The 72089-nt window shown below is 40.8% G+C and overlaps 2 pseudogenes; both read right to left on the bottom strand.

Moving 5' to 3' along the window:
- Positions 1-46074: 46074 nt before the first annotated feature.
- On the bottom strand, positions 46075-46837 carry LOC142458609 (acidic leucine-rich nuclear phosphoprotein 32 family member A-like; annotated as a pseudogene).
- Positions 46517-46625, bottom strand: LOC142460573 (small nucleolar RNA SNORA19; annotated as a pseudogene).
- Positions 46838-72089: the final 25252 nt, after the last annotated feature.

Raw genomic sequence — 72089 nt, 5'->3', positions numbered from 1 at the left:
ATCATGTACAACAAAACCAAATCCCTTGTCCTTGCCATGACAATTGTGCCAGCCCATCTTGCTTTTGCTAGCCCTCACTTCACTCTAAATTATGTTCTCCTCTAGCAGTTGATCCCTACTGATAAAATGCCCCAAATTAGAGACTTACACGATGCTCTGTTGTGACCCCTAAGGTTTGTCGGTCGATTGTCAAGTCTTTCTTTCTTTGTTGGGAAGCTCTGTTCACCATGGTGACCCTGCTTGTATTTCAGATACTAGCAGAATAGCTCCTAGCATCGCAGCCCATGCTAGCCAGGAGAAACTGCTGAGTCTTAGGAAAGGCCAAGTAAGACTTGGTGATTAGTTGTCCTAGGAAATAGCCCCAATGAGAAAACATTTTTTTCATTCCAAGAGGAATTTGGGCAGTATCACCTGGAAGATTATGCGCATAACAGTTAGGGCAGCATGGTGCGTCCCGTCAGCTAGAGCTGTGAAACCTCTAGGGTCCTTGTAGAGTCTGTGTCACAGAAATGTCCTAAGCAATGGGCCTAGTTCTAGCTATAATGCTCTCTAAAATATGAGAAATTCCCATGTAGAAAATCGATTCTGCCTCCATGGCATAAAGCTATTGTCCCAGGACAGAATTTTCTAATGCTTTCAGTTGCACAACTCCCTTTTCAATTGGAAAATTGTACCAAGTTATAGTGTGTAAAAGTGTTGAACAGGTTCCTTATGATATTCAAAGGTAGGTTAGCAATGCGGATTTTTCTCCAAATTTTGTAAAAGTTTTCTGAAGCACAGTAGTTAAACCAGTTACTCAGAAAATACTTTCTGAGGGCCTACCATGTGGACGGCCCTGTGCTGGTCAGAGCATCCAACAATGTGCTCTAGGCTGGATGCCTAGCATGGCTCAGCCAAATCCACTACCGCATAATAAGCACTAAACCAGGGAAAGTTTTAACATAGCAGAGGAGCTCTTAGCCCAGCCTTGGCAAGGTGGAAGAGTCATGGTTGATGATCCAGGAAAAATGAATTCAGAGCTGAATGTAAAGAATGGATTAGCAATGACTGGCTGAGGAAGAGAGCGAAGTCTTCCTGGCAGAAACGTTGCACGGATGCGGCTCAGAATTAGGAGAAAGTGGCACTTCTGAGGCACTCAGTGAAGATGGCTTCAAATACAGAAGAGAGAAAACACAAGGTCGTTGAAGGGACCCCTGTCAAGCACTCCTTAGACCAGGACAGACTGAAATTACAATGAGGGCTGGATTTTATAGTAACTGTAATGAAGCACAATTAATGACTTTCAAGAAAGGTTTAAGAAACATTAGCTCCGCTGCATTTGCTTGCTAGGCAAACGATTTGGTCAGAATGCTCCTTAGAAACAAAGATGGCAAGACTTCATCTCATGTCCTTTGGATGTGTTATCAGTAGAGACCAGTCCTTAGAAAAGGATATTATGCATGGTAAAATAAAATAGCAGGGGAAAGAAGGAGACCTTTGACAAAATGAATTGACTCAGTAACTGCAGCAATGGAGTCAAGCATAGCGATTGTGAGGACAGCATACCTTGTGCTGTGGCTTGGAGGTTTGCTGTAGTGGGACCCAACCTGCAGGTACCTAGCAATAGCAGTCCTCCTAGGGGACTACCAACGTTCATGCTTTTGACCAATGAATCTGCACTCAGTCGATGAACCATTAAAAAATACGTGCATATGGAACTATGTAAATCATAAAACTGCAGTGAAATATCTTTGTTGGGGGGAGAAAATTCTAAGAAAATATATTTTATTACTCAGAGGATAACACAGTGTTTGCAGTGAGATAAACAGTGAGGAGATGATTCAAATGTGTACAGCCAATGAGAAGAACAAACTGCAATTTGAGGTCACGCAGATCAATGCTGCACCAAAGAGTTTTATGATTTGGACACTGATAATGAGCGACAGAATCCTCAGAAGAGGAAGGGCTACAGGGAAGATTAACTGGGAAAGCAGATTTCAGGGTCAAGCATTTGGGTGATCTTGAAGCTGGCAATGACCAGGTGACATTGTTTTGTTATACTTCAAGTCTCCATGAACTGGAAGTGACGTAGTGACAGCTAAAATGAACCACCATACAGAAGATAAAACTTCCAAACCCAGAGCCTGGTGACAGTGGGTGACAGATATTGTCTCAAGGATGAGATCAGAGAGTGAGGACCTAGGAGAACTGAGACAGTCTTCGGAACACCCTGAGGTTCAGCAGAGAATGAAAGCCTGGATTAGCAGCACTAAGCCATGAGCCCCCAACTTTGGCGAACGACTAGGTTGACCTCCAAGAAACCCTCCATCCTAGTTTTTATTCCCTTGTAGAGGCTCCTCCATTACTGAGTGTAGCTAGGTCATGTGACAGTCATTCACCAACAAGATCTGAGCAGAGCTTTTTGCAAGCAGGGACTTGTCCTATTGTAATGGTCCTCCTTGAATCCCAGAGGTCATGTTGCTAGGAAGTCCGGGATGCCTTGTTGGAGAAAAGGCCACCTAGAGATGCTTTGAAACACAATGCCCCATGGAGAGAGAAACTACAGGGAAAGATAACGCAGGTGCCCTGCTGAGTTCCAAACTGATGGTAGCCACACGAGGGACCCCGCCAAATACATCATGGAGCAGAAATATTTTCCAGTCAACCAAAATCATCATATATTGAAAATTTGTTGCTATGGCACTGAATTATATTGCTAGAAACAATTAGAAAGCAAGGGAATTAAAGTATAAAGGATACACCCAGAATACCCTGCATTCATCCTATGGGAGGGCTTGGAAAGAATGGAGGAAATTAAGTGGTCAAAGAAATAAAAAGAAATTTTCTCAGGATTGAGAAAAGATATAGTCAGCCTAGAGGGCCTCGCCAAGAGCTAAATATGTTGAAACGAATGAGAAGGAACATCTCTAACCTAATTGGGATTTCAGAACACCAAAGATAAATACAAACAGCTCTAAAACAGAAGGAGAATGATGATGGTACTGTGCTCTTGTTATGCTGGTGAATGTTTGTCGGTGTCTAGTTTGTCATAATTAAAGAGAAAAACTTTTTTTTTCAAACTTATGCAAATTAAAGAGAGGCATCTAAAGAGCAGGTTGGCCTTAGACTTCTCATCAGAAACATTAGTTTGACCGGGGGATTTTCGAAATTCTGAAAGAAAAAATAATTCGATGCCAAAATCTTGGAATAAAATTTTCCTTAAGTGGAAAACAAAATATAGATCCACAAGGATTTAAAATTGTATCTCCTTGGGGAGGCAGAAGCACAGCGAGGGGAAGAAGCAGGTAGAGCAGCTCTCTGGCCCTCCTCTGGCCTCCAGGGCCAGACTAACACATTATGGTACCTTGGGAGTGGGGTACTGGAGAAACAAATCATAAGATGAGAGTAGATGTTTGCTTGACCTCTCCCTCGTGGTAGTTTTTCTTCTTTGTCTAGCCAGAGCTCGGATAAAGCCACACTGTTTACTCAGTTGTTTCTGGGAAAAATATGGGAAGTTAGTATGAAAATAGAAAGTTTGTAAGCCCACTTTCTTTCAGTTACTAAAATTTGATCTTTAAATGGGTTTAGGCCAGGCCTGTAAAGAAAGCTTTGAAAAGATATGCCCTACCCAGTACTTTGGAGTATTCAGGAACCAATGGTCTTTGTCAGAAGCTGGAAAAAATCTGGAACCATGAAGAAAACTCCCCACCAGGACTGAATGTTACAGGGAGCCTGAGTGCAGGCTGAAATGCTTGCTAGGTGACCACCTGGATCTACTTGTCGAGTGGAAGTGGGAGAAATGCAGCAATAAAGAGATGGTTTGAGTTTGGCCACTGACACCTGTGGACTTGGTTTACAGGAAAAAGAAGATGAGAGCAGGTTGACTGATCTAAAGTTAATGACCTAGCACCAGGGGGCTAGGCTTGTTGAGTACTGGTGAAAGCCCATGGTCTAAAGGTGTGTTAGCCTGGGTACTTTAGAGAAACAAATCCACAGAAACTCATGTGTAAGAGAGAGTTTTATATAAAGGTGAAGTGTGCATCTAGAAAACATACCAACCCAGTGCTGCCCAAGCCCACAAGTCCAACATTAACCCATTAGCCCATATGTCCAACATCAATCCACAAAGTCCTCCTCCATCTCACAAAACAGATGCAATGATGCCTACTGCAGTTCCATGTGGCTTCTTCTCAGGGATGTCTTGCAGGAAGTGAGTCTTGGCAGCTGCACCCTGGAGCAACCATCACAAAGCAAGAGACTCGAGAACTACAAAGGTGAGGATCGCGGAGCCATGTATCCCTCCACCCTTCAAATAACCTCACATGTGTTTATTGGTCAGGTTGGCACAATGGGCACCCTGTGGAGGCTGAGTGAGGCAACTCATATTGAGTTGACCAGACCCAACCAGCTGGAGATTTTTCAGCCTGTGAACTGGTCCATATTGTTGCTGACTTTATGGATGACCTGTCCTTATTTGACTTTGCTTATGGATGCAGACTTCACAAGTTTCCAACTGGAATGAAGATTTATGTCGAAAAACATGATTGTCTCCTCAGAGCACTGGGTTGACGTAAGTGGGTAGTATATAAATTGGATACCCAAAATTGAGGGGATAAAGGCATGAAGTGGTTGGCTTACAAACTTTCATAGGATTATAGGATTAAGGTGTAGAATATTGAAGAATATTGACTATTGGCCTGCCAGAAGAATGAGCAAATAAACTTTGGAAGACATATTCAGAATGTTCCAGTCGTGGATTGTATGGTGCACTCACCTCTCCCCACCCCTTACCTCCCACCCCAAGTATGTACCAACTGAGCTAGGAATGATTCTCGGGAACTTAAAAATGTTAAGTAATGATGTCATCTCACAAGTATGTAATGCTGTAACCATCCGCCATGAAGTGATTTGATGTCATCAGCCAATCAGTTGTAAGGTGATCAGGGTGGGATGCATCAACCTGGCTTATGTCACAGCCCAGTAGTTTTTTTTTTTTTTTAACAGCCCAGTAGTTTTATCAAAGGTCACACTTTTATAATACATAGAGACTGCAGAATATATCATTAAGGCTTAATGGCTGAATTTCTCTTGTACTATCCCAACAGTTCTCCATGCAAATCCAACCACTGAGATTTTAATCACATATGAGGACATACTTTTCTGATTGTGTGAAAGTGTGATGGTTTGGCATATAAGAGTCTACTTCTATAGAGGTGGGAGAATATAGTTATAGTTCATTAAAATCTATCCCTACCACAACCTCAGTGCCAGCATAGTTATGGACCTGGCATTTAATATGTACTTATTAACTGACAAGGTCATGCCCAAGTTTACTTTAGTGTGGTTACTATTTCAGTTTTTTTTATTTGTACATTTGATTTGTCTTAAAGTTATTTTATAATCTAGGTGGAAGTCAGTGACAGTTGAGGGAATCTAGGAGTCTGTTTTTCTAAAATGACATGCACAATTCAAAAGAGATGGCTTCTGACTTTGCTCATTCTTTTGGAACATATTCACGGACTGGCCTACTGTAGAGGCTGGGTAAAGAGGAGTAGGCTTGAGCTCAGAAGATGAATGTTGGATGTTATTTAGTGTATCTCTATCACTAAATAGCTTCAGGGTCTTAGTGAACTGCATATTTGTCTTAAAATTTAGTCAGCTTCACCATCCAATGGTAGGAATAGCATTTACTAATCCACTCCAACTACTAGTGACCTTGTGGGATCGAGTAGAATTGTGCTATCGAGTCTTAGAAACTGTAAATCTTTTATTTTTTAATTGGGGGTTAATATATATATCATTCCATAGCTCAATACATCAAGCAATATTGTATAATTACTTCCACAATCAGTTTTTAAACATTATTTTGCTTCCTAGACTCCTTGACATATGAACGCAGTTTTATCCCTCAGAGGGGCTGCTGGTGTATCAGTCAGATCTTCATCTCACTCCACCACTCTAGGTGTAGGGACTCCAGGTCTAGAAAAAAAATCACCCAGAAGCAGGACTTTTTATAGTCCCAATCCCCAGGCCCCTTGTCTCCAGACCCAGATGGGCTCATTCTTTTCCTGACTTCAGCAAGGGTCCAGTTGACACAATGGGCAAGTCAGGTGGAATCAATGTGGAGAACTCTGCCTGGTCCAGGAGCCACTCATTGCAACTGGACTTGAGACGTTGCTGCAAATCTAGAGACACTGGTGACCCGGAATCCCACCAACACAAGCAGCTCTTTGCTCTTTATTCTCTAGATTAGTGAATACCCTTACCCCACTTAGAGGCGCCAGATATCCCAAGTAGGAAAATCTTTAAATGCCTAGAGAGTGCCTTCTTAATTGTCTGGTGGCACCAGCAGAGATCAGTAGGAGCCCTGTGTAGTAAACCACATAGGCTCTGGAAGTTAAATAACCAGCTGGAAAACTGGAACACCACCGTATAAAAGTAGGCTAGGATTTGCACATGATCCTAAAACAGTGTGCTTGCCTGCTAAAATAAAAGATATACATTAGACTCAGAGTCTCCTAAACTTTAGCCAAAACAGCCAGAATAAAATTGAAAATCACTTGTCACACAAACAAAACAGGAAAGTTATCCTTCGAATGAGAAAGGACAACCAAATGGGGCCATCACCAAGAAGAACTAGATGTTGTAATTATCTGCCAAGAATTAAGGCCTTTAGCAACCAATAATAAGTTTTCTGTAAATAAATGAAAAGAAAAAAAGAGAACATTGCAACAATGAACTAGATGTTATATATATATATATATATATATATGAACCAAATGTACATTAAAATCTAAAAAATATAGCAAATATAATTTAAGAAGAAAACTTCACTGTATGACTCAGTAGTAAAGTGAAAGTGGCAGTGGATAGAATGAGAAACAGAAGACAAGCAGGCACGTGAAAAGATGTGTAGCATCATAAACGGTTAAATTGCATGTAAGCATATGAACCACACCCACTGCCATGAAGTTCATTCCTACTCCTAGTGATCTGACATAAGATTTGCGAAGCTTTGTAAATCAGGACAGGGGCAGACACCCTCATCCTATGCCACTGCGGAGCGACCAGCGGGTTTGAGGTGTCGACCTTGCAGCTAGCTGTCCAATGCTTGCCCATCAGAACTGCCAGGTCTCTTTCATTAACTGCTAGGGAAACGCAAACAAAACCTAAAAGTATAATGCGATCTCTCTAAAAACAATTTGAATATCTAAAATTATATACATAATGAATATATAGTGTGCATATGTAGACACTATCTATCTAGCTATATTCACAAAAAAGCTAGTGAGGATTTGGAGAGATTGGATCATTCCAATATTTCTGGTGGTAATGAAAAATGCTGCATTCACTCCGAACACAGTTTTAACAGATTTTTTTAAACCGGCATTCCAATTACCATGACACAGAAAATGCCATCCTGGTTATTTATCTAAGGGAAATAAAGGTTTATGTTTATACAACAACCCATACATAAATTTTCATAGCAGCTTTATTTATAATAACCCCAGAACTGGAAATAACCCAGATGTTTTTCAATGGATGAATGGTTAAACAAACCAGCATACATTCATACCATGTACAACTGCTCAGCACTAAAATGGAGTGGATCACTGAAACATACATCAACCTGGATAAATGTTCAGGGAATCATGCTATATGAGAAAAGTCTATCCTAAAAGATTATGTATGCGGGGTACAGAAAATGAAGTGTCCGGGGCTTTAAAGGGGCAACACACAGACCCTTTGTGGTAATGGAACTGTTTTCTATCTTGATTATGTTTATCCAGAACCAATGCATTGATGACATTTCATAGAATTAAATACATGCCCACACCAATGAGTACAATTAAAATCAAGAGACTCTAAATAATATCAATGTATCAGACAATCAGTGGGAATATCCTACTTACAATATGTACTATAGTTTCGTAAGTTGTTGCGCTGGCGGAAAGTGGATAAAGGGTGGGTACAAGGGACCTCTCTGTATTATTCCTACAGATGCACCTGACTCTATAGCTATTTCAAAAAAAGGAACTTTAATTTTAAATAAGTAATACTCACTTGCATTTTTCAGAGCTTACTTCAGTCATTTCCCAACATTTCTGGGAACACATCTAGACCTAGCATCAACCTCACTATAAAACTTAGAAAAAGTGATGACATTAGAATAAGCCATGGATTGTCTTTGAAATGAGCCTTGACTATTATCTGTGATAAGGCTCAAATTTTACAGCAGTTAAATATTTTTTCTGTGCTTCTGGGAGATTGGAAAGTTTTCCCCTCTATTTTCTTTTGATTTCTCACAAGTCAATTCAGTCTTTCCCTCTTCAGAACTTGTGAGAGAGGACTTTCTTTCTGAAAAATAATTTGTGCATCATCTGTCATCTGGAGACCACTTGGTTTGGACCAATTGCACAAGTAAGTCTCTTCTCCATTTGAATGCTAGAAACTGCTCAACAGGAGAGGAGGAGGCACAAAGAAACTACTTTCTACTAAGTTCTCCCTAAAGGAAATGACATTTCTATTTTCTGGTCCTCTTGAGGACATTTCTACTTTCTGTCCCTCTTCAGGACAGTAGCAAGATTTCAGTTTTGAAATTTTTATACTCAGTCAAACTGACAAATGAAAGCAATTGGGGACATCCTGCCTAGTCATTTCTGACCATAGATACATTATTTCACCTAAACATAAAGGCAAATGTTATTGTGCTAGCTCTTTTAAAAACTGTTGTTATTGTTGTTAATATACAGAGCAAAAAAAATCACAACACAACAAAACAAAATACTGACATGGAGCTGATGTCAACTCATAGTGACCCTATAGGACAGGGTAGAACTCTCCATGTGAGTTTTCAAGACTGTAATTATTTACAGGAATAGAAAGTCCTGTGTTTATCCCGCGGAGTAGCTGGTGGTTTTTTGAACTGATGACCTTATGGTTAACAGCCCATCCACCAATACAACCTTCTATTAGAAATAATAGTGTCTGAGTTCTTAAAGGTTTTTCTTTTAGAAAGTAGACAACTAAGTGAAGTGTCAGCTAAGACTACATGGATGAAGCACACCAGCCTGTGTGCATCAAGGATTATAAATAATAAAATCTAAATGAGGAGAAGGGGATGGTATTAGAGCTTAAATTCTTAACACCCAATTTGCAGAAGGCTATGGATGGCAGTGAAAAGCTCAAATCCTTTTGCTTGGACCCATATAGATTAATTCTCCAGAGAACTCATTCTGACCATAGATACAGGTAGAGAGCATGTAAAGTGGTTTATAACAGATGTAGTTCAGTTAAGAAAACACCTTATAATTTGATTTCCCTTTTGGCCCATTTTAAAGTTGTTCTAGTTTTTAATATTTTCTGCTTTCCTTACCATTGAGGTTTTTCTGTTTTACTTTTGTTATTTTTTGACTCTTTGTTTCTACGTTGTATGTTTTCTGTGTATGAATATTAGCATAGGTAAATCTGTAGACAGTTATTGGATTAATAGTTGTCTAGGGGCAATGATAGGGATGCTTGGGGGAAATGGCACACTAACAACCATTAGCAAAATAAAGAAGAAAATGTTCTACAATTGCTTATGGTAATGATTATACAACTGTGAAGATGCGTGAATTATTGAATTGTATGTTAGGTGAATTATATGTCAACAAAACTGTTAAGATAATTTTTAAAGTGTGAAAACACACACACCAATTCCACGGCTTCTCCATGTGGCATTCAGCGACACTGATTACATTCCTCGCATTGTGTAGCCATTCTCATTCTGCCTTTCGGAGATGTTTCTCCATCACTAACTAAAACACACTGCTTCTAAGTTTACTGTCTAATCTTCTGAGTTATTGCTGTCAGTTTGACTCCATATGGACCTGAAACGAGCGTGATATTCAACACAGACAATTTTTGCTAGTTAAGTGAAATTATTGTATGATTTTCTGAAGGTTTTAGGAGATAATTTTAGTTTAAGACTGAAACATCATCTCTGCACCATAGTTTCAGGGATTCATCAATGCTCTATGACTCCAGACAGTTGAGAGGCCGTGAACATTTGCATTTCTGTTGTACCTTTTCCATTTCCAATCATAATTCTTTTATAGGACCTTTGATCAAAATGTTGTGTCATTTTTCTGGGTATCTTCCAGTTCCAATCTCGTGGCAAAGGGGCAGTAACACAACACACTGATTGCAAAGATATGTTTAAACATGTTTTACTTTGGAATGTAACTGTGAATATATGAACTAGAACGCTTATAACAATACTTTTTACTTACCCTCATACTTTTCTACATGTACCTAATAGAAACATCTGACAGTAACTCAGTAATCTAAACTCAAATTTTCTCTCAACAAATGCCTATCTTTCTATGCAAGTAAATGTAACTATGCCATGAGATTTTAGTGATTACATATTATTCTATTATATCATGAGGGTGCATTATCTCTCTCTTTAAAAAGTTATTGTTGTGTTTGTTCTTGGGATGATTGTGGCATCTGGATATACTACGGAAGCAGTAGTCAAGAAATTAAGCCACATACTGCATTTAGCAAGCCGGGTGAGCAAGACATTTAAAATGCAAAAGAGCAAATACATCGCTTAGGGAACTAAGGTGTGCCTGAACCAAGTTATGGTGTTTTCAAATACCTTATATACATGTGAACACTGGATAATTAATACGGAAGATCAGATAAGAATTGATGCATTTGAATTGTGTTGGTGAGGAATATTGAGAGTACCAGACTCCTACAAAAACCAACGGATATGCCTTGAGAGAAGTACAACCCGAATACTATTTAGAAGAAGGACCATGGGCTTCATTTCAGGGACTTTGTTATCAGGAGAGAACAGTCCCTGGAGAAAGGAGAGCATTCTTGGTAAAGCGGAGGGCCAACCACAGAGAGGAATATCCACAACAGAAGGGATTGACACCATGGCTGCAATGATGGGCTCCAGCACACCGACAATCGTGAGGCTTGCCCAGGAGGGACAATGGCATGTTGTACATCGACAGTGCCGCTAGGAGTTGGAGCTAGCATGAGGACACCGAACAATATTTATAAACGAGATTGGTCTATGGGAGAAAGACAAAGGTTTCTACTGTGCTACTCCGATACGTCATAGCCACTCACAGGGCCAATTGCATCCTGCCCGTCTGGCTGTTATGAGTCCAGAGGGACTCGATGGCAATGAACTTCTCTGAGTGCTATTGGTCTATCGTGTACTATTTCATCAACGTTATCAAATCTGTGGGACCACAGTTGCTCACAGCATTCTGTCACTTTTTAAAAAATTTTAGTCGGTTCAAGTGTAATGTCTCTGCTTTCGTTTCTTTTCTCTATTATTTGCATGTTCTCTTTTGTTTCTCAGCCTGGCAATTAGTTAGTCAATTGTATTGTTTTTTTTTTTAAGAATTAACTTCTGGATTTGCTGACTGTCTCTGCCATTGTTCTGTTCTCTATTTCATTGATTTCTATTCTGATCCTTACGGTTTAATAATTTTAGGAATAGTTTGTGCTTCTTTTTCTAGTCTCTCAAACTTTAGAGTTTATTTAGATGAGAACTTTCTGCTCTTTAAAATTAATATCCTTTTACAGTTTCCTCTGTAAACTGCCTACTCAACACCCCATACGTTTTGCTAAAATGTGTTTTTAATACTCATTTATTGCCAGGTTTAAAAAAATAATTTCATTCTTGATTTCTTCCTTGATCCTAATTTAATAGTGTTGTTTAGTTTTCATAAATTTATGTTTTCTCATTTTGAACCTGCTGTTAATTTTGCAGTTGTACTGGCCCTTCTTCCACATGTCATACAATTCAATGGCTCAATCATATCAAGAAGAATTGCACGGTCAGAGCCACAATCAGTTTCTTCTTCCTTGCACACATTATTTGTTTAATTATTTTTAAAGGTGGAAAAATTATACACAACAAAACTTCTCCAACATCTTCTACATGTATAATTCAGTGCCATTGATTATACTGTTGCATAATCATTGATATCATTTTTGTTAATTTTCAATATTGATTCTTTGTTAGAGTAATTACTTTGTATATTTTTAATGTTTTAATTTTGTTATCCCAAAGAGACTTGCAATCTAGGAAGGACAAAGGGTAGTTCGACTTTGTTCTAGGTCAGAATCAACTCAATGACAGTGAAGTGGGATTGTCTTGTTTGGGGTGGGGCATGTGGTGGGCAAGAAATAAATGAAAGTCCCACCTAATATTGTGGCATTATCAGAGGGTAATTGTTTTAAGTGTTTGGCATTGCTAATGTTAGGTACATCTATATGTATAACTATTAGATCTTCATGATTTTAAAGTTATTATTATTTCTTATAATCTTTAAAAAATCATATAATAAATTTTAATTTAAATTCTATTTTCTGTGATATTCATATAGTCACCTTCTCTCTTTTTTATTTCATAATTGTAAGGAATATTCTTCCATTTTTTTACTGTCAATCTGTTTGTATACTGTGTCTCTTGTAGGCAGCATAAAGATAGGACATTCTTGTGTTTATTTAAATCCATTCTGTCACTCTTTGCATTTCTTTTTATTTTAAATCATTTTATTGGGGGCTCATACAACTCTTATCACAATCCATACATATACATATATCAATTGTAGAAATCACATCCGTACATTCCCTGCCCCAATCATTCGCAAAGCATTTGCTCTCCACTTAAGCCCTTTGCATCAGGTCCTCTTTTTTTAATTCCCCTCCCTCCCTGCTCCCCCCTCCCTCATGTGCCCTTGGTAATTTATACATTGTTATTTTGTCATATCTTGCCCTATCCGCAGTCTCCCTTCCCCCCCTTCTCTGCCATCCATCTCCCAGGGAAGAGGTCACATGTGGATCCTTGTAACCCTTTCCAACCCACTCACCCTCCACTCTCCCAGCATCGCCCCTCACACCCCTGGTCCTGAAGGTATCATCCACCCTGGATTCCCTGTGCCTCCACCCCCCATATGCACCAGTGCACAACCTCTGCCCTATCCAGTCCTGCAAGGTAGAATTTGGATCATGGTAGTTGGGGGGAGGAAGCATCCAGGATCTGGGGGAAAGCTGTATTCTTCATCGGTACTACCTCGCACCCTGACTGACCCATCTCCTCTCCTAAACCCCTCCATGAGGGGATCTCCAGTGGCCGACACTTGGCTGATTTTTGCACAGGCCAGATAGGTGCGTTCAGTGGAGATGTGAAGAGAATGACCACCTGCGCATCTTTGAAGTAATTATAATCCCTTCAGGAATTCAGTTTTGCTTTTGGCTTACTATTTCAGTTTCCTTTTCCAGTTAGTGTTTCATCTAATGCTTTATATTTCCTTTTGATACTCAGGAATTCAGGATGCTACCTTGCTCTATGACTGTTGTCATTTGGGAAATTTCCTAGATGTACTATTAAGAAACCTTTGAAAAGATGTACATGGCCACCTTGTCTTTAATGTGACTTTACGTTAAACTTGTATTTTCAAATGTGTTATGTCATATGACCCTATGAGTTAAAAATCAATTTTAGTATTTCTATTTTATATTAAAGGATTCAAAGGCTTAGGTAGAGGGATATAGTTACATATCAAATTAATTACAATATGTTAGAATTCAGGTCTTTTCACGTCTTTCCTTTATGCTCTATTATTATTTCTGTTTTGATCCATGGGGACACCATGCAGAGTCGATCAAAACATTGTCCAATCCTACCTCAGCCTCATTATCACTGGTAGATTGGATTGTTGTAATCCACATTGAGCTCAATGAATCAATATTGATCTCAATGGCTGATGTGGGGGATAAATTGCCAGGCATCGCTTACTCCTTTTAAAGTTCCACTGGCACGCTGTCCGAATGGTAGCAACAATTAAGCTTCTCATCACAGGCCAATGATGAGGTGCATTGGTTGGAATTCAATCCCTCATCTCCTACTTGAAAGCTGCGAATTCTACCAACTGAATCACCTGTGGACCTGCTGTAATATTAAGTTACCTTAATTCAGTAGCTTCTTAATTGTCCTTTTTTGATTATGCCCACTTGTCTTTTTGGTAGAAAACAAAATCCCTACCACAAATTCCTTGGACTGATAGCAAGGAGAAAAAAAAAGATGGGGAAAGTTGAAAGGTTAGCAAAAAGAAGATTACAAAGCTACAAATGTTATTACCATCATAGGGACATATTTCATTACAATTGACTTTCTTGCTTCAACATTGTTTGTGTCTGAGACAAATGGAGGACCCACATATATACATAAACCTTTGCATAACAAGGGACCTTCACAGGTATGCAAAGCAGAGTCAAAGTGAGGAATTTGCACTATTCATTTTACTTGCTCAGATCTTAGTATTAAATATTTTTGTCAGATAACCAAGATCTTCATTCCTGAATGCAAATGCTCAAAAGGCTTGATTTTAAATAGTGTTCATTTATTATGAACAGGCTCTGATCAAGTAATCTTTCTCAGCCCACCAAATGATAGCCTTATTCTAAAAAGATTTAGCTCACAAAAATGAGAAAAACAAAACAAACAAGCAGAAAACAAAAGAAGCTTTCATCCCTCAAAGCAAGACTCTTAGGAGTGTCCTCAGGTTTGTCCTATGCTGGTCTGAGGAGGAAGCACGGTTCAACCACCGGGTCCTTTGATCATTCAATTCATAGCTCTGAAACCTGCTTTAAAAGCCACACTCTGCAACCAAAGCAGTAGTGTTAACCAAAGAATTTATGTAATGCCTAGATAAAAGAGCCACCGATCCACTTAGCATGGTGGGAAGTAGGCTCGCACTTAGAGAGGGTTGGAGTGCAGCCAATGTTCATGTCCTCTACGAGACAGATTCACTTCACCTTGGGCTTATCTCCTCTGTGCAGTCCCATGGCACGGAGAGTGGACTTGTAGTTGAGAATCTCTTGTTCTTCAACTACACTAAAGTGGCCAGTTTCTGACTGAGATCCAGCCTCTTCACACGAGCCTCTTAACATAGAGTCGATTACACAGACTTAAAGCAGTGTTTGTAGGGCAATCTTTTCTGGAATGGCTTTTCTGAGATTTAAAAAATTTTTTTATAAAGGGACTGAATAAATAGTTTTTCTTTATTTGGGAACGTCTAGTCATAGAGTTGTTTCATGCATTCAGTCATTATTTTCTTTTCACCCAGTGATGGCTGTTCAAATTTCTTCAAAATTTTTATTTAGCATTTTTCATCAACTAGAACTCTTTGGAGTTGCTTTAGATTCACCTTATGAACATATGTTCCCCGCTAAGTATGTATCTCTCCCCCTTTTCAGCTCTGTATAATTAAATCCTACATACTTATCATAGAATCTTTAGTGGTTTGATGGTATAATAATTGCCTTTCCTGTGGGAGACACTGATCTGACTACAGGTCAATGCACCTCATTTTCAGCCATTGCCTATCTTTCAAAGGTTCAGAGGAGGATTGTGCGTGGCTATGATGCTGCACAGATTTCCGTGGGGTTTCTGGATTAAAATGGAGTAGGAAGGCAGGCCCGACTATCCACTTTACCATACCAGCCAATGAAAACTCTGTGGATCAGACCCTGGGATCAGAAGAACTAGATGATGACTCGCTACCACAACCAACTGCCATGAAGGGGCTCACATTAGAAGACAGAGTAGCCACTAATCATCTTTCAGGGGTGGAAATTTATTCCTTCTCATCGCTCACATTTTAATTTGACAGATCTATTCCATTGTCCCACTGTCATCAAGTCAATTCTAACTCACAGTGACAGGCTGATAAGGGGAGCAATAACACTAAGAAGGTACTCACACTTTACAATACCAACCATCTGACATTTTAAAAATGGCAGCATTGCCCAAGGAAAGTTCAGAAGGATTAGGAAAGATAGCAGAATGGAAATGGGAAACGGGGGCAGGAAGTGAGATAAATGCTTTTATATTGTGGGGATTGCAATCAATGACATGAAATAAACTGTGCATGGACTGTTGAAGGGAAAGCTTATCTGATCTGTAAATCTTTACCCCATTCACGATAAAAAGCTAAAAGTAAAATAAAATGGTTTAAAAGAAAAATAAAGCCCTATTGATCACAATGGTCTGATTTACAACAAATCTCTGGAATGGCACAGAACTTGGTCAGTCACTCCTATGGTGCATGAGTCTTCCAGGCATTGGGGGCTGACATGATGGGAGCTAACAAAATATACATCCAGATTCTGCTGAAATATTTCCACTTGAATTCCTGGGATTTGACTTGTTTGTGGCTCAGTTTCCTCAGATTCTGCAACTCTGCCATCTTGGGAATCAATCTCATCTTCCTCTTCCCATAATACTACACACTGCATAATTTGAAAATCTGTTATTATTACAGAATTAGAAATTTGTCATCATTCCTTAAAATGCAGAGTTTTTCTTGTAAGAAAGTTATGATCATTGGTATGTGGTAGAAATGAAAAGAATTCTGCAAACCGTGTGGGCAAGGATGGTAGGTAATCCTTCAGGTGTCCTAGTAGGTAAGAAATGATTACGGACTTCAGTAAACTGGGAGCATAGGTTTTAACATGCACACACCCACACGTGGATTAGAATTGAACCATGCTTTTGCATAAAAGTTACAACATAAGGCAGAGAATTGAGACTGAGACCACAATATAAATCAGGGACAAGAGGGTGGAAGCATGAAAGAGTGGTGTGTGTGTGTGTGTGCGTGTGTGTACATGAACACACACGCACACACACACACACACAAATGAATCTTCCAACATAGGAAAAGATGGAAGGAACATGCATCTGTTTGTACTTGGGCTCTGGGTGGGTAAAACCATTCCTGTGATAATCTGTGAGCAGGTGCCTGCAGCCCTTAGGCTGAAACGCTAGTGTGTATTACTGCCTGGCTCAGAGATTCTCAAGCTGAAGAGAACAAAGCTTTTGAAACTGCATGTGAAAGAAATAATGAATGATATTATGGTAATAAATAAGTTTTTATAAAATAAAAATTATAGAAAACTACAACAAAATGTCTTACAAAGAAAGAAGATAGTTCAACAGAAATTGAAAGAGTTATTGGAAATATACCTTCTCATCCTAAATCCCAACAGAAAATAGATGCCAACTATTTACAGATATTTTCTTTCAAACCTCTGAGGAGTAGTTAATCTTTACCTAATATAAATATTTTCAGAGATGAGAAAAGAAGGAATATATCTATATTAATTTTATGAGGATATTATATCCAATTCCAAAATGAGACAAAGACAGAATGAAAAAAGAAAATTGGTGGTTAAAATTACTTATGATTACAGAAGCAAGAATCTTGAATAAAATATTAGCAAGCTAAACCTAGGTGTGTATTTGTGTGTGTGTGTGTGTGTGTGTGTGTGCTGTGTGTTTTCTTTATGTTATGCCTGTATGTGTGGGTGCGTGCATATATGGGTGCATGTGTGTGGGGGGGGGAGAAAGAGAGAGAGAGAGAGAGTGAGAGAGAGAGAGAGAGAGAGAGAGAGAGAGAGAGAGAGAGAGAGAGAGAGAGAATGGAAGCATATTTGTCCTATACAGGTTATTCCCAGGAATGCAGGAGCGATTTATAGTTCTGTAATTGAAAATCTTTTAAGTCATAGAAGTGAATGTAATCAAGCTAAAAATAGTACTTATTGCATACCTACAAGATCTATCACACTTAATGGTAAATATTAGAATGTTATCTTAAGTCAGCAGTAAAGCAAGAATATGCTCTAGTACAATTTCTAGGAGATGAAGATAATGTTGACAGAGAGAAACAAGTAGGAGAAATATGTCCAACTGATGTTTTAAAAGTTATAATAATTAAGATAGTTTCATAGGGTTACAAACCCAAATTCACTGCTTTTAAGTTGATTCTAACTCACCTTGACGTTATAGGACAGAGCAGAACTGCTGCCGTGGGTGTCTGAAACATGGTGAACGGGTTTCAGGGAAGCTTTCACACTGAGCATGACTAAGAAGAAACGCCTGGGGAAGCTACTTACAAAAACCAGTCAACAAAAACCCTACAGAGAACAATATAATATTGTCTGAATACTGCTAGAAGATGCCTATCTTAGGTTGGCAGGTACTCAACGATGGACCAAATTACACCAAGGAGCATAAAGATGGTTCAGGACCAGGTTATGTCTTATTCAGTTAACCATAGTGTCACTGAGTTAGCGTCTACTCAACGGCTACGACAACTGTAATAGTACAAAGGTGGACACAGGGTCGAAGATGAACATGCCTGATTTGTTCTAGCGCACCATGTAGGGAGTCTTTTGGCCCAAGATATACTCTAATATTGGTTTGTTTGTTCCCCAGCAATGAAGGTGTGCATTTCCTACTCACTATAACCCCCTCTCTTCATCAGGAACATTTTGTAAACATAATTTCAATTTGCTTGCAGGACAATCAGCAGTGTACTTGAACCCTGTAATATGGTTACAGTTTGAGAATTAGAGGCCCTTGCATTCAAGCGACTCTCTATTTGTGGTGAGAAGGGGTGAAGAAAGAGGATGCAGACACTGCCCATTCTGGCATCGTTCATAGTGTTTAAGCATAGACACCGCTACTACCATATCACCACAGTGAGCTTTCCGGGAATCTGGATACATTGAAGCACCTGCTGTGTCGATGAGGAAACCCACAGCACGAGAAGGTAAGCGATATGCCCCACATCATCGATGACAGTCTGAATAGAATTTGAAGCTGGCACTCACTATACTCAAGTCTGTTTGTCTTACAAGGACAAATAGTTCAGTCCCACACTGAACTTGGTGTAGGCTGACTGATGACACATCTCCGACATTAGTGAGCCAATGGGCCTTCAGGCAGTATGCTGGCAGGCTTCTGGTGGCGGTGGGCCAAGTGTAGCCTCTGGGAGTGGCTTCCTGGGAGGCGCCTAAGTGCTCCTTGGGAGCTGTAAGAGCTTAATTCAGGGGCACGTGGACCAGTCAATAGCATTTCCATGTTCCCTGTAGTCCCTCCTAGGTTCAGAAAACTACAGGGCAGAACTTTGACCTAAGGTGGTAAGAAAGTCAGAGGGATTGTGGGGACGAGGAACAGAGGGAAGAATGAAGAAAAGGTGATGGAGAGAAAGAGCATGGGAAAAAAGAGAAGTAAGTGGGAGAAAGAAGGGAAGGGCAGAGACACATGGAAGGAGGCGGTCAATAAAAGGAGAAGGAAACAAAAGAGCAACAACCCGAAGAAGGGAGAACATTCTTTGTTCCAGTTCTAAGCCCCCAATACCATAATGTCTCTTCAAAGATTATAGGAAAGTGGGGGGAGAGGAGAGAGAGGGGGAGAGGGAGAGGGAAGGAGGGAGAGGGAGAAAGAGAGAGAGAGAGAGAGAGAGAGAGAGAGAGAGAGAGAGAGAGAGAGAGAGAGAGAGAGAGAGAGATCCAAGGAAAGAGAAAAGAAAAACAAAGCCTCCATTCCTGAAGCTCCAGGGTTTTCAGATGGACGCTCATTCCTGCCTGCTGGCGAGAGGCATCCTCCTCTGCTTGTGAACTAGAGGGTGTTACAACTACACCTGCGTTTGCAAACCATCCTATTAGAAACTGACGTCCCTCCTTGGAAACGTTACATCAGGTCCAGTTTTCATTCCAGGAGAAGAACAATACCCTTGCTCCGGGATGTAACTGTATAACTCGGCAGGATTCCTCACCAAAGTCAATATCCACGCATTGGGTCCCTGCTTGGTGTGGAGTCCTGTGTCAGGGGCCAAGTGATATGAAAGCCAATAAAACTAGTTCACTCTGCGAGGGGCTCCCATAGATAGTCATGAGGAAGGCTGGCTTGTATGATGGAGACATTTCTTCGGATAGATGTGATTTTCATGCAGTATTTGAGGGTGACAGAGTAAAAGTCTAAAAAGATGTAAGGTGCTAAAGTAAATCAGAAAGGGAGTCCGCGTCAGGCAGGCTTTGTTCCAATTGTTGCTGTCAGACAGGATTTTTCTGGGTCTTATAATAGTCAACCCCATTATTTCACATGTTATTTGGACTTTTCAGCAGCGACAGAAAACTTCTCACCCAACAGACCTCTAGACCTGACAGGTAATAGTGTGATGCAGTCAGACACCTTCATCTTCTTTCTTCGACACAGGGGCAGGTTGATTGTCGTTGCAATCGGATCCTTGGGCTTAGCTCAATTATTAGCTCCTTCCAATTTCCCTTGACGGTTCTTCTTGAACGGCTTCCTCTATTTCTCATAAGATTTTCCCCCCATTTAAGACATTTGTATGTTAATGGAGAAAAATCTGTAACTGAAGATCATTTTTTTTGTCTTAGCAGATGATTACGTTTCTTGTCCGCGCTTGAACAGAGAAACGCATCCGCACGGTTCTTATTGAAAAACAATCATCTTTTTTGCTGGTGGTGAGAGCAACACTGCAAGAGCTCATAGTCCCAGCTGCAGCCATTGTTCAAATCACGGGAGGGGCAGCCCAACCCTCCCCGCACCCCTGTTTCCTTTTCCTCCCCCTGCGGATCTCGCCGCATGCAGCTGCGATTTTCACATGTTGAAATCTACTTTTAAAATCCCAGCCAGGAGCCCCCTCCTTTCCGGACCTCTCTTCTCAGGTCCCGCTGGAAGATCACGCCTCGTCCAAATCTGGATTCCGCTGGCCCTGAGGCTGCTCTTGGCCGCTCAGTCCCTGATATTGATGCCTTGAGTTCTAACTCCAGGCTTCCCTTTACCATATTTTTTTTCATCAGTAGCCACACCGAGACGTATTAAATTGCAGGCCAGTTTTCTCCGCTTATGATAAAATCACTGGAGACGCAGGGAAGAAGAGAGTGATCGTGTTAAGGAAGACCTCCAGGAAAGATCGCTAAAGGATATTGTCTTTTCTTTAAGCTCCGACTCACATGAAACTCCCTACGCTCTGATGTCACGAAGCTCACCAGGTCAGCTGCAAATAGGCTAATTGTGTCCTAACTGTGTACACCTTTCCACGAACACACATGCTACATTGTGCTGTAGTTCCCTTTAGATACATCTGCCTATCCATTTAAACAAGACCCACAGACTTGGAACACCATTGGGAGCAGGGCTGGGATTCTGTTCCTGCCTTCATCTGGAACTCTTAAGCCAGCATCAAGCAGAGAGCTTATGTTTATTGAATATTTGTTGGATGAATGAATGAGCCAGCTCTGAAAAACCCCGAATATTTATTATTCCTATCTCCTGGCTGTGACTGAAGCCCACACAAGAATGGTGAAATCTTGGATCATTTAATTTCTCTCCAGGCAACGGCATTTCGTTTGTGAAATCCCCTTGGCTTCAGCGCACACAGAGCCCTGTCAGAAATGGTGTTTGGTGAGCTTAGAACCTGAGTTTCGGTTCTAAATTCCAGGCCCTACTGAAAGAAGAAAAGTTTACACGATTGCCACTGCTCAGGATAGGTTAGTGGATATTTGATTTTATGCCTCCTTTAAAGAAGTGGAACTTGTGCCAATAGATAGGTCATTTAAAAAGTCACAGTAGATCAATAGGTAGAGACTCTGCTGCAAATTCTATACCCCCATGTAGAAGAAGAGCTAAAAGTGTCTGCCCTCAGGTGATGCGGCAAGAATCCAATCAGGTAATTCAACCTGACGCTGAGCCCCTGGGTGGCAGATGGGCCTGGACAAAATATCTTTCTCATCAGCCTGATACTATGGCACTGGGAGTGTTCGCTCTTAGGCAGTGCAGCTACATCATCTGTTGTCAATTTGAGAGTATTAAGAATGAAGGGAGGGAGTTTAGCTCGTCAATCAGGCCACAGCTTGATGACTTCATTTGGAGGCACTAAGGAGATAAATAGCTCGCTGGAGGTAGCCACACTCACTCCTTGGGAGAAATTCATGTTGAGTAGATACATGGAGCTGCTCTAGAGCCCTGGATCTGAAGGAGACACATTGAGACCCCTGTCAACGCTGAAATGCTTCCACTGCCACTGGATCCACAAGGCTTTCCACCCATTGGCCTGTGACCTTCCTGCATCCGGCATCCTTGCATGTGTTCTTTGAGTCTGAAGAGGTATTTATATACTGGTATCAGACATACGGGCTGATATCAGACATATGGACTTGATATGGACTGGGCTGGATGTTTGCTCAATATTCAATTGCTCTTGTACATAAAGCTCTTTCTTTGTTTAAAAAAATCATGTTATTGGGGGCTCATACAACTCTTTCTTTTGTCCTTTTTAAAAAATCCTTTTACTGGGGGTTCGTACAACTTTTATCATGATCCATACATATATCCATTGTGTCAAGCACATTTGTGCATTTGTTGCCTTTATTGTTCTCAAAACATTTGCTTTCTACTTGAGCCCGTGGTATCAGCTCCTCATTCCCCCCCTCCCTCCCTGCTTCCTCCTCCCTCATGAACCCTTGATAATTTATAAATTATTATTATTTTGTTATGTCTTACACTGTCTGATGTCTCCCTTCACCCACTTTTCTGTTGTCCCCCAGGGTGGGGGTTATATGTAGATCCTTGTAATCAGTTTCCCCTTTCTCCCCCACTTTCCTCTTACTGGCTTACCCTCCTGGTATCACTACTCTCATTATTGGTCCTGAGGGATTCCTGGATTCCCTGTGTTTACAGATCTTATCTGTGCCAGTGTATATCCTCTGGTCTAGCTGGATTTGTAAGGTAGAATCGGGATCATTAAAGAACTAGGGGAAAGTTGTATGTTTCATTGGTGCTGACTGGCTCGTCTCCTCCCTGCGACCCTTCTGTAAAGGGATATCCAGTTCCCTACAGATGGGCTTTGGGTCCCCACTCCTCATTCACACCGATTTGATTTTTTGTTCTTTGATACCTGATACCTCATCCTATCGACACCTTGTGATCACACAAGCTGGTGTGCTTCTTCCATGTGGGCTTTGTTGCTTCTCAGCCAGATGGTCATTGTTTATCTTCAAGCCTTTAAGACCCAAGATATTATATCTTTGGATAGCCGGTACCAATCAGCTTTCTTTACCACATTTGCTTATGCACCTGCCTTGTCTTCAGTGATTGTTTTGGGAAGGCGAGCATCATGGAATGCAAGTTTAATAGAACAAAGTATTCTTGCATTGAGGAAGTACTTGAGTGGAGGCAGAATGTCCATCTGCTACCTTAGTATTAAACTTATAAATATATGCACATAGGTCTACTTCCCCATCATCATATATAAATATATTTACCTATGTACATGCCTGTATTTAGACCTCTATAAATGCCCTTTGTCTCCTAATTCTTTCCTCTATTCCCTTTGACTTTACCCTTGTCCCACTATCATGTTCAGTTTTCATCTGGGTTTCAGTAATTCCTCTCAGTTACATTGCCATAGATCAAGTCCTACCAGGCCTCCTATACCCTCCTCACCCTTGATTTTAGATCACTTGTTGCTCCCTTGTCCCTGGGGTTGCTAACACCCACTTCCTTTTCCCCTCTCCACCTCTCCCTTGTACCCCCAGGACTGTCAGTCCTATTGTTGTTTTCCTCCAGATTGTTTATCCAGCCTATTTTATCTAGATAGACCTGCAGAGATAATAATATGCACAAAAAACAAGACAGAGCAAAACAAAGCAAGAAAAGAAAAGAAAACAACAACAACAAAAATGAAAAGCCTGTGAATAGTTCAAGGTCTGCTTGTTGACCTTTAGGAGTGTATTTCAGTCGAGTCTGATGGGGTGCCATGCCCTTGCCCCAAAGTAGTTTTTTGGTATTCCCTGGGGATTTCGTTGCTCTGTTCCACTTGTTGTTCTGCTGTACCTCAGTGTTTCGCTTCAGTGTGGTGGGGTCAGATTGCGCATAATTCCCACACTGTGTCTCCAGTGTTGTCCCCTGTAGTGCTATGGGTCAGTGAGGGACGTCATGCCTCATAGTGGGGCTGACCTATGGTCCTCTCTGTGCTCACAAAGCTCTTTCGTATACACACATGAGTATGCATGAATTTGTTTCTCAAGTTAACCCAGCCTAACACAGGCGCAAGTATGATTTCTTTTCTCTAGTTCAGGGTTTTTTAGGTTTAAGATATACACAAGAATCATAAATTTATTCCTGCAGTGTAGAGTCAAAGAAGTTAACTGGGGAGTTATAATCAGAATATGCACACAGGTATGTGCACATTTTTAGCTGTCATTTCAACACTTAAGGCTATATACTCACTTTTCAATTTTTTTGGACGATTTAGAGAATAAACCCACTGGTACCAATGTTTTTACTTCTATGATGTGAAAATAATTATGTTCATTTCTCATATGAAACTATCGCGGCTCAGTTAGGCCAAGGGTCACACAGAATGTACATGAACCAGAGGCCGGAGAAAATCCCAACTCTTTTGAGCTCAGATTTCCCACTTGTTCATTTCCTGCTTTATTGCCCAGAATGAGGGAAGCTATCCGAAAGTGTCACACTTAAGTATACATAACTAATATCGGCTATGTATTACCTTTCCTAATAAAATGATTGGCCCCTAGAAGATGAAAGTAAGAATAAGATGTTCTCCACACTTGGGAATTCCTAGGTGCTCACCTAAGCTCCAAAGATCTAAAGAGGATATACTTCTGCCCCATCAATAAATGGGTGTTGCACTGTTTTGTAGCAAGTCACGTAGTTTGAAGGTCCTGGGTGTACCTCTGCGTGGGTCAGGTCCCTTGAAATGAGCCTTATAATTTCTTTTATGAATTGGATTGTGTATCCTCCCAAATATATGCTGAAGTCCTGACCCCTTAACTTGTGAACATAGACTTTGAGGATGCTATTAATTAAGTTTACATGAAGTCATATTAAAGTGGGTTGGGTCATAATCCAATATGAGTGATGTCCTTGACAAAAAGGAGAAGAGAAATAGAGACAGAAATAGAGAAATGAAGGCTAACTAGAGATGCAGCTACAAATGAAGACATGCCAAAGATTACTGGCCATCACCAGAAGCTAGGAGAGATACAGGGAGCAGAATCTCCTTCAGAGTCCTTAGAAGGAATCGGCCCAGGTGACACTCTGATCTCAGACACCTGAGAGAGGCAAAAACTTCTTCATGGTATTTTACAGTATTTACAGACACCCATAAACCCTGAGCCTTGGTAGCGTAGTGGTTAAGAGTTTGGCTGCGATCTGAAAGTTTTTAGTTTGAAACCATCAGCCTCCTCCGTGGGAGAAAGAAAGGGCTTCCTTAAATAGTTACAGTCTCAGGAACCCACGGGGCAGGTCTTCCCTCTCCTACGGGGCCACATTGACTCCACGGCAGTGAATTTGGTTTGATGAGCCTCAATGATATAGTAGCAGTGTGTTGTACTTACAGTTAGCAGTTTGCATCCACCAGATGCTCTGAGAGAGGAAAAGGTAAGGCTTTCTTTCCCTATAAAGATTTATAGCCTCAGAAACCCAAAAGGGTAGTTTCACCCTATTCTATAGAGTTGCTATGAGTCAGAATTGACTTGATGGCAGTGAGTTTGGTTTCTGATTATAGGATAACTCTAGAAAACTAATATGATTTCTCTCACAGCTGGATTAAGGAGGCATGAAGAAGCAAAGTCCAAGAGGCCTGAAACAGAACTAAAATAATCTCGGCTCTTGACATTCTCCGAATTCCTCCATTTAATGTGATGCAACTTGTATCCTGGGTTTTGGAGATCCTGAGCCCAAAATGACTAAGCTCAGGTGTCTGCCTGGGCCGACTCTGAGAATGGGGCTTGTCCGTATGTACAAGTTTGCTTGATATAAGTGATTTATGGATTATTAAAATATGTGTAAGAGCCCCCAGTTTTTAAAAAAAGGAATGGTAGTTGCTAAATCTGTTCAGAAAACTTCCTTGTGTATAGTTAGGTGATAACCTTTGTGCTGTACAGCAGCACACACAACTCACGCTTGCCATTTGTATACATACACCCAGGCATGGGCCGCTGGGCCTTATCTTTGCATCATCCCCGCATTCATTCATCTTTCTGTCCTCTTTCCAGGTTCCCTTAGCTTATCCAAGAGGCAGCTGCACTGTGACCTTGACTTTTACAGGTTGCCTCTGCTCAGGCTGGTTGTGATTGCCCTCCCCTTCCCACAGGCTATCCCCTGCTTCCTCATCAGAAAGCACGGTGGGGAGTGCACTGGCTCCAGGTGTTGGCACCACTTAAGTCCTGCCTTCGAAATCAGGGGCTGCTCTCCCTCAGCAGCCGTCCATTTCCTGGTGGTTTTAGCTCATTTGTTATTTCACAGGAGCTAGATAATCACAGCATGGTTTCAACTCTATTTTCCAACCCTTGCTTATTAAGATATTCCACAACGAAACACAAAAGGGTAGTGATGCACCAAAGTAGGAAACACAACAAAATAAAAACCAAAAAGCAAAGTGAAAAATGAGAAAGAAAGGGAAACGTGCTCGCTGATCCACAATTCTGCACCAGACTTAGGGCTTTCCCCCAAAGTGAAATTTCAACCTTTGTTTCTTTTTGACTCTTGCTCATATTTGAACTCTGCTCTTTGCTGTGCAGCTGCCCCTCACTATGCAAAATGAATTTCCCTGTATAATAACACTTATGATGAAGGTGAGAAAGGGGTCCACTTCATGGGAATACGACTCAGCCACAAAAGGACAGTTCCCAATAAGACTGGGAACAGAGAGAGAGAGAGAGTACTCTGAGCATGATTTCCAGGCCACTTACTTACTAGCTGTGCAAACCTTGTCATGTTAATTGACTTCCTCAAGCCTGTATTAATTAAATGGAGATATCAATAGCTTTATAATTGTTAGAGGATTAAATATGATGGTGGTCCTATATCTTAGTAGATGCTTGATAATGGCCCTACCTCTTTCCTTCCTATCCTGTCTGTCAAAGCTTTTATGGCATTGTTAAACAATGTGTGATGTCATGGACTAAGGACATCATTGGTGAACCACCAGAAGAAAAGTAATCAGGGTTTATAGGGCCAGAGGTCTTGGGTATTCAGTCTGTAGACACAGAAAGTGTCCTGGTTGGCCAAGAATCCTGTTGAGTATTCCTGACAGAGTCAACAATGGCATGCGTAAAGCACCTTGGGTAGTGCTTGGCACACAAGACATGTCTAATGAATATTCAATCTTTTTTCTTTTTCTTTAAAGCTGGCAGGAAACGGGGCCTTGCAAATATCTCTCAGTGCCCCTTGTGAGCATCCCTGGGCTGTTTGATACAGCTGCAGTACAAGGCTTGCTCCATTCAATGTCTCTGTGATACCAAAGTCCTTAGTTCACTGTGGGCATCAAGATTATACTAGGGACCAGGGAGCGGACATGCAGGGTGTTACCTCAGGCATCTTGTATGGCTAAGGGACATTCACAGTGGTAGAGATGGACACTTTTTGGGGGTATGATGACCCCAAGTACTGGAGTTTGAATTATTTTAAAAGACAAGAAATAAATAAAGAATAATGAAAACAATTCAGGAAAAAGAAGACCTTCATATCTCAAGAATAGAGTGGATAATTACAAATGAGCCCTCCCAGATAAAAGAAGCCATGTGCTAGGGAATGAACTCTGATTCATAGAGAGCCCATAAAATAAATTGTGTTCAATAGGACTTTTAGTGATTGGTTTTTTTAGAAGTAGACTACCAGGTCTTTCTTCCAAGGAGCATCTCTCGGAGTTGACCTGGACCTCCCATTTTTAGCAGTCAAATGCATTGGCAATGTACCCCAAAACCTCAGTTAAAGAAAAAGAACCTCTTTAATCTGGGGAGGCTTTGGGAGCTTTGGAAAAGCTCAAATGGACTCAGATATTAAATACACACTTGTCAATTCCTATAATCATCTACATCAATCGCAGACTCTCAATTTTGTCATTTCGCTGGAAAATCATAATGTACATTTCAATTGCCTAATCATGGCTTCCTTAAACATGGATATGCTTATTTATAAAGGGATAGCCGTGCTTAAGACATCTTTGGGTGGCATACATAATTTAGCTTTCAGGTGCTAACGGAAAGGTGAGTGATTTGAATTTATTCAGAGTCACCTTGGATGAGGATCTGCTTCGCCAGGGTCACAGCCATAAAAGCTCTATGCAACAGTTCTATTCTGAAGCCTATGGGTCGTCATGAGTCAGGAACACCCTGAGAGCAGATTTGTTATCACTGTGCTGAGGATTCTGCAATTAGAGAGATTGGATGTTTCAATCTATTTATAGGTGTCTTTGTAGAAAAATCTGGAGATCTGCTTTGAAAAACCAGTCAATGAAAATCGGACAGAATTCAGATTAGATAGGAAACTGAGGAAGGCAATGAATTTATGCTAACGGGGAGGAGACATTCCGACAAGGAGAGTGAGAGCGATTGCACAACTTGAATAGTATATGTCACTGAACTAAACTTGTTGAAATCCTTGAACTTTGTATATGCTTCTGTGTACATTCCCCAAGAAAAAGGAAAGAAAACTTGATGGAGCACAGTACTATTTTGACACGCATGCCACCATGATGAGTCTTAGATGACCAGAGTCCTGCTTGAATACTCCTTTTCATTAAAAGATGGCATCAATTACATCGCTTGAGAAATTTTTTTCCTTCACACCATTTTATTAGGACCTAATCCAGACATCATACCATTCGACAGTTCAATCATATTAAGCAATGTTGTACAATCACTACCACAATAACTTTCTCATACTCCTTGATATTAACTCCCCATTACCCACCCACCCAACTGCCCCATTATACCCCCTCAGGAACACTTATTCTAGTTATTGTCTCTGTAGATTAATCCTTCCCAGGTTTCATATACTGAAAAACAGAGGGAATTATGCAACAGAGTCAAGAAGTTTACCAGCAATGACAAAATGCAATGACAAAATGTAAAGACATTTACAGACATTGCAAGATTTATTTGTAATTTTAAATAGTTTGGCCTAGACAGCTTTCTTCAATGGCTTATGCATAGATATAGCCCTTGGGTTTTCCAACCCTCCCTACCCTATGTTTTACTAGTCGAACGTACTTGCAGCTACTCCAAACTGTGCACGTACCACTTAGGGCATCCATTGATTGAGGTAACCATGAGATTTTCTCGGGTAATGAGTATAAACTGTAGTCATTGCAGATAAAAGGAATTCTGGATTCAGACTCATGGAAATCTGATGTTCTTTGTCCTTAGAGGAAATTGATCTTGGGTTAAGTCCATGCATCTTCACCTGACACTTTGTCATTGCTACCTAATCACCAAGTTCTTGCTGAGCATCTTGCAGCCCTTCCATCATTCCAGACTCTATTCCCATCCCATCCTTCGACTGTATGTGGGGTACCTTTCTGAATTTAATAGTCTATCAAAATGATGGGGCTATCTGAGAATCGGCTACCCACAAGAATGGTGAATGGTTGGGGGATGAAAGATGAGACTAGCTTTTGAAATATGAAAATGCTTATCCGGTTAAACTGAGAGGGGTCCACTTCCAAGCAAGTGTATATTAAAAAAGAGATTGATGCTTAAGGAAATTCTGATGACCATGAATACAAGAATGAAGAAAGGTTTTAACACTGATTGTGGTGACCGTTGTAGAACTCATCTTGATGTAATCAAATTATTGCATGCTATATCAATTTTATGCTAATAAAGCTTTTTAATTTTTTAAGCTTAAGGAAACAGACTGTAGAGCCAGCTGGAATGAAAAGGTGATCAACTTGAGGGATTTCAGAACTAGGCCTGTGAAATCTTGGGGTTGTTTGGTCCCCACTAATCCCACTGATGGGGAACTTCATGTTCTATTGCTTCAAACACCAGATTGAGCCTCTCTGGGGATGACCCCTTGGGGCCCACTGGATCTATGACCCATTCAGTCATAGCTTATTTTTCTTCTAGTCCTCAAACTTGAGAGTTCTGTATGTTTTGTGACTAAACTTGTCTAGCTTTGACCCTATTTGAGTTTATATTTTTCTGAACCTCTAAAGCTGCTAGTGATGAACTAAGGAGGGAAATATCTACTGAGGATTCTGATCTGGGGTGAACAGCATGATGAACCAAGGCATGAACAACTTAGGCCCTTGGGGAATTGAACACAATCAGTTTGTTTTCTTTTTAATCCACAGAGATACCATAGCTATAGGCACCAAAGAATTCCACAGCATTTTTGACTGGAAGAAACAGTAATGTCTTCTGTCCTTGGTCACACCAATGGATTCTAGAATTTGCTGCCTTGCTGATTTTCCAGACACTTTTTCTGAAGAGTAAACACCAATCATAAGGAACAGTTTGATATTTATAGCATCATGTGATATTATTACTGGAAAATATCATTTTGTAATTGCATGCCACATTTTTGAGGTCTTGGAGAATAATCTGACATAGAAAGCCAAAGGTCTTCCTTGATGATGGAGGAAAAAATAATATGGATTAAATGCATAAGAGGATGCAGCTCATATTTTGGCATATTGCATTTATTATGCTTATGATCCTACAACCCCATGACCACAATTCCCCATTAGAGAGAGAGTTTCAAATCGAAAGTGTTAAGTCAAGCTTATGATTCTTCACTAGATCAAATAACTTCATAATTATTTATTCATATCATTGGTGCTACAGTTGCTGCTGAGTTGGTTCCAGTTCATGTACAACATGCCTGGTACTGGGCTATCTTCATAATTCTAGATATACTTGAGTACATTTCTGTAGCCACTGTCTATCGAGAGTACTGTGTTAGTCTGGGTACATTAGAGAAATAAATCCATATAAACTTATATGTATAAGAGAAAGTTTTATATAAAGGGTAAGTGTGCATCAAGAAAACATCCCAACCCAGTGCTGCCTAGCCCACAAGTCCAACATTAGTCCATATGTCCAACACCAATCTACTAAGTCCTCCTCCATCTCAGAAAACAGACGCAATGATGCCAACTGCAGGAGGAAAGCCAAATCAGTGAGCGTGTAAGCATCTCAGCGCTGGCAGGGGACTCCACATGGCTGCTCCAGCACCCAGGGCTGCATCGGGGTGGGCCCATGTGCTTCTCCTCAGGGATGTCTTGCAGGAAGTGAGCATTGCTGGCTGAAGCAAGGCACCTGCGCCCTGGTCCGACCATCAGAAAGCAAGAGACCTGAGAACTAGAAAGGCAGGCTCACTGAGCCATTTATGTCTCTGCCCTTCAGTTAACCCCACCTGTGTCTATCGTCCAGATTGGCACAATAAGCTTTATCTCAAGTACCTTCAAACCTTGGGGATTTTTCTTTTACTAGTATATTGGATACTGTCCTATAGTGATTCTTAGGATTTTCATCGACTAATTGTCATAAGCAAATCACCACATCTTTCATCCTAGTCTTTCAACTCTGCCGAAACCTGACCACCATGGGTGACTTTGTTGGTATTTAAAAGTGGTGTCCTAGATGCCAGCATAGAGCAGCATGCAAACCACCACAGAATGACAAAGTGACAGACGGTGGGAGGCATGTGTTCATGGAAACAATAAAACCAGAAGCTACTTTTTTAATGTGTTGTTTTCTACATTTGAAAATGTACACCCAAATGTAACACTCTTCAAGCTCTGGATTCTTCTTATCCTTCAAAATATTCCCCAGTAACTCTTAGTTGCACCTACCATTGGTCAACCTGAAGAAAGTCTGGAGAGGCTAATTTTCATTACAGGTTTATAAAGACAATCAATGAAGAAGTCAGGGAGAAGTTTAAGGTCCAATCCTCCACGCCATTTGTTTCTCTTTGTTTCTGTAAATTTAGCTACCTTATTCTGCAGTGACAACTGCATTTCCCCTCATGTTTGAGGAGCTCACATATGGCTCCATGTGTCATGGGTCTACATTTGTAGAATGTAGAATCTACACAGAGATAGTAAGAGTCTCTGTGATAGGCTAGGGAGGTGTAGGCCATAGAGGAGATGCCTGTGCAGGCGGCTCTCTGCCAATTGGGATATATGGTCATTAAAAACTGAGTCATTGTGGAGCACGGCGGTGCATATTTCCACAGAAGACACCTATTATTTTGTGGTAGGGGTTATTGGGGGAAGAGTTTATTTTGGTGATGCACACACAAAGCCCTCCTTGTCTGTAAGGTTGGGGGATTCAGCTATGGGGAGCCACTGGATCTGACTTTGCTCTCTGTGTGTGTATTCCTATATCCTCACATCTGATGCTTGTCTGTAGGTTCAGCCACCTTCCCATTCCTCGTGCGTAAGGCTGGGGATTCAACTAAGTTTGACCACCTACCTTCCCATTCTCAGCTCTCTGAGGACAGAGCTGACAGTGACATGAAACAAGAGATTCTCAGAGCGGCCCTTCTACTGGTCCTCCTCACCAAGGGTCCTCATCCCTCTAATCAGGCTCCTTCTTTAGCTTTGCGGCTCCTTTTCTGATCACCCTCAAGGGCCCTCCAGCCCCCGGGACTAAAGATTGCTCCTCCATCTGAGTTCAGGCCAGGTTAATGATGGCGGCATTCTGGCGCTGAAAATCAACTTGAATTCTGAGTCTTTGCCTGAGTTTTGGGAGGTCCTGGGTAGAGCATCTAATGATCAGTTGCTCATCAAAAGACTGGACGTTTGAGTTTATCCACAGACACTATAGAAGAGAGGCTTGGTAATCTATTAAACAACCACCTATTGAAAACTAGGGAGCACATACGGACACCCTGGGGTCATCCTGAGTTGGTTGGTCAGCCTGTCCACAATTGGTTGTATCTGATTTTTATGGGGACATTAGGGTAATTTGGAGCCTCCCCGCCCCCAGGCCTCATAGACAACTCTTTGCCAGAGCCAATGATGAGGTTATTCCAGCTCTCAATGTCTGGGCTCACCTTCGGCAGTTGGCTTGGCTCCTGTCCATCTCTACCTGCCTTAATGATAGGCAGTCCTAAACCAGTAGTTATTTACTGTGCGCTTCATCAAGGTGCTATTATTAAGGACAAGTTGGCTCTTCCCCTACTGCTAATAAGGCTGACTCAAATTTAATTATGGTTTTCAGAAGTAATAATTCTTTTGAATTATTCTCCAACAGTGGTTAATCTCCGTTTTCTGAGATTTAGAGGGAAAGAGATGAGTCTGATTTGAGTTATTAAAAATGTATTGGGTTATTTGTTAAATGTTTATTCATTGAACTCTATTATGTTGGATTATATGAACTAGCTATTCTTTGGAAGGCCAATAGTTCAAAAATCAGCGTTTTAATCTAGTTCACTTTAATTGTTTATATAATGTGTGTAAGCACTGGGGTCAACCTCAAACCTCAAACATTTCACGACCTTCCTGTGCATGGAGCCTGGTGGAAAGGCAGGAAACATGGGTGTTCTGTTATCTTCATCTGGTCAGGTCTGGTCAGCTCAATGTCGGTCACCTCTCTTAGCCTCACCCGAGTGCCCATTGACTACCTTGCCTTTTGACCATGAGCCCTGTCACAAATTCTCAACAACCCTAGACCCCTTGAGATAGGTCATAAATTTCAGGCCAGAGAACTTTCATCTTCTCCTCTAGTCCCTGTGAACCAGGTCCATGGGTGTCAGTGGTCAGATGGTCCACCGTTGTTAATGGGTGTGGCAAAACCTATGGTAACGGTAAAAACAGAACAGTGAAGGAAGGAAAGAGTGGTAGAGTTAGGACCCAATTCTCATTTTTGATGTATGAACAGCATATTTTTGAATTCATATCCTTTATTTTGATTGGTAAATCAATGAAGGAGCGGGGAAGAGAAAGACTAGGATTTAGGCAGTGTCAAGAATCAGCATACTTATAAAGTTATTCTGTTTTCTGAGAATATTGACCTTGTCATCCAAGTGGTGGAGAAAAGCGAGGTAGTCTTTCTATCTAATTTTAAGTAAGTGTAGCCTAGCCCACAGAGGCCATTTTTTTTAGTCAATTCAATTTTGTATTTAGCAAGCATTACCCTCACATTCTGGGAATGGATCGACACAATTTTAAATTTTATTTTAGTTTCCATATTTTCTGAGCTTCTTTATAGATATTTTGATTAAAAGTTGGGAAGGCTGCCTGATGCAATTTTAAGACAGAGACAAGACATGAGGCTAAAGCAAGTTCAAGGTCTACAGACCTCTTTGAACACTTAACATCGGGCTTTGGCCATTCATTCTGGAGCAACCCCGAGAGCTGGATTAGAGCCCAGATACTTCATGCTACTGCTCTTGGCTTCCTCTCTTTACCCAAAATAAACTTGAGTTCTTTTGATTCCAATAAAGCCCTGGAGATTAAACCAATAATATTTTATTCTTTTCTGAACATAGATCTGTGTCAGTCTTTTTTGGCCTTAAATTATTTGTATTCTCTTATTTTCCCAAACATCCAGATACTGGTTATAATATTTTTTGGGAAATAGTTAATCTTTCATAATTAGCCTGTAATTGTTCAGAGTGTAATTCCTTTTCCAACATGATTGTATGGAGTCTCTCAGCTTATAATATTATTTTTTTCCTATTGCTTACAAAATTTCTGAAAAGCAAGAAGTTTATTGAAGTGAAGCCTCCTTCGGGGATACTCACCTCTCTATCTGCTCCACCAAGGTGTGAGCTTGCAGCCCACCTGCCTTCTTCAGGAGGGGCTTCCAGGGCTGTGCTGTGTAATTGTCTCAGGTATTCAGAGCCCAAACTGCCATCTCCATGGCTTCCTGATTGCTGGTGATGTCTACCTGCCAACCACTCAGCATTAGCAGGTGTGTCCATGCTGGGTGCCAGAACCGAGACCCGAGAACCAGCAAGTCAGAAGCATCTCTCTGTTGGATGTGTTTGAAATTGTTTGAAGTAGAATAAGAGGAAAAAGAGAATATCTGTCTTAAAAGATTTCTGGAAAACTTCATGAAATGATATTTATTCCCATGAGTTCACATAACTTCTCTGTCTTATGGAGAAAACACCAGCCAGGCAGAGAGACCTTCCTACAAGGATCCCAAAGCTAGAGTCTCCTCATGCAGCAGGATGAATTTTCCTAGGCAAGCTGAAAAAATAACAAGTGCGCATAGCTAAAAGGGATATTTGAATTCATTTCTATTTCCAAAGAGACAGACAGTATTTTACGTTGGAACCTGTTCTGGGAAGATCACATAACTCTGTTCTCTTCTGCCTAGGGATTCATTAAAAGGATTAGCAGAATGTTAGGGGACCTGGATAGATTTTTCTGGAGTCTCAGCAGAATGTCAATAAAGAGGTCCCCTCTGAATCTACATGCAAAACACTGGGAGGACCTCATAGGCACTCCTCACACAAAATTTTCATTTTCAAAACTGATACTTTAGTTCCCAGGATCATTAAAGAATTTGCCTCCAAATGCTTAACAGCTTCTTCCCTTGACATTTCGTGACTCACCAAATGCACAGGCAACTGTGTGAATCTCTCTGGGGTACTTGGGGACGCTCACATATTCATGAGTGCAAACCATTTGCGTTTAGTTTGTTTATTTGGGAACAGTCACATCATTAGCATTAGACTTAAACTCTAATTTTGTCAGAGGTAGAGACACCAGCCGAATCAGGTAGGCTTTGGACTGATTCCAAGCCAATTCCAGTAGGAAAGTAAAAACTCTTGGAAGCAAGTGGTATACAATGAGAACCTAGTGTTAGAAATACCCATAACATGGTGCATGTGTAAGAGACATACACAAGTCTGTGAGCTCAGATGCTACTCATCACCCAGGAAATCGCCTATAATGGGGAGCCTCTTGACTCCAGCCCCACCAAGCACCTGGGAGAACAGCCCACATTGGATGGAGTCCCGTTTCCACTGGTAACTCTCATTCTATCCAGAGCTCCTGAAGGAGTTGCCACAACAGGCTGGGTAGAGCTGCACTTGACCTGGCATGGCTGTGAACACCATACACCCAATTTCTGGCTCCTACCCCGAGGGTGTTCAAGTCCCTCAGAGTGCCAAATGGGAAGCAGAATCACCTTGGGTCAGCTCTTCTAGGCAGCCTACACTTCTGCCTGTGCTCCCCTCCAAACCTCTGCTGCATGGCCCACAGCATTGCCTTTCCTAGATCAAAACTTCTTCTAGCCATGCATCCATGAATGTCTTGTTGAGCATGCCAGATAAACTGTTGCAAAACCCGGGGGGAACTTAATGAGTGACATATTCAAGGTAAAACGGCTTGTCAAGTGATAAATCTTATGCTCCACCTTGGCATGGCCTGGAGAGTTTCTGTTACCAGTTTTCTGTAGGATAGCAAAATATCTTGATGAAATTAATATTGGGTCATTTCTATTTACTGTATACCACCTTCTTAGGTTTTTCTCGTGGAGCCCAAGTCCCTTAATATTACAATATTTCCTCTTAGCTTCAGAAGGCATTGAATGAATTATGAATGAGAGGCCATTCCCACTATTAATCCTAGATTCATTTAGCTTGTGCCTGTGCTTCAGTGATTCTTATATATTGTAAAACTTTATAGCCAATGCATAAAGACCATGCACGAATATTTTTATCATGGAACAAGCTGATGAAATGAAGTCTATTTAAGTAAAACGAACACCCAGAGCCACCTGAGCTAGAAGTGCCAGTGCTCTCAGAGGACAGGGTGGCTGAGACGCTATAAACTGGCTGTTCCTAGTTTTGAGCCTTGTCATTTACTCATGAGGTTTCAGGCAGAACTTGTTTGTACTCTTCAATCTTTGGAAATTGTCTATTTTTTCTATTTTAAGATCTGTAATTAATTTTCAACATTAGAATCATGTCTTGTATCTCCAGTCTTTTATAATTTAGAAAATCCCTTTATATGTGTGACCCACACATATAGGTGAGTAACTGAGTGCAGGAACATTAGCGGAGATGCTCAAGGTCACACTGCTAAGAAATGAGAATTTTTTCCCCTTCTTTTCATGTTACACTTGCTGCTCTTTCCATTATAGTCTATATTTATGGACTTGAATCTGTTTGACAGAGCCTTGCTAGACACCAAGGCAGAAATTTTATTTAGATAGTCATATTGGAAAGTCAGTTAAATCCGATAGAAAGTTTCATTTCTGATTTAAGAATTAATAGACCTTTATTCAATTTGCGGCAGTTCTTTTTTTTAAATCGTTTTATTGGGGGTGCTTACAGATATTATAACAATCCATAATTCGATGAGATCAAGCATCATTATGAAATGGATGCCACCATCAGTTTCAAAACATTTTCTTTCTTCTTGAGCTCTTTACTATCAGTTCCCCTTTATCTCCTCCCCCCCCCCACCCTGCCGCTCAGGAATATATCTATATATATTTCCCATGTCTTATACCATTCACCTACAATTCTGTTATGCTATTCATTCCCCTCAAGTGGGGAGTGGGGTTATACAGTCCTCATAAATATCTGTTCACCCTTCACCTCCTTCCTCCCCACTCTTTCCATACCCTCAGGGAATCATTACTTCTGTTACTGTCTCTGAAGGGTTTATCTATCTTGGATTTCATGCATCAAATGATCTTAATCATACAAATGCACATATGCAGGTCTAACAAGATTAATGAGGTAAAATTAAAACCATAATACTAAGTGGCGGGAATACTAGAGAACTAGAGGATAGTTGTGTTTCACCAGTGTTATATTGTACCCCAGATACATCATCCCTTTTGTGTGGCCCTTCTGTGAGGGACCATCTATTTTCTGACAGGTGGGTTTGGGTCTCCACCTGGTCTATGCTCTTTTACATCAATTTGATTGCTTATTTTTGAACTTCTGATACATATTCCCAATGACATCTTATGATCAAACAGGCTGGTGCGCTTCTTCCATATGGGCTTTGTTGCTTTCTTGCTATATGACAGCTCACTTAACTTTAAGGCTTTATGACCCCAGACACTATATCTTTTAATAGCCAGGCACCATCAGCTCTCTTCATCACATTTGCTTATGCACACATTTTGTCTTCAGTGTTCATATTGGGAAGGTATCATACAATACAACATTATTAGAACAAACAATTCTTATACTGAGACAAGATTTAAGTAAAGGCCCAAAGTCCATCACTTCCGTGTGTGTGTGTGTATACACACAAATGAACCTGTCTTTATATATTTATATATATTACCTGTATACATATCTATATTTATACATATAATTTTTATTTTCTTGTTCTTTCCTCTGACCCCACTATCGTGTATAACCATTATTCACCTCTCAGTATTTGCTCTTGAATACATTTTAATTAATTATACATGACCAGGAATGCTATACCCTCCTCATCCTGTCTTAGATCCCTTGCTATTCCCCTGTCCCTGTTGTTATTGGATCACCACTCCCCTCCCCATGCTAACTCCCCTCCCCCCCAAAAATTGGTCTCATTTCTGTTTCCTTGGGATCGCTTATTCTTGCTTATCTTATATAGATAGACACCAAAATAAAAATAAAAAGAGATTATACAAATATTTCCAAGTCTAACTGTTGTCCTGACCCATAGTAGATGAGTGTCTCTCTGTTAAATAGCGATCAGGGCCGGTTATAATCCATAAGTCCAATTTCCTCTTCTTTCAGGGATCCATATCCCAGGACCTGCTCAACTAACAGCACATAAACCCTTTTAGTCCTCAGCATACATAACCGAGGGCATGCCTTCTACAAGACTCCATTGTTCTTTCTATAGTCAAGGATGGAATGTTCTAGAACCCTGCCCCCACCCTATGACACCTTTAGACTTTCAGTGTGGCCCCCTTGTGAATATTCACCAACAGTTCAAATGAGGTGCCAGGTGTCAGCAGTCGACAAGCAGGATTCCTCAAGGAACTCCTGGCTTTGCTCCTATTGTTGGTCAGTTGCACTCCCCTCTTGGTTTGTTCCATGTGGGTGGGTCAGACCAAGTTTTTCATTGATTATCCTGATAGTTTTGGGTTTTACCTCAATGTCAGTGAATTTGTCCTTTTGTATAAGGTGAGGCATTGGTCTTGCTTCATTCTTCTGCAGGTTCATATTCAGTTTTGCCAGCATCATTCATTAAAAAGACTTTCTTTTATTTTTTAAAATCATTTTATTGGGGACTCATACAATTCTTATCACAATCCATCCATCCATCCATTGTGTCAAGCACATTTGTACATCTGTTGACATCATAGTTCTCAAAACATTTGCTTTACTTGAGCCCTTGGTATCAGCTCCTCATTCCCCCCTCCCTCCTTGCTCCCCCCACCTCATGAACCCTTGATAATTTATGTTATTATTATTTTGTCATGTCTTACACTGTACGACGTCTCCCTTCACCCACTTTTATGTTTTCCATCCCCCAGGGAGGAGGTTATATGTAGATCCTTGTAATCAATTCCCCGTTTCTACCTCACCCTTCTGGTATCACCACTCTCACCACTGGTCTTGAAGGGACCATCTGTCCTGGATTCCCTGTTTCCTGCTCTGTCTGTACCAGTGTACATCTCTGGTCTAGCCATATTTGTAAGGTAGAATTGGGATCATGATGGTGGGGAGTTGGAGGGGGGGAAGAAAGCATTTAGGAACTAGAGGAAAGTTATATGTTTGTCATTGCTACACTGCATCCTTACTAGCTCATTTCCTCCCCATGACCCTTCTGTAGGGGGATGTACAGTGGGCATCAGCTTTCTATTTGTTTTGGGGGGGCCCTTATCAAAGATCAGTTGTCTTTATTGTGCTGTTTTTATTTCTCGATTTTCTACTTTTATTCATTGGTTTGAGTATCTATCATTATATCAGTACAATGCTGTTTGACAACTGTGGCTGTAGAATAAGTTTTATTATATCGTTCTAGCATTCCTATTGTGGAGACTTTAGTGTTCTCAACATTTAAAATCATATCATCTGCAAATGATAATTTTGCTTCTACTTTCCGCAGACATATACCTTTTAGTATCCTTCCGATGCCTTATGTTATTAGCTAGGACCTCCACTTGGATGTTGACTACATGTGGAGACAAGGGGCAACCTTGTGTGCTTCCCTATTTCAGTGGGAATGTTTTCCTCATCTCTATTGGTTGTAATGCTGGCTGTTGGATTTTCATATATAGCATTAATTCTGTTGAGGTAATTTCCTTCCAGTCCTTTCTTCTTGAGTGCTTTAATTAGGAATGGGTGTTGAATGATGTTGAATGCTTTTTCTATATCCATTGATATTATCATGTGGTTCTTGTCTTTTTTCTTCTCAATGTGGTGGATAATGTTGATGGATTTTTGAATGTTGAAACCATCCCCCATCACTACTATGAATCCTACTTGGGCATGATGCATTATTTGCTTTATATGCTTTTGTTTTCTATTGGCTAAGAGTTTGTTAAGGATTTTTGCATGTGTGTTCATTACAGATATCGGCCTGTAGTTCTCCATTCTTGTGGGCCTTCGCTCAGTTTGGGTATAAGTGCTATACTAGCTTCATAGAATATACTTGGGAGATTACTGTCCTTTTCTATGGTCTGGAAGAGCTTGTGTAGATTTGCTGTCAGCTGTTTCCTGAAAGCTTGCTAGAATTTTCCTGTAAACTCATCTGTCAGGGTTTTTTTGAGTTGGTACTTTCTTGATAACCTTATCTATTTATTCCTTTGCTATGAGTTTGTTCATAATCTAGGTAGGGTATGTTTTCCAGGCACTTTTCCATGTCTTCCAATTTGGGGATTCATTGGATTCCTTCCAAGTTGTTGTACAGTCCTTTGTAGTACTGTGTAATTAGTCTTTTCATTTCAGTAAGGTTTGTTGTAATTCCCCTTCTTTCATCCCTCTATTTGGATATTGACGTGTGATCCTGCCTACCTTTTGCTAGGTTTGCAATGGTTTGTTGAGTCTGTTAATCCTTTTTATTGCGTTGATTTTCTCCATTTTTTGTTTTCTTTCTCATTCACTTTTCTCCAGTCTGATTTTTAGAATTTCTTTTCCTATTAGAAGGTTTATTCTGTTGACTCTGTTCCAACTGATGAAGGTTTTGTGAGAGGGTATCTTCCATAAATCTCTCTTGCTTCTTCATATGTGCATAAATTGCTATCATACATCCTCTGATAATGGTCTTTGAAGTATCACATAGGTTTTGGTATAATGTATTCTCATTCTCATTGGTTTCAAGAAACTTCTGATTTTGCCTCTAATTCAGGAAAATATCCACTACTTTCAAAGAAGCAAGTTATTTATCCAACAAATATTTGTTCTTATTTTATTGATCTTTCTTTTGTTGATTTCAGCTTTATGGTATAGTGGTCAGAGAAGGAAGTCTGAATGACTTCTATATGTTTGAATTTGCTCAAACTTGACTTGTGTCCCAGGATGTGTTCTATTTTTAAGTCCATGACACGTGAACTTGAAAAGAATGTGAATTTTTTGTTGTTGTTGTTGCAGTTGGGTGGAGAGCTCTGAATAAGTATCAGGTCGAGTTGTTTAATTGCAGAGTTTTGTTCTGTAGCCTCCTTGTTGAGCTTCTTTCTTGGTGATCTATCTTTCTTGAAGTACGGTGTATTGAAGTCTCCTACTATGATTGTCCATCCCATGATTTCTTTTTTCTTCTTTTGAAGTATTTGATTGACGTACTTGTTGGTCTCTCATTGGGTGCATATGCTTGTTATACCTACTGGCTCTTGGTCTATGGATCTCTAAAGCATTATATAATTCCCATACTTATCTCTTATTATTTCCTGTACTTTGAAATTGATTTTGTCAGAGATTAGAATTACAACTCCTGCTGTTTTTAGATTTCTATTAGCTTAAAAGACCTTCTGTTAACCTTTGATCCTCAACCTGTTTTTGGCTGTGACCTTGAGGTGTATCTCTTCCAGCCAACACATTGTTGGGCTTTGTTTCCTAATCCTGTCTTCCAGCCTTGATCTTTCAATGGGGGAATCAGACCATTGACCTTCAGAGTTACTACATTCATCTTTGGATTCTTTGTTGTCATCTTGGACCTTTTGTGATAGACATTTTCCTCCCTCCCTCCTTAGGATTGTGTTATGAATGTGTGTGTATTCATTCTTACCTTCTTTTCACTGTTGGGTCAAAGATGCCTTGAGCATTGTTGAAGCAGTTCTTCAGAAGCTAAAACAAGTGTTCAGAATCCTATTTTCTCACAAGTAATTTCTACTGGACTTTATTTTTCTGGTTAGTTATGAATTATTTGAATAATTTAAAAATATTTGGTAAATACAGGGTGCTTGGCACTGTTCTAGGAGCCAGGAGTAAAGAGATAATGAAGAGAGACCTGGTTCATGGCTTGTTATCAACTAAATGATCTGGTGGGAAAGTCAGATATTGAGCAGAAATTATACATTTAACATAAATAAGATTTTTCTGGGAGCTTATAATATGTTACCAAAAAGTAATCTGTCAACCCAGTGAATATATTTCTCAGGAAGCATGATTTTATTGAAAATTATGATAGGCCACCTGGGGAACAGTACTTTACACATGGGAGAGAAGGCCCTGTGGGAAATATTTGAGGAGTTACAAGTCCATTGGGTCTAGAGTGCAGAGAGGGGTACAGGGAGCAGTCGGAGTTGTTAGTTGATGTGAAGTCAGCTTCAACTCATGTAGAATGCATAACTGAATAAAGTGCTGCCCAGTTCTGTGTCATCTTTGGGATCGCTGGTATGTTTAAATCCATTAGCATAACTATTTTATTCATGCTTCTCATTGAGAGTTTTCCTCATTTCTGCTAACTCATTCCCCATTTCCTCAATCTACTAATTTTAATAAACAAGATGTCTTTTTTCTGGCATTTATTTATTTTTGCTTTTGATATGTCTACCACAGGACACAATTTCACCATCCTCACTTCTGGGAATGTCCCAGTTGTATTTCTTCTCTGACTGATGTGTTTATTCTGTTGGTGGTGTTATTATTGTTAGGTGCCAGCAAGTTGGTTCCAACCCATGGTGACTTATGCACAACAGAATGAAACACTTCAAGGTCCATTGCCATCCTCACAGTTGTTCTCATGCTTGGGCCCATTGTTTTAGCCACTGTGTCCATCCATATCCTTGAGGGCCTTCCTTTTTCTTACCAACAAATATGATGGGCTTCTCCAGAGACTGGTCTCTCCTGACAACATCTCCAATTATGTAAGGCAAAGTCTTGCTATCTTGCTTCAAAGGAGAATGCTGACTGTACTTTTTCTAAGACATATCGATTTGTCCTTTTAGCAGGCCATGATAGTTTCAATGTTCTTCACCAGCACCATAATACAAATGCACTGATTCTTTTTGTTTCTTTGTTTCTAAATCATTTTACTGGGGTTCATACATTTCTAATCACAATCCATACATCCATCCATTGTGTCAAGCACATTTGTACATTTGTTGCCCTCAACATTCTCAAAACATTTGCTTTCCACTTGAGCCTTTGGTATCAGCTCCTCATTTTCCCCTCCTTCCTCGCCCCCTTCCCTCATGAACCCTTGATAATTTATAGATTATTATTTTGTGATATCTTACACTGTCCCATGTCTTCCTTCACCCACTTTTCTGTTTTCCATCCCCCCAGGGAGAGGGTTATATGTAGATCCTTGTAATCAGTTCCTCTTTTCTCCCCTATCTTCTTTCCACCCTCCCAGTATCACCACTCTCACCACTGGTCCTGAAGGGTTCATCTGACCTGGATTCCCTGTGTTTCCAGTTCCTATCTGTAGCAGTGTACATCCAGATTTGTAAAGTAGTCTTGGGATCATGATAGCAGGAGGGTAGGAAGCATTTAAAAACTAGATGAAAGTTGTATGTTTCATCATTGCTATACTGCACCCTGACTGGCTGGTCTCTTCCCGGTGACCCTTCTGTAAGGGGATGTCCAGTTGTCTACAGATGGGCTTTAAGTCTCCACTCTGCACTGTCCCTCATTCTCAATGATATGATTTTTTTGTTCTTTGATGCCTCATACCTGATCCTTTCTATACATCATGATGATACAGGCTGGTGTGCTTCTTCCATGAGACTAGTTGCTTCTCAGCTAGATGGCTGCTTGTTTATCTTCAAGCTTTTAAGACCCCAGAGGCTATATCTTTTAATAGACAGGCACTATCAGCTTTCTTCACCACATTTTCTTATGCACTTACTTTGTCTTCAGCAATTGTGTCAGGAAGGTGAGCATCATAGAATGCGAGTTTACTAGAACAAAGTGTTCTTGCATTAAGGGAGTACTTGAATAGAGGCTCAATGTCCAACTGCTACCTTAATACTAAACTTATAAATATATGCACATAGATCTATTTCCCCATCCTCATATATAAATACATTTACATATGTGCATGCATGCTTGTATTTAGACCTCTATAAATGCCCTTTACTTCCTTGTTCTTTCCTCTACTTCCTTTTACTTTCCTCTTGTCCCACTATCATGCTCAGCCTTCATTGGGGTTTCAGTAATTACTCTCAGTTACATTGCCCTTGATCACACCCTACCAGGCCTCCTACACCCTCCTGGCCACTGGTTTTGCATCACTTGTTCCCTTATTCCTGGGTTTGTTAACACCACTTCCTTCCTCCCACTTCCCCCTCTCCCATGTCCCCCAGATACCATTGGTCCCATCGTTTTCTCCTCTGAATTGTTTATCCAGCCTATCTTATCTAGATAGATGTACAGACATAACAAAATGCAGAAAAACAAGACAGAGCAAAAACAAAGCAACAAAACAAAAGAACAACAAAAACAATGACAAAAAAGAAAAACCTGAAAATAGTTCAAGGTCTGTTTGTTGACCTTTAGAAGTGTTTTCCTTGAACTTCATCAGTAAATGCTTCAAGTCCTCCTTACTTTCAGCAAGCAAGGTTGGGTCATCTGCATATCCCAGGTTGTTAGGAAGCCTTCCTCCAATCCTGATGCCACATTCTTCTTAATATAAGCCAGTTTTTCAGGTGATTTGCTCAATATACAGATTGAGCAAGTATGATGGGAAGATTCTACCCTGTTGCACACCTTTCCTGATTTTAAACCACGTAGTTCTGTTCAGACATCTATCTCTTGATCTACATATCAGTTCCAAAGGAGCACAGTGAAGTGTTCTGGAACTTCCATTGTTTTCAAGGTTATTCGTATTTTATTACAATCTCTAAAATGACTAGAGCCAAAGTTACAATCTTACAAATTTCTATAAATGTCAGGGCCCATATTTATTTTAATGGTTTCTTCTCTTTTTGAGATGAAAAAATGCACAGAAAATCATCAGAAGAGAACATATATCCATTTGCACTATTATATATGTGGTTGTATGTTTTCATTTCAGCAAACAAGTTGAACTTAAAAAAAAAAGAGATACAGATCATGGAAGTACTTACATTGTGTAAAAGTAGCCAAAAAAAGGTAGATAATTTTGTATGTTAGCAGCTTATCGGTGTCACCTTTCATCCCAGATATAGATAGTGTTGTTTGCCACAATAGGGTTAAACTACGGGGATAAGGACTTGGAACCAGACTTATTGCTTGATAGGAGCTTCCTTTCCAATGCAAGACAGATGAGGAAAGACCCAAGTAAGGAGTAGCTAGTAACGTGATCTAAAACAGTCCCAGGGAGTATAGAGAAACATACACAGGATTACTTCAGGACTAACTGGATAGTAGAAGACAAGCACCTTCAGTAGGAAGCAAGATCCCTGCCATTCAGGAGGCCTTGATCGACGAGTTCAGGTGGCTTAGTGGTTACATATGGAGCTGCCAACCACAAGGCCAGCAGCTTGAAACTGCCAGCTGCTGTCAAGGAGAACGCCTAGACTTTCTACTCCCATAGGAGTCACAGTCTCAGAAACCCACAGGGGAAGTTCTATCCTGTCCTACAGGGTCGCCGTGAGTTGGCAATGACTTGAAGGCAATGAGTTAACTCTACATGGAAGAGGCCAACCAGAGCAAGGCCATAACAATGCTTCAGAGCCTGGCGATCAAGATGAGGCTTAAGAAATAGATGTGGATGCAAGGGGCCATGAAGGGAATCTACTGAGAATCAGACCCCAAATGTTAAGATTTCATTTACAAAGATTCTTTGTTGTATAAAAAGTAAAAATGCACCTGGTAATAAGTATAACTGGCAGCCACAAATGATTTGGACTCACTGATCAAAGATACCCAAGTCATAGTGGAGTCTTACATGAAAACCTAACAACACTTACAATTTTGTTCGGGTGAAGTCCCCAGGCATGGTGGTGGATATCCAATAGAGATGAAAGTGGAATGTCTCAGGGACTACTTTTTGGCTCGTTGGTTGCATGGGATCCTGGGGTTTGTGTGAGAGCTACTTAAAAAAATGTTTTTAAACAGCTACAAAATCCATATAAAGTCAAATCAATACTAAACAATTCTTATTTTGCTGGCAATTTGAAAGTCTTAATCTTCTTTTCCTTCACCATGTTTTTTCTCTTCCCCTGTTCCCCTTTCCCACTTTCTTTCACTTCTTCTTCTTTATCCTCATCCTCATCTTCTTCATCTTTATCAACTTCTCCATATTGGCCAAATTCTTCTTCCTCTCCACTGACTTAATCTTCATCTTCTTTCCCCCATCTACATCCTCATTTTCTTTTTAATCAAAATACTCCTCTCCACCATCTCCATCTTCCTCATCTTCTTCATCCTCCTTATCCTCATCCAGACCGTGCACCTCAGCTTCTGTGTCCGGGGCTTCTTGGTCCTTGAGCTCATAGCCACCCAGGCAGCTCAGCTGGGGCAAGAGTGTGAAGACATATTCTCAACATCATTCGTTGGAAACCTCATAGTTAAGCAGATTCAGACGTTCTAATTTTTCATTTTTGTATGAAGGAGACTGGCAGCATTACTCTGTTTAGTTAAACTGCTAATTAACCTTCAGTTACTTGTTTAACACATAAGAAATAATTTTTCAGACTTCTAGGTGCTGACATCTTTCAGCTTATTCCCACTTGCATTTAGATGCATGAGGTTTGGAAATGTATCCCCCATATCCGGACCATTGAAGATTCAATTATCACTGAGCTCAAGCTTTTTCAATTTTGATAGCTTGTGGATCTTCTCTTGTGAACAAGTAAGAGCCCTGGTAGACAAGGGTATTAGATCTGAATGGGATGGACTGAATGTATCCAACTGACCCATCTATCTGTGAAATGCTTATTATTCTCAATATGCTAGGTACTTTAAAAGGCTTTTCTGGATTCCAGTGGCATAGTGTTTACACTGTTAACCATAAGGATCAGGAGTTCAAAACCATCAAGCGCCAACAGAGGAAGAAGTCTATAAAGATACTGTTAATTCAGAAACACATAGGGGTCGTTCACCTTTTTCCATAGAGTTTTTCTTAGTCATAATTGATTTGATGGCAGTGAGTCTGTTTCTTTTGGTTGAAGACACAACAATGACTAAGACATATATGGTTACTGCCCATATGGTATTTATAATCTTAATAAGATTTAAAATTATGGATAATGTATAAGTAACATAGCAGTTACCATTTGTATAATCTTCATCTATACGGACCAGTGACATTTTGTTAATCATGTTAATAATGAATCACCATGAATCACTTTTAAGCAGTTCGTCTTCCTCACAGGAAGCTCAGTGTTCACTCTGATTGGTTATTTTCAATTGAAAAAAAAGACAAAGAAATAGAAACAACCACATTCTCATTTTTAAAAGTTACAGAGTGTAAAAGTATAGATCTATTGCACCCAAGTTTTGATTTGTTACTTTTCAGATTTTTCCTAAATTTATAAAACCATTAGTATATTCTCTGTATTTCATTCACTTAACAATATGAATGGATATTAGTATATATGGATTTCGCCTATCATTTTAATTGTTGCCTTATAGCCCTTACTACAGATACATTATAACCTACATAATTATTTCCCTTTTAATAGGCATTTAAGTTGTGAACGTTTTGTAAAATGTAGAATATGGATATTGCATTACTTAGTGTTTCTATATAATATCTACTGGATTTAGAGGTGAACTGGGTTTGAACAGGTTGGGAGAGGAGCCTGGGAGTCTGAGAGGCACACAGAATTCTTCCTTCTTTAATCATCTCACACAGATGATTATAAAATGGTTATTGACTGTAGATGAAGCATTTTCTTTTTTTTTTTTTAATCTTTTTTTTTTTTAATTTTAACAATTTATTGGGGCTGATACAATTCTTTTCACAGTTCATATATATACATACATCAATTGTATAAAGCACATCTGTACAGTCTTTGCCCTAATCATTTTTTTCTCTTTTCTTCTTTTACATTTTATTAGGGACTCATACAACTCTTACCACAATCCATACATATACATACATCAATTGTATAAAGCACATCCATACATTCCCTGCCCCAATCATTCTCAAGGCATTTGCTCTCCACTTAAGCCCCTTGCATCAGGTCCTCTTTTTTATCCCCTCCTCCCTCCCCATTCCCCCCTCCCTCATATGCCCTTGGTAATTTATACATCGTTGTTTTGTCATATCTTGCCCTATCCGGAGTCTCCCTTCCCCCCTTCTCTGCTGTCCCTCTCCCAGGGAAGAGGTCACATGTGGATCCTTGTAATCAGTTCCCCCTTTCCAACCCACTCACCCTCCACTCTCCCAGCATCGTCCCTCACACCCTTGGTCCTGAAGGTATCATCCACCCTGGATTCCCTGTACCTCCAACCCTCATATGCACCAGTGTACAGCCTCTGTCCTATCCAGCCCTGCAAGGTAGAATTCAGATCATGGTAGTTGGGGGGAGGAAGCATCCAGGATCCGGGGGAAAGCTGTGTTCTTCATCGATACTACCTCACACCCTAATTAACCCATCTCCTCTCCTAAACCCCTCTATGAGGGGATCTCCATTGGTCGACACTTGGGCCTTGGGTCTCCACTCTGAACTTCCTCATTCATTTAATATGATATATATATACATACATATATACATATACACATATATATACATACATACACACACTTATATCTTTTTTTTGCATGATGCCTTATACCTGGTCCCTTGGGTACCTTGTGATCGCACTGGCCGGTGTACTTCTTCCATGTGGGCTTTTTTGCTTCTGAGCTAGATGGCCGCTTGTTCACCTTCAAGCCTTTAAGACCCCAGACACTATCTCTTTTGATAGCCGGGCACCATCAGCTTTCTTCACCACATTTGCTTATGCACCCATTTGTCTTCAGCGATCCTATCATGGAGGTGTGCAGTCATGCTATGATTTTTTGTTCTTTGATGCCTGGTAACTGATCCCTTTGGGACCACTCGCTCACTCAGGCTGGTGTGTTCTTCCATGTGGACTTTGTTGCTTCTGGGCTGGATGGCCGCTTGTTTATCTTCAAGCCTTTAAGACCCCAGTCACTATCTCTTTTGATAGCCGGGCACCATCAGCTTTCTTCACCACATTTACTTGTTCACACACTTTGGCTCCAGCCGTTTTGTCGGGAGAGTGAGCATCATAGAGTTCCAATTTAATAAAAGAAGGTATTCATGCATTGAGGGAGTGTTTGAGTAGAGGCCCAAGGTCCTTCCGCCACCTTAATACTTGACCTATAAATATAGACACATAGATCTATTTCCCCATCCTCCTATATATATTTGCATGTACATGTCTTTGTCTAGACCTCCATGAATGCCCTTTGACTCCTAGTTCTTTCCTCCATCTCCCTTGACTTTCCTCCTGCCCTACTACCATGCTTCATCGCCACCTGGGCTAGAGTATACCTCTTCGCTAAGCAACCTTACCCTTGATCATTTCCCACCAGGCCTGCCACTCCCACTTCTCTACCATTTGGGGTCCCATGTTTTTCCCTTGTCCCTGGGTTTGTTAACACCACTTCCTTACCCCCCCTACCCCCCCACCCCAAGTCCCCCCAAAACTGTCGGTCCCGTTGTTTTTCCTCCAGATAGTTCATCCAGCCTGTCCTATTCAGACAGACCTGTGGAGTCACTAACATGCACGAAAACTAGACAGAGGAAAACAAAGCAACAGTATACAACCAGACAACAAAACAACAAAAACAAACCACTGACAAAGAACAGAATAAAACAGTTCACAAGAGAAAAGCTTGTAGTTAGTTCAGGGATCGTTTGCTGGCCCTTAGGAGCGTTTTCCAGTCCAGTCTCTTGGGGCACCACGCCCTGGCCCCGAAGTCCACTTTCAGCATTCCCTGGGGACCTTGCCACTCCATTCCCTTGCTGTTCCGCTGCACTCCCCCAGTGATTTGCCTCGGTGTTGTGGGATCAGGTCAGGTGCAATTCCCACCCTGTGTCTCCGGTGCTGTCCCCTGTATCGCCCTTAGTCACTGAGGGGCATCATGTCTCATAGTGGGGCCAGCCATGTTGTTCTCTCTGTGGACTGGCTGCTCTACTCAGGAACATCATCATCACGGCCTGGTGGGCCAGGCTGTGCTCCACTCTCTCCTCCTGCCCCTTCATCTGCTCCCGTGTGCTCTGATCAAATATGTCCATCTCCCAGAGCTGCAGAGTCAATGTCGTCCTTTGGAAAAAATTCTTTTCGGGGGAGGGGCAGGAATCCACTTAATTTATGGTGCTGGGGCCAGCCTCCCAGACCTCTCCACCGGTTCCCTCCTCCACACCGGGATATTGCGTTCACACCTTGCGACACTGGGTTGAAGTCTGGTCCCACTTTCCCTGTGGAGATATAAACAATACCCTCCCCTTGGGTGGATTAATGCCCTATGACCCCACTACCCTTTTCTTCCTTGTATTCATCCTTTTGTTTTCCTTTCCCCACCTCCTCCACCATTGTCTACCATGTACATCCCTGGTTTTGGTCTGGTCTCTTCCATACTACCCCGTCTTCACCCCTAAAATGTTTGTATACAGTAGCTTTTTTCCCTGTGCCACTTTTGCTTTTTAAAAAAAAATTTTTTTTTAAATTCTTACCTCAGCGGACTCATGTACTTGTCCTTTTGTGCCTGACTTACTTCGCTTAGCATGATTTCCTCCAGTTCTTCCCATGCCGCTATGTGCCTCATACGTTCATCACTGCTCTTTAGTGATGCGTAGTATTCCATTGTATGTATATACCACAGTTTTTTAATCCAATCGTCAGTTGATGGAAATTTGGGTTGCTTCCAACTCCTTGCAATTGTGAACTGTGCCGCAATGAACATTGGAGCACAGATGTCTGGTCTTGGTTTGTTTCTTGCCTCTTCTGGGTATATGCCCAGTAGGGGGATTGCTGGGTCATATGGTAACTCTATTTCCATCTGTTTTAGGTATCGCCAGATTGATTTCCATAGTGGCTGTACGTACTTACAGTCCCACCAGCAGTGGATGAGAGTTCCTGTCTCCCCACAGCCCCTCCAACACTTGTTGCTTTCTGATTTTTTGAATTGGGCTACCTTTGAGGGTGTCAGGTGGTACCTCATTGTTGTTTTAATTTGCATTTCTCTTATGGCTAAAGATCGGGAACATTTTCTCATATGTTTGTTGGCCATTCGGATTTCTGCCCCTGTGAAACTTCTGTTTAAGTCCTTTGCCCACCTTTCAAGTGGGCTATTGGTTTTTTTCTTTTTGGAAGCTAGCAGAGTACTGTAGATTTTAGTAATAAGGCCTTTGTCTGATGTGTCATTGCTAAAGATGTTTTCCCAGTCTGTGGACTCTCTTATTACTCTCTTGGTGAATTCTTTAGATGTACACAAGTGTTTTATCTTCAGTATATCCCATTTGTCGATTTGTGCCTCCTCTGTGTTTGTGTCCTTCCCTATTTCTGATAGCCTGTGTATTCCCTGCGCCAAAGTTCTCAAGTTGGTCCCAATTCCCTCATTGATGGCCCTAATAGTTTGGGGTTTAACTTCAAGGTCTGTGATCCACCTTGAGTTTATTCTTGTGCATGGAGTGAGATAAGGGTCTTGCTTCATTTTTCTGCATGTTGATATCCATTTTTTCCAGCACCACTTGTTAAAGAGGGCATCTGCTTCCCATTTGATCTTTTTGGGGCCTTTGTCAAAGATCAGCTGTGTGTATGCTGATGCTTTTATTTCTGGGTTTTCAGTTCTTTTCCATTGGTCTGAGTATCTGTCATTGTACCAATACCATGCAGTTTTGAGAACTGTGGCTGTATAGTATGTGCCAAAGTCAGGTAAAGCAAGCCCTCCCACGGTGTCCTTCTTCTTGAGGAGTTCTCTGCTAATTCTGGGCTTCTTCCCTCTCCATATGAAGTTGGTAATCAGTTTTTCCATTTCTTTGAAGAAAGATGATGGTAATTGTATCGGGATAGCATTAAACTTATATAGTGCCTTTGGCAGAACTGACATCTTAACTATATTAAGTCTTCCAATCCAAGAGCATGGGATATTCTTCCATTTGTTGAGGTCGCTCTTGGTTTCTTGTAATAGTGTTCTATAGTTTTCCCTATATAGATCTTTTGTTTTTTCAGTCAAGTGTATCCCTAGATATTTCAGTTTGTGTTTGGCTATTGTGAAGGGTACCACCTTTTTGATCTCTTCTTCTGTGGTCTTATCTGATGTGTATAGCAGTCCGATGGACTTCTGTTTGTTGATCTTGTATCCTGCCACTCTGCCAAACTCCTCTATTGCTTCCAGTACTCCCCTTGTGGAACTTTTGGGATTTTCCATATATAAAATCATATCATCTGCAAATAACGATAGTTTCACCTCTTCCTTCCCCAGACGAATACCTTTGATGTCACTTCTTAGCCTTATGCTGTTAGCTAAAACCTCCAGCACGATATTAAATAGGAGTGGAGACAAGGGGCATCCTTGTCTGGTTCCCTTTTTCAGTGGGATTGTGTTAGTCTTTTCTCCATTGACTACCACTTTGGCTGTTGGTTTTTCATATATAGCTTGTATTGTCTTGAGGAACTTTCCTTCAATTCCTATCTTCGCTAGTGTCTTAAACAGGAATTGGTGTTGGATGTTGTCGAATGCTTTTTCTGCGTCTATTGATATTATCATGTGATTCTTATACTTTTTCATGTTAATGTGACGAATAATACTAATGGTCTTTCGTATGTTGAACCATCCCTGCATCCCTGGTATGAATCCCACTTGGTCATGGTGAATTATTTGTTTTATATACTTTTGTATTCTGTTGGCTAGTATTTTGTTAAGGATTTTTGCATCAATGTTCATTAGGGATATCGGTCTGTAGTTCTCGATTCTTGTGGGATCCTTGCCCGGTTTGGGTATCAGAGTTATACTAGCTTCATAGAAGGAGTTTGGGAGTTTGCCATCTTTGTCTATGTTCTGGAAAAGTTTGTGTAGGATTGGTATTAGTTCTTCCCTGAATGCTTGGTAGAATTCTCCAGTGTATCCATCTGGTCCAGGGGATTTTTTTGTTGGTAATCCCTTGATAACCTTTTCTATTTCTTCTATTGCGATGGGTCTGTTGAGATTTTTTATGTCCACCGAGGATAGTCTAGGGAGGGATTGTTTTTCCAGGAATTTGTCCATGTCTTCCAAATTGTTGAATTCATTGGAGTACAATCCTTCATAGTATTGTGTAACTATCCTTTTGATTTCATTAGGGTCTGTTGTAATGACCCCTCTTTCATCCCTTATTCTTGCTATTGAGATTTGTTCCCTCCTTTCTTTGGTTAGGTTTGCCAATGGTCTATCGATCCTGTTTATCTTTTCAAAGAACCAACTTTTAGCGATATTAATTTTTTCCATAGTTTTTTAATTTTCCCTCTCCTGAATCTCAGCCCTGATTTTTATGATTTCTTTTCTTTTGCTATTAGTAGGGTTGTCCTGCTGACTCAGCTCTAGTTTTTGTAAATTTTGTGTCAGCGTATCCGTCATGAGTCTCTCTTCCTTTCTCAGGTGTGCTTGTATTGCTATGAACCTTCCTCTGATGACTGCCTTTGCTGTGTCCCATAAGTTTTGGTACGTCGTGTGCTCATTTTCGTTGGTTTCGAGAAATTTCCTGATTTCGTCTCGGATCTGCACCAGTATGCACTCCTTTTGCAGTAGAGAGTTATTCATCCTCCAATTATTTGCTCTTATTTTCTTTGTCTTCCTTTTGTTGATTTCCAGTCTTATGGCACAGTGGTCAGAGAGAGAGGTCTGTATTATTTCAATGTGCTTAAATTTATGTAGATTTGCCTTACGCCCCAGCATGTGGTCTATCTTCGAATATGTGCCTTGAGGACTTGAAAAGAATGTGAAATTTTTTGTATTTGGATGAAAAGCTCTGTAAATATCTATTAGGCCAAATTGTCTAATTGTGGCGTTTAGCTCTCTAGTCTCCTTGTTGAGTTTCTTTCCCTGTGATCTATCTTTCTCAGTGAGTGGTGTGTTGAAGTCACCCACTATAATTGTCGAGTCTGTGATTTCTTTCTTAATCTTTTGGAGTGTTTGGTTCACGTATTGAGCTGGTCTCTCATTCGGGGAATATATGTTTACAATGCTTAGTGGTTCATTGTCTATCATTCCCTTGAGCATTATATAGTGTCCCTCCTTATCTCTTTTTATGGTTTGCACTTTGAGGTCAATTTTATCCGAGATAAGGATTGCAACCCCTGCTTTTTTTGTGTTGCTGTTTGCTTGGTAGGTCCTTCTCCAGCCTTTGATTCTCAGCCTATTTTTGTCTGTAGCCTTGAGGTGTGTCTCCTGTAGGCAGCAAATTGATGGGTTGTGTTTTCTAAGCCATTCTGCAAGTCTCAGTCTTTTAATGCCTGAGTTCAGGCCATTGATATTCAGGGTTATTATCTCCATGTGCGGACTCTGTGATGCCATTTTATACTTTTTGTGTTGGGAGTTTTCCTACTTTCCTTTCTCATTAGTGTGTGTTTTGTGTGTGTATCATTCTTGACTTCTTTCCATCCTTAAGTCATTGCTATCTTGGGGTCTGTTTTCTCTTTGTTGTGCTCTGGGTGAAGTTGTTCTATGTGCTGGTGTCTTATTTGTGCTTGGTGAGTGTTGTTCTTCTGCCCATACTGAGTCGGCGAGGATCTTTTGTAATGCTGGGTTTGTTGTAACGTATTTTTTGAGTTTTTCCTTGTCTGGGAAGACTTTTACTTCTCCATCGATCTTGATCGATAATTTGGCTGGGTAGAGTATTCTTGGATTTGCGTTGTTTTCTTTCAATTTTTGGAATATGTTACTCCACTCTCTCCTTTTTTTCATAGTTTCTGCTGATAGGTCTGAGCATATCCTTATGTGGGAACCTTTATATGTGATTGCTTGCTTTTCCCTAGCTGCTCTCATGATTTTCTCCTTTTCCTCAAAGTTTGAAAGTTTAACTATTATGTGCCTTGGTGATTTCTTCTTGGGGTCCCGTCGTGCTGGTGTTCTTTCAGCCTCCTGGATGGTTGCTTGGTTTTCATTCATTAGGCTGGGGAAGTTTTCCTCCAAGAATTCTCTCGCTATTGTTGCAGATGACTTCTTTGTTGTGTCTTCCTCCGGTAGGCCAATAATTCTAATGTTGTTCTGCTTCATAGCATCAGACATAGCTCTTAGGTTTTCTTCGGCTTCTCTGATGCTCTTATTAGATTTTTGTTCACGTTTATTAAAGTCTGCTTGGCTGTCCTCCACGCCACTGATGCGGTTCTCTGATTCCTCCAATCGATTCTCAAGGAACATGATTCTGCTATTGTGTTTCGTTACCTGCTCCTCAAGCTCCTGTATTTTCTTTTGGTATGTGTCTTTTATATCCTCTATCATTTCATCCTTTTTCTGTAGTGTTTCCCTCATATTCTGCATCGCTCCAAGCACCATTCTGAGAGCTTCTTTGTATGGCATCTCAATGTCTGCTTCTTCTATGTATGTTGTTATGTTCAGGACATCTTCCTTTGCCTTTTGTTTCTCCTGTTTTTTCGTTGAGGTCATTGGGGGTGATGGCTGTTTGCGTTGAGTTGTTTTTGAGGGACCAGGTGTCATTTTCTAGTCTCTCTCTGGAAGACTTATAGGAATTCTTCTTCGATCTGCCTACAGCTGATTTTGCTATGGGATTAACCTACCACTTTATCTTCCTGTGGCTTCCCTATTAGGGGAGTGCCCCAGATGGCAGATCGACTGCCTGCACCAGTGTTGCAGAGGCTGGGCTGAAGTTCCCGCTATTGGTTTGAATATTGATAAGTGTTGGCTGAGCTGCCTTATGTCCCCAGGTACACAGGCAGGAACTCCCTGGTGAGAAGTCTGAGGAGTATCCCCTGGAGAGCAAGCAGGCCTTACCCTAGCCTTGGGCTATCTATGCAGGGTGGAGCTCACCTAGCTGGGTGTGACCCAGGTGCAAATGCCCTAGGGCAATGGGAGTGCCCCGTAAGTCCGCAATGGAGTGTGAGAGAGCAGGGCAGGAACAAGGGGGGTGAGAAAAATCAAAAAGTGAGACTAGACTGTGCAGGGGTACAGGGAAGCGAGGGAAGCAAAAGAAACTATGTAGCTGAGTCCCACTCCCCGCCTGTGGATCTACAAGGGCTTACTCCCTGCCCCAAGCCCCAGCGGTAGTTCGCAGCTGAGCCCCAAGAAGGGTCGCAAGAAAACTGCTGAGCCACCCCCAGAGAGCAGAGAGGGGGGACAGAGAGCAGAGATGTTAACAGACGCCGCCGTGTAGCTGAAGCTTGATCCCTGCCTATGAAGCTGTGGGGGTTTGGGTTTATTCCCTGCTCAGACCACGCGGCGCGGCTGCGGCTGCGGCTGTGCCTTGAAAAAGCCCCTGCGCAGCCCTCCAAGGCTGTGTGGGAATATAAAGCAGAGACGCAAACAGAAGCAACAATGTAGATGAACCCCGATCCCTGCTGGTGGAGCCGCAAGAGTCCTGTTCCTGCCCTGAGGCAGATAGGGAAAAACTGTGGCTGTGCTGAGACCAAGCCCTGCTACAGGCTCCAAATGGTCCCAGCTTGGGCAGATCCGGCAACTGGACTAGGGTCGAGCCCCAGCCAGCTTCCACTGAGGTAAGCCAAAAGCCCCCAGCCCCTCAAAACCCCGTGGATCTGTGCCTACTTATCTTTATGATGCACCTCCTGCGATCCAGTGGCGTTGAATTTCACTCTGAGCAACTCTCCTGGGCTGGATTCTGCGGAGTCCCTCTGGTGTGTGTCACTCCCAGATGAAGCATTTTCTCTGGTACTGTGCCTTATTTCAAATGTAAGAAGGTCCCACTCATACTCTGGATTCTTTGTCTAAGAGCCAAGGCAGTGTCTTTGGGAAGGTATTTTGTGAGAAGAGAATCTTCTCTCTGAGTGAAATATTTTGATTGGAAAGGAATGAACTTCAATCAAAGAGAGAAATTGGGGGGAAAAAGGAAAGAGAAAGCAAAGTAATATTTTCACAAAATAAACGGAAAAGTTTTAATACAGTCACTGAAAACAAGGAGCTTTCCAGTAAGTTTGAGGTTCATAAAACATGTCCTTTTCTGGAATGTTAGACCAAGTTTCTGATGATTCTATTTCCAATTTCCTTTTAAGAGAGGACAGAGTGTAGTGAAAATGAAGCTTCAGGACTCTAGAAATTACACACCTTTCCCAATACGCCATCTCTCCCATTCCCAGTGGATCAGACTCTTTGGTACAACCACATGCTTGACAGATTTTTCATTTCAGATTTTGGAAATATTTTCTGAAGATATAAAAAAATTTAAACAGAAAATGTTAGCAAAAGTGGTGCTCCACAGATCTCTTTCAAAGAACAAGATAAACTGCTCATGTTATTTTCCTATGACTGGTTGCTTTGTCCTCGCTCAGTGTCATGTTTTTTTATTTGATTATTTTTTTTAATGCTCTTTGCTTGGTAGGTCGTTCTCATATTGCCACGCATCCATTGTACTTGGTCCTCCATTTCTATGGCTTTTAAAAGTAGCAGCCAACAGTGTCATGCATCACCTTGGAGCTTCAACAAGGGATCAGTAATACTGTGTGGTTTGAAATAAGGAAAATGTGTGTCGGAGTGATATCCTTTTACCATTTTAACCTACATGCGGAGCAAATAATCTGGTAAATTACATGAAGAGAATGTGCCAGGACTAGTAAACCTATAGAGACCGCACGTAGCATAAGGGCTCCTGGGGGATACAGTGTGGGGGGGTTGATACCAGGAATTTAAGAAGGAAGAGGATGTCCTGAAATTGATTGCAGTAGCAAGTGTACCATACGGCTTAATGGGACTGAACTATGGAATGATATGATATCTGCATTAGCACTCAACAAAAACGTTTTGGGGAAAAAAGTTTGGGGTAAGTCTGATTAACAACCTGTAGTATGCAGGTAACCCAACTTTGCTTGCTTACTAAAAGCTAAGATGATTTGGAGCAGTTTTTGATGGGGATCAAAGACTACAACTTTCAATAGTGATTACATTTAAACATAAACAAAAACTTCATAACTAGACAAATAAGTAACATCATGCTTAATGAGGAAAATATTGAATTTGTCAAAGGTTTCATTTTACTGATATCCACAATCAATTATCATGGAAGTAGTGTTCAGGAAAACAAATGGTACATTTTGTTGAGCAAATTTGCTGCAAATGATCTCTTTTAAAAACATAGAAGTCAGTTGGGAAACTACAATGCATCTGATCCACACTATGGTATTTTCAGCTACTCCATAATCTTGTGAAAGCTGGTCAGTGAATAGGGAAGACCACAGAAAAATTGATGTTTTGAATTTTAATGTTGGAAAAGAACATTGAGTACACGTGGAAATGTGAATGCATAAATAAATCTATGTTGATAGAAATACAGCCAGAATGGTTCTTAGAAACAAGGATAGGGAAATGTCACCTCACGTAATTTGAACATGTCATCAGGACTGGTCGATCTCTATTGAAGGTCATCATACTTGATAAAGTGGAAGGTCATTGAAAGAGTGAAAGATCCTTGATGACATGGATGGATGTTATGACGTCACCAGGTTCTAAAACGGAAATGATTGGGAGGATGGTGAAAGACTAGCCATGTTTCATCCTGTCCTAAATGGGTCATTCTGTTGTTATGGATGAAGTGTTCTATAAATGACTTAAATATATGATGCATTCAGATTTGCTATATTCTATCATATTTTATATCTAGTTGTTATCAGCTATTGAAAGAGAGCTATTGGGATCCTTTTGAATATGTCTATTTCTTCTTGTAATTCTTTCAGATTTTGCTTCATGTATTTTGAAGTTCTTTATTAGCTGCACCAATGTAGGACTTTTTGGGTCCTCTTGATAATTTGCCTTTTTATAATTGGAAAATGATCCTTTTTCATCTCTGATAACTTTACTTTGCTCTGAAATTTTCTTTCTTTGATATTGACTTAGCCGTCATGGCTTCTAATTTTAATACCCATTGGAGCAGTTCTCCTCTGTACAGAGGCGTCTTCCTGAGTTGTAATCTACCAGACAGCGACGAAGGCTAACAATGAAATGTCCTCTACATTTGTGTTATTATGGTATATTCCCCCATCCCTTTGACTTAGCCGATTTGCAGCTTTATATTTAAAGTTTATATCGTGGGAGCAAAAATATTTGAGGACTGCTACTTCAGTTACTCTGATAACCTATGCCTTCTAGTCGGATAATTAAATCATTTACATTTAAGATGATTCGACTAAGAGATGTAATGCAGTCGAGAGCATGCCACGCTGATTGGACATCTGCAGATGCCTGGCAAGGTGCCACATGCTCTGGAATTAAAATTAAGAAATTGATTTTTACTTTATGTTCTTTAAAAGTATTTTCAATTCTCTCAGCATGCTGTGGAGCTGCATTTTAAAACAGAGGGGTGACAGCATTATTAGAGAGACCAGGCTGAAGTGGCAGGCACCCCTGGGTATGAACCACACTGCTGATCTTGATTTTCTGCCCTGTTTGATGAAAAATATTTAATCTTTCCAATTCTCAATTTCATCTTCTGTGCAAAGGGTATACACTTTTTAAAAATGGGGGCATTGAATGAGATACAAAATACTGAATGTTTACTCTGTGCTAGCTACTATACCTTCTGTGTATATGCATTGCTCCCCTAGGTTTACAGTGTGGATTCTGAGAGTAAGAGAGGTACACAAACTTTTGCAGGGCAGACATTTGAACTTGTGTTTGTCTGTGCCAGTGAGACTACCTTAAAGTATCTCTAGGTAAGGAGGCCACCATGTTCTTGATGTGCAGTGCAGGTGAGCTCCCACTTCGTTCAGGGAGGGACACTGGCTTCCGTGCTTCTTGCCTCGACTGAGCTCTGGGCAAATGAGCTACAAGGAGCTAGATTTATTGAAGCGTATAACCTGAGTATTTACTAACCTGTCTGGTACACAGGGATTTACTGATACTCAGTATAATGATGCCTGAATGCAGTTGGAAATACTATTTTGAAATGTCTTACAATTAATCAAACAGCATTTTTATTGAATAATTACTTTGTATAAAGTCTCAGGTATTGGGGGAGAAAGCAAGATAATTTTGGGCTGAAATTTACCCTTGGTAACAGTCTTGTAATGGAGATGAGGACTGCATTCATTCTTTATTCCGAAAATAGGCATTTATTTCCTATTCTGCTGCAGACCCTAGACCAGGGGCTTGAAATGCAGGAAGAACAGACTTATTCTGATGGAGTTTACACTGTGGTAAGGAGAGGCAGACACTAATATAATTATTATGTATTACATATGGGAAAAGAATTCCTGGTGCCATAGTGGGCTATGAGTTTGATGACTGAACCATAAGGTCAGCAGTTCAAACCTACCAATTTCTCTGATGAAGATGCACCTTCCTGCTTGCATACCTCACAGGGACAGTTCCACTCTGTCCTATCAGGTCGCTGTTAGTCAAGATTAACTCAATGGCAGTGAGGTTGGTTGGTTTGGGTTACACGTGGGAAAGTGTTGCTACTAAGATTTCAGTTCACACATGCATAGCTTTAGTCCAAACAAAACATATTTAAGTACCTTTAGACATATTTAAATATCTTTTTAAAAAAATTTAATACATTTTTTGAAAAGTAAGCTAGCTCCAAAGCTGAGAAACTCACAAAGTCAGAAACTCACAAACACACACAAAATCATCAAAATATTTAAATATCTTTTGAAAACAGTAACAACTACAACAAAAAAACCCACCCAGTCAAAATAATGACTGGTGAGAGGATCTGTCGGCTTAGTTAAACTCAAGGCAGAGCAATTATTGCTGGGCGATTCTCTCAGAAAGTTGGGGAGACTTCTTTTGGACGTTCAAAAGCATAATCTTGATAGATTTTCTCAAAGAATAGAACATGATCATGGGTTATTTTTTATTTTATTTTACTTGTTTGAAACTAGCTTGTATGTCACAAAAAATCATGGGGGGTTATAATGAAGAAGTTTTCAGAAAATGGAAAACTACATTGTTGAAAAAGAGGCCAGGAATGTTGGCCTGAGGAATTGGTCTCTCCTAATACACCGGGCCTGCTCATTGTTTCACAGGGATGTCCTCTGAGGACTTCATTGGGAAACTCTACTCCATCTACCCTATTTCTCTGAGCTGGCCCTTCTTCTCTTTCCACAAGCGATAGAACATTTAAAGGAAACAAAATTTGCATTCCTTGAGGATGCCAAAGCTGCCATTTTGACTTGTGGCAAATCAAAGAGCACAGAGTTCTTTTGGAAGAGTCAGATGGGAACCGTATCTTCAGACGTGCATAGAATTAGATGGAGGGTCGATCAAAAAACATCTGCTAGTCTTTTTGTTTAATAAAAGTTTCTTTGAGTTTGTAGTGCTCCTTGCTGATTTACTCCTGTAATCTTAAACTATCAAGAAAAGGTCCTGGCAGAATGCTACAGAGTGACGGGAAGAGAATTCTTTTTTTTGAGATGGATTTCCCCGAGGAGATCCACATAAAGCCGAAGAGTTTGAGCATGAGTTTTATCTGAGAGAAGCGGGGACATGAAGGTCCAAGTGCAGAGAATTCTCTGAACGGAGTGTCAGAAAGAATCTAGAAATAATTCTTTAAAATCTGGGAAGATAGATTTTAACCCAGTTTATCTACAAATCCCCTTCTGTGGTGTCTGTGTTTCCTTCTGTTGTTCCTGGGGTCACCCGGACGTGACACCATCTATCAGCAGCAGCAGCATCTGTACAGGCATTGTCATGTTAGGGGAAATGTTTTGATTTACTTATGAGGAGGGAAGGTCCTTCAGTGACACACATGATTCTCTGAAAGTGTGTGGGTTGCTGTCTACCCAGAGGCAGCTTGGAAGAAAGATGTCGCTATCTTATTCAGAAAAAGCAGCTCTGGAAAACCCTGGAGTTTCGGTTCCATTCTGACAAACAGGGACTTGCCATCATTTGTGGGTAAGCATAGAACATGCCTTCATAGGTCTTCATGTGGCTCTGACCTCACCCATCTGACTGTGAGTTTCTCAGCCTTGGAGCCTGCTTACTTCTCCCAGTTCTTCTATTATCACCCCACCCCCATCACCACCACCTAGGGGGTGGGATGGCCTCCTGCCAGGAGCTAACCCTCTTGGCTAGTCCTCTATGCCTCTAGTGAGGGGTCCTTAAATCTGAGTCTTCAGCTTGGTAATTGCAGGTTAATTTTTCCTTCGGTTTTTCCCAGAGTGCAATTAATATCTAGAAAGGCAAATATTCCTACAAGTAAAGCTTTGAACCATCACCTGGAAATATACCCAGCTGTTTCAATAGTAGTGCTTAAGAGCTTTTAGCTAATTACAGTCCTCAGGACAAGAGAGCTTCCTAATGGAAGCAGCAAGATCTTTTCTATCTTGCAGTGGGAGCACTTTGCTAACAGATAAATAAGAGTTATGTCATGCCCGTCTCCATCCTTGCCCTCACAGGGGAGGGTATCGCAAAGTGCCTCCTCGGCAGGTCTAATTCTATGATGTGTATTTTGACAAAGATGCTTTTTCAGGGCCATGAAAGTAAAAGTACCATAAAATCAGAAGGAAGCTGAGTGTAAATTGAATCTGAATGAGTCTCAGCCAAGCTTCACCATAGCACATTGGCTGAAATGGCCTGATTCCTTCTTCTCTATTTGCTTTAGTGCTTAGCTTTCCAAGAGCCAAACATCTGGCAATCGGTGTAGCTAGGTCGTTCTAGACGTCTTAGAAAGGAGAAGGAAAGAGGGAGACGGGTTCAGTCCTTATGGTATGGGGCCCTATTACACTGAGGTATGTGTGCAGACATGAGTATAGTGCATGGAAATGCATAGGATGTATGTGCGTATGCATGTGATTTAGGTGTATGTCATGGGGTGTTCTGTATTGGGTTGCAGTGTGATTGGTAAAGGGTTCAGGGTTCTGCGCTCATGTGTTCTGAAGGGTGGGTGGCTGCCTATTAATACAGAAGACATTACCAGGAGCAACCATGCCCCATTAATCACAGTAATAACAAAAGCAGGCAATTAAATTCTTCCAAGGTGGCATGCTTGATTCTTTACCCATAGCAGAATCTTTGCTTGGTGGAGCTCAGAGTGGAAGCTAGAGTTTTGAGTCTGCCCAAGGCCCAATGTCAGAAATATAATGACAGGTCAGACTTGTACATTTCTGTGACTCAGAAAGGTTAGCTTCAGGCCCATGAGACCGTGAGCACATGGTCTGAAGGCCAAGACTTTTTCATCTATCTGATGCCAGGTTAGCTGGGCAGGAGCAGTTGTCTGACCTGTCGGCCAAATAATTGCTTTTATGAGCACATTTCACATGACCTCCCGATCAGGTGGAGGAGGTCTATTCTTGGACTGTGGCTAATACACTCTCCTCAAAATGAGCACTCACCGTGTCCATGAACTGATCAGAACGGAAAAGAGTGCGGATGGGTTTTGACAGCTTAAGGTCAGTCTGCCGTCTACCTATTACTAGAATCATTGTCACAATCACAAGGGAAGTTCCCTTGAAGTGCTTTCTCGCTTGCCTTTAAATCCATCTAACGTTTCAAACACAATCTTTACCACATTATGTGCAGTTGTTGCTAATGGCCTCCTGCTTCTTTCTGTACAAAGAGACTTCCCAGCTGGGTAACTCATGCTCACTCCAGTCACACAACCTGATTCCTATTATACTCTGATGGTTAATTTTTATGTGTCAACTTACCCAAACTTTGGTGTCTAGTAGTTAGCCTATCATGAGTTTAACCATCAAGTATTTACATGTTATTAGAATGTAAATTGGAGTCTGCTGTTGTTAGGTGCAGTTGGGTCAGTTCCCACTCATAGGGAGCCACAGCACACCACAATGAAACACTGGAAGATTAAGTCTTGTCATCTTTGCTTCAAAGACTATTCTGGCTGTTCTTTCAAGACAGATTTGTCTGTTCTTTTGGCATCCCATGTATCTTCACTACTCTTCAAGAGTATCATAACTGAAATGCACCCATTCTGCAATCTTCCTTATACAATGTCCAATTTTCCTACCTATATACAAACACCGAGGAAATGAATTGGAGTTGTCGGACCAGGGAGCTCAGGCCTGTAGACTCAGGGGACAGTAATGTTAATTGGCATAATGTAGTTCACAAAGACAATATTTTATATCCTGCCTTGATGAGTAGCTACTGGGGTCTTAAAAGCTTTTGAGTGGCCCTCTAAGAGGCAACTTCGGTCTCTGCATGTAGAGCAAAAAGAATACAGAAAACCAATGATTCAAAGATCAATTAGTCCAAAAGACTAATAGACCAGGCAAAGCCCAACTTCTATGAATCTGAGACCAGAAGAACTAGATGATGCTCAGCTACTACAACTGCTGACCACTCTGAAAGGAATCACATTGTGTAGAGCAGGAGAAAGGTATGGACCAAAGCTCAAAATCATAAAAAAAAAATTGCAGGTTTATCAGTCTGGTAGAGATTGACTCAACTCTGGATATTATGACACTTAGTCATGCTACAAGCCATGAATAGAAGTCGAAACTGTGGCTCAACTTTCAGGCAAACAATAGACAGCTCTATAAGGTTAACAACATTAGGAGGTACGACCACCTTAGAACAATCAACCATACCAAGCCCAAAGGGCAGAATTTGCCCAGGGATAAAACTAAGAAGGCAGAAAGAGACAGGAAAGAAGGATGGATGGAAATGAGAAATTCAGGGGAAAAGTTGGAAGAGTACTCTTACATTTTGGAATTGCAATCAATGCACAAAGCAAAATGTGTTTGAACAGCCAATTTACTCCATAAACTGTAAGCTAAATCAAAATAAAACACTTTTAAGTGAAATAAGACAATAACAACAAAAAAGACAAAAAGTAGAGCCAAGGATGTAAAACATGGTGTATCAGACGCCAAGACACTGTTATACCAAAACGACCATAAAAATTTCCCCCAGATCCTGGATGCTTCCTCCCCGCAACTACCATGATCCGAATTCTACCTTGCAGGGCTGGATAGGACAGAGGCTGTACACTGGTACATATGAGGGTTGGAGATACAGGGAATCCAGGGTGGATGATACCTCCAGGACCAAGGGCGTGAGGGACGATGCTGGGAGAGTGGAGGGTGAGTGGGTTGGAAAGGGGGAACTGATTACAAGGAGCCACATGTGACCTCTTCCCTGGGAGAGGGACAGCAGAGAAGGGGGGAAGGGAGACCCCGAATAGGGCAAGATATGACAAAATAACGAGGTATGGATTACCAAGGGCATATGAGGGAGGGGGGAAAAGGGAGGGAGGGGGGGAAAAAAAGGAGGACCTGATGCAAGGGGCTTGGGTGAAGAGCAAATGCCTTGAGAGTGATTGGGACAGGGAGTGTATGGGTGTGCTTTGTACAATTGATGTATGTATATGTATGGATTGTGGTAAGAGTTGTTGGAGTCCCTAATAAAATGTAAAAGAAGAACAAAAAAAAATGATTAACTTCCACCCCCCCAAAAAAGAGGTTTCATTCTATTTATATTTGTTGACCATTTTATTGTCAAAGAGCATTTGACTTTGTCAGATTTTTTTCTGCATTTTCTAGAAAATCACATATGTTTTGTTCTTCAATATATTGATATAGTGTGTTATATTAATGTTTACATATTAAATCAACGTTTAATTCCTGGAAACAAAAAAAAAAAATTCAGCTTCTTTAACAGAGGTTTACTTCTTGTTCATGTTTTAATGTCTTCCCAGGTAGACAGAGGCTTTAATTTATATAGTCTTCTCTTAGGGGTGCAGGCTGAGGGGCCAGTCACCACTTGGAAAACTGTGCACCACGAATATCATGGAGAGAACACACATGAAAACCACATACGATTTGTTGGCTTTCTGGTACAATTAATAGGGCAAACCCACCATGCATTTCTAGAGCTATTTGCTCCAGTAAAGATTTACACTTTCAATATGATTCAATTATATGACATATGGATGAATTTTTAATAAAACCTTTAAAAATAAAGGATAATAGCAAAATATCTTAAAGAGATCAGTGATTAAAAATAAGCAGACCTGTAATAAACAAATTTCTTTGAATTAAAAAAATCTACACCTTCATAAACTGTATATAGGAATCAACTTAAGGGCAGAGAATTTTTGGTCTATGTTTCACTTTGACCCTGAGTTTGCTCTTTAGGCCATCAACCAATTGTATAAGAACTACTCATATTATGGAGGGCAATCTGCTTTACTTAAGGCCAACAGGGTAGAATGCTAACCAGTCCAAAGACCAGGCACCAACTTATCTCTGTCAGAGAAGAACTGTTCTCCACAGGACAGTCAGTGGTCATATATATATATATATATAAAACATTTCTCTGAGATGCCTCTGGGTGGTCTCAAATTTCCAACTTTTTGACTAGCAGTGAATTATACTAACCAAGAAATCATAAAAGATGCACCTCAGAATTGTATCATCTTACCATACTTATTGAATTTGTAAACTGAGCAAATAATCAGAGATGAACTATATGAAGAAGAATGCAGCATCAGGATTGGAGGAGGGCTAATTAACAACTTGTGATATGCAGAAAACACGCGCTTGCTGGCAGAAAGTAAGAAGAACCTGAAGCTTTTATTGAGGAAGATCAAGGGTTGAAGCCTTCGATGTGGATTGCCACTTAATGTAAAGGAACCCCCAATCCTCACAATTGGATGAGTACATAATATCATGATAAATAGAGAAATGATTCAAATTGCCAAGGATTTCATCTTTCTTGGGTCCACAGTCAATGTTCATGGAACCAACCGTTATGAGATCAAATGATGCATTGCATTGGGTAAATCTGCTGTGCAAGACTTGTTTTTAATTATTAAATACTTTTATTGGGGGCTCTTACATCTCTTATCACAATCCATACATTCATCCATTGTGTCAAGCACATTTATATGTATGGTAACATCATCATTTTCAAAACATTTTCTTTCTCCTTAAGCCCTTTATATCAACTCTTCCTCTTTTCCCTCTCCCTCTCCAACCCCACCCTCTCTCATGAACCCCTGATAAGTTATAGATTATTATTTTCATATTTTACATTGTCCTTCACCTACTTTTCTGTTGTTCATCCCCCTGGGAGGGGGTTATAGATTGATCTTTGTGATCAATTCTCCCATTCTCCCCATACCTTCCCATTATCCTCCTGGTATCTCTATTCTCATTGTTGGCCCTGAGGGATTCATCTCTCCTGGATTCCCTGTGTTACTGGCTCTAATCTGTAGCAGTGTGCATGTTCTGCTCTAATCTGATTTGTAAGGTAGAATTGAGGTCATGCTGTGGGAGGAAGAAAATACCAAAGAACTAGAAGAAAGTTGTGTGTTTCATCGGTGCTATCCTGTACCCTGACTGGCTCATCTCTTCTTTGTGACCTTTCTATGAGGGGATGTCCAATGGCCTACAGATGGCATTGGGTCTCCACTCCATGTCCCCCCCACATCCCCATTCACATTGTGTATGATTTTGTTCTGTGTCATAGATGCCTTATACCTGATCCCATAGACATCTCATGATCACACTGGCTGGTGTACTTCTTCCATGTGGGCTTTGTTGCTTCTCAGCTAGATGGCCACTTGTTTATCTTTAAGCCTTCACGACCCAAGATACTATATCTTTTGATAGCCACGCACCACCGTCAGCTTTCTTCACCACATTTGCTTATGCACCCGCTTTGTCTTCAGCGATCATGTCAGGAAGGTGAGCATCACAGAATTCTGGATTATCAGAAACAAGTGTTCTTGTGTTGAGGGAGTACTTGAGTAGAGGTCTAATTTCCATCTGAAACCTTAATTCTTAACATATAGATATAAGTACATAGATCTACTCCCCTTTCATTATATAAAAATATATTTACATAGGTACATGCCTTTACTTAGGCCTCTATAAACGTTCTTTGCCTCCTGGGTCTTTCCTCCATTTCCTTTATACTTTCCTCTTGTCCCACCATCATGACTGGCCCTCATTTGAGTTTAATAATTCCTTGTGGCTACATTGTCCTTGATTGAGCCCCACTAGGTGTCCTACTTCCTTCTCTCCATTGATTTTAGTTCATTTGTAGTTCCCTTTTCCCTGAATTTATCCCCCACCCTGCCACTTCCTTTTTCTCCCATCTCCCTTCTTCTGTATCACCTCAGAACCATGGGTCCTGTTCTTTTCCTCTCTGAATTGTTTATCCCACCTGTCTTATCTAGATAGACATGCAGAGACATTAATACGCACAACAACCAGGCAAAACCAAACAAAGTAACAAAGGAAGTCAAAACCAACAAAACAATAACAAGAAAAACAAAATAACAACAACAAAAATAAAGCCACTGACAAAAATAGAAAAGCCTATGAATAGTTCGAGGTCTGTTTGTTGACCTTTCCGAGTGTTTTTCAGTCGAGTCTGATGGGGTGCCACACTCTATCCCCAAAGTCTATTTTGGGTATTCCCCAGGGGTTTATCACGTTGTTCCCCTTGCTACTCTGTTGCATGCCCTTAGTGTTTCATCCCAGTGTGATGGGGTCAGTTCACGCAAAATCCCACACTGTATCGCCAGTGTTGCCCCCTAGTGCTATGGTTCAGTGAGGGACATTGTGTCTCGTGGTGGGGCCAGCCCCATGGTCCTCTCTGTGCATTGTCTGCTCTGAGCAGAAATATAGTCTTTGGGGCTTACTGGGCTAGGATGCCCACCCCCCACTCCCTCCATCCCTCTTCATTTTTCCTGTGTGCTCTAATCAGACTTGCCCTTCTCCCCAAGCTGTGACTTCAGTGCTGTCCTCTGATGTGCGTTCATCTGGGCCAGGGGGTGGGGTAGTATCCACATAGTTGGGATTGGGGCCGGCCCTGCAGACCTCTCTACTGGTTCCCTGGTACATGCTGGTATGTTGTATTCATGTCTTGGTGCATCGGGTTGAAGCCTGGTCTCTGGCTACCCCTCCTGTGAAGATATAAACAGTACCCTCCCTTTGGATGTGTTAATGCCCTGCTCCCCTCCTACCCATGTCTATTTTCTTTCTCTCTTTCTTTCCCCCTCCTATTTTTTTTGGCTGCCACATGTATGCCTGGGTTGGGTTTGGCCCCTGCCCTAGTACCTGTACCTCACCTCAGGAATGTACATATACAGTAGCTTTCGCCCTATGACCCATTTTTTAAGCTTACCTCATTGTATTCATATTGTACTGGTCTTTGGGTTACTTCACTTAGCATGATTTCCTCCAGTTCTTCCCATGTGCAATGTGCTTCATGCGTTCATCATTGCTTTTTAGGGATGTGTAGTACTCCATTGTTATGTATGTACCACCATTTTTTGGATTCATTTGTCCATTGATGGAAATTTGGGTTGTTTCCCACATATTGCAATTGTGAACTGTGCCATGATGAACATTGGAACACAGATGTCTGGCTGTGGTTTGTTTCATGCCTCTCCTGGGTATATGCCTAATAGGGGGGTTGCTGGGTTGAATGGTAGCTTGATTTCCATCTGTTTTAGATATTGCAAAATTGATTTCCATAGTGGCTGTACATACCTACAGGTCCACCAGCAATGGACAAGAGTTCCTATCTCACCACAACCCCTCCAACACTTGTTACTTTCTGATATTTTGAAAGGGCTATCTTTGAGGGTGTTAGGAGGCATCTCAGAGTTGTTTTAATTTACATTTCTCTATGGCTAATGATTGGGAACAATTTCTCATATGTTTATTGGCCATTGGGATTTTTGCTCTGGTGAAACTTCTGTTCAGGACCTTTGCCCACCTCCTTGGTGGGTAGTTATGTTGTCAGGAGAGACTAGTTCCTGGAGAAGGACATCGTGCTTGCTAAAATAAAGGAGTAGCAACAAACAGGAAAACCCTAGACAAGATGGATTGACAATAGTGACTGTGGCTCAAAAATAAGAACAATTGCGCAGATGGCACTGGATTAGTCAGTGTTCTATTGTGCTGTCCATTGGGTCACTGTGAGTCAGAACCGACTCAGTGGTACTTCACACCAACAGGAAGGTTTAAATAACTTTGCTCTTCATATGCTTGACTATATTCATAGATATATTTTAACCCCTAGACTAAGCTCACTGACATCGACTCAATGCTGACTCATAGCAACCAACCCCCCCTGCTCCTCCCACTGATCCCAATGAATTTCTGAGACTGTAACTGCTTATTGGAGTAGAAAGCCTAGTGTTTTCCCCACTGAGCTGCTTGCGGGTTTGAATAGTAAACCACTCAGATCACAGCCCACCACATAACCAATCAGCCAATAGGGATCTTGCATATATTTATAGCCCCAATCCATGTATCTCTAGAAATATCCTGTCATGCCTATTGTCCTCTTCTGTCTAACACCCTTTTCCCACAAAGTGACCTGAAATTGGATTGCAGAAAGTGTCAAGAATGTGGGTAACAATTGGAGGGTGAGTTACTAATACTCATCAGTAGCAACTTCTCCATTCCCAGAACTGGCAATTATGTCTGTCCTTCTGTGTTTGGACAAGCTTCTAGGCATCAGTGAGTAATTCTGGCCAATTCAAGGCTTGACTTTTGATTATACAAATGGCCAATCAATATTTTCCTCAATCCACCCTTCTGTTCAAATCAAGCCCCTGATGAATTTTCTAGAAATTTAAAAATTTAAAGATTTTAGATGAAATTTTTAATAAACTGATTTTAATTGAAATGACCTCCTGCTGGCCTGTGATTTTCATTTCAATGTTACCTCAGTAGACCGAACAAAGCTACTGCAATCAATAAATGTTACTTAACAAATCGAGATCTAGGAAAATGAATCTTTTTATGCAACTAGTAGCAGATAAAAACTTTTTTTTTAAATTGCATACTCTGTTGACATCCACTTTGACCATTTCTTTCTTTCCTTTATTTTTAAGGACTCTTTGCTTCTTCATGTGTGCGGTTCTTAATATCAGCCACAGCTCGTCAGGTCTTCAACGCTTGGTGTTCAAAGCACCAAATATGTTCCTGAGATGTTCTCCCAAGTTAGGTGAGATATACTCAGGGTCATGTTTGGCTCTTGTGAACCTGTTCTAGTTTTCTTCAACTTCAACCCGAACTTATATATGATCATTTAATGATCTGTTCGACCCTGGTTTCATTTTAGCTGCTGTATTGAGCTTCTCTCACAGATGTGTTTAATTTTATTTCAGTTTATTCCACCTGGAAACATGTATATTATACAGTCTATCTTTACATTGTGTTGACAAGACTATATTACCAACCAATCTTTCTTCCTCTTTGTTTCAAATTTTTACATTCTAATCACCAATAATTAAAATCAGTGCATCTTAATTGCACATTTGCTACATTGCAGACTGAAGGCCTTGGTAGAAGTCTTCCATTTCTTCATCACTAGTTTTCTAGGCTAGGTTGTTTAGAGAAACATAACCAGTGACACACACATAGGTATAAGAAAGATCTTTATATCAAGAATTAATTTCATATCAAAGAGTGTCCCAGCTCAGTTCAACTCAAATCCAAGGGTCTGAAGCTAGCAGAACCCTCTTCAGAGTCATGAAGCTTCTGGCTAATGAAACAGGTGAAGCAAAAGACAGAGCAATCACAGGTCAGTGGGTGCAGAGTCCAGTGGATCCAAGGTTGGTAGGAAGGAACCTGACAGGATGCTATAAACTCCCAGGGGTGGTGGCCCGCATGGAGCCAGACAGGGAAGCAGATAGAGAATCCAAGCAAATAGTGAAGCAAAAGGTACAAGAGAGAGGGGTTCCCAGTATCTCCCTTATAAGAAAACACCACCCACCCCACTATGGAAAAATCAGTCACTGACCCCACTCATGCACTTTTATCCAGCAACAAGTTGACATAAAATTAACTGCCACAATTAGCTTTCAAGGTCAGTGCATAAATTTGAATAATAACTGTATTGGCTGAATTGTCTTCTGTTCAGATAGTTTGTATCCTACCCTAGACAGCATTGTATTTCAAGATAGATGTTGAAAGGCACTTTTTGATGATGAATGTCTGACTGTGAAACTTGTTCTTGATAGTAGTGTAGCTAAAGCAAATAGAATAAATGATGAAGTCAAAGAGCTGAACAGACATTTCAAAAGACAATTGAGAAGACAAAGTAAAATATTGTAATGAA

Source organism: Tenrec ecaudatus, chromosome 10 (genome assembly GCF_050624435.1).
Source record: "Tenrec ecaudatus isolate mTenEca1 chromosome 10, mTenEca1.hap1, whole genome shotgun sequence".
NCBI lineage: Eukaryota > Metazoa > Chordata > Mammalia > Afrosoricida > Tenrecidae > Tenrec > Tenrec ecaudatus.
Note: the sequence above shows the minus strand (reverse complement) of the source record. Positions and strands in the feature narration are given on the sequence as shown.